Genomic DNA, 70129 nt, shown 5'->3' with positions numbered 1-70129 from the left:
ATTTAGTTATTTACTTTAAGAAAGTCAATAAAATTTCGACATAACCAAATAAAAACTCTCCCTAAAATATAAAAGAGCTAAAAATTATTATTTTTAATTAATAAACAAAAATAAAAAATATTGAAGAATTACTCATAAAATTGATTATTGCACGCTCATTAACCTTCTACTAAAAGGGCACTTCTTTCTTAAATATTCTGAGTTTCTATAAAAATTTAAAAATAAAATAACGTATAAATAAAATACTCTTAAAATATTTTCCGGCGGATTGATTTTTGAACGTTAGCGGAGCTCCGCTTCGCGATCGTGCTCCGATAATAAACCAACGGGGATGTCGTCGTCACTAGGAGGCCACGACTATGGCTCGAGCGCCTCGTAACGGCCTAGGCTTCGTCTATAAATATGCCGGTGCCGCAAAGGCCGTCCCCATCTCATTTGCTCCTCTGCTTTCTCCTCTGCCTCACTGTGGTAGTGCCCGCGAGCGAAGGGCGGCGAGGGATTCGATCGATCTGGAATAGGGTTCCGGTGGTGTTGGTGCAGGGATCGGTCATTGATCGATCGCGAGAAGACATGGCTGGGGAGAGACCGCCGCCGTTGGAGCTCTGCAAGGCCATCAATGACCTCGACAAGATCGTGCTCAGGGAACCCCGAGGCTGCTCCGCCGAGGTCCGCCCCCCACCCTCTCTCTCTCTCTCTAGATTCTGCTCTCCGTTTAGATGTGCGTTTATTGCTTGTTTGTAGAAGCGATCTCGATTTGTGTATCATTTTGCGTTGCTTGAATGCAAGTTCCATCCACTGTTGCATTGTTTCCTTGGTTTTTACTGGCAAATCTTCATCTGCCTTTCCTCCTTCCTTCCCCCAATCCTTGATCTCTCAGTTTGTATGTGCGTTTGTTGCTCGTGGAAGCGATCCCGATTTGTGCATATTTGGCGTTGATTGAATATGTTCCATCCTCTGTTGCGTTGTTATTCCTTGGTTTTTAATGGCTGTCTTAATCCGCCTCTCCTGCCTCCTCCGCTCCGATTCTTCTCTCGGTTTGGATGCACGTTTATTGCGTTTTCATGGAAGCGATCTCGACTTGTTGATCACTTGTGTTGCTTTAATACGTTACATAAAGTGTTGCATACTTGCATTGTTATTCCAATTCTTATTAGCAATCTTCATCAGCTCTCATCCTTATCGCAGTTTAGATGTACGTTTATTGCGTGTTCGTGGAAGCCATCTCGATTTGAGGATCATTTGTGTTCCTTTAATACGCTCCGTACTATGTTACATTGTTATTCCTTGGGTTTTATTTGCAATTTCATCTGCCTCTTCTCCCTCCTCCTGATCCTCCTCTTAGTTTAGATGTACGTCAATTGTGTGTTCGAGGAAGCGATCTCGATTTGAGGATCATTTGTGCTGCTTGAAACAGTCTCCAATTGTGGATCATTTGGTTATCTGAATATATTCCATCCGCTGTGTCATTGATATATCTTTGTTTTTATTGACCATGTCCTCTTAGTCTAGATTTACGCTTATTGCGTATTCGTAGAAGCTAACTTGATTTGTGAATCATTTGCGTTGCTTGAATCCGCTGCATCCGCTGTTGCATTGCTAATCCTTGTTTTTTATTGACCATCTGCCTCTCCTCCTTACTCCGATCCTTCTCTGGAAGCGATATCGATTTGTTTGGATCATTTTGCTTGAATACCTTGTGCCCACTGTTGCACTGTTATTTTTTATTTTTATTGAACTGGTAATACTCGATTCCTTCTAGCCGTCTTCGTTTCCCTCAGATCGTTTAGATGTTTGTGTAATCCCTGTTTGTTGAAGAGATCTTGGATCGTGTGCATTGCTTGAATACGTTCTATCAACTCTTGCATTGTCATTTCTTTGTTTTTGTTTCATTGGTAATTAATGCTCGATCTCTTACACTCCTATTCGTCTCCCTAAGATCCTTTTCTCCGTTTGATGCTTGTTTAATCCTTGTTTCGTCATTTGCATCCCTTGAATAGGTGTTTCCAGCTTCTATAGCATTGTTAATGATGGATCCATTTTAGTCCTCATCTATCTCGTGGTAATGATACACGCAGTGTGCTGTTTTTAAGTTCCTATCTTTCGATTGTGGTTTATTTGACCAAGTGTCAGTTTGGAATGGATGGATCTTGTAGTCCTATAATAGAGAAGGATTAATTGTACTGCTGAAATGTTTTTTTTTTTCTCATTTTATGCCGACTCTTTCATGTTTTTGCAGTAGAAAAAGAAGTGATATGTGGGTAATTGGCTCTGAGATATTGCATTGCAACAGCCAGCTCGATTTCTAGATTAATCTGCTTGCCATGGTTTTCATTGTTCTTTCTCATATATCATTATTAATTACCATGTAATCGGTTTTCACATATATTGATCCGGCAGTAAACCCAGGGTAGGCTAACTAAGCGAGCCGAGCAGCTGGGGTAGGTCCGAGCGGAGCTAGAGTTAACCCATCCAAGGGCTTGGGTTTCCGACGTCAAGGCTGGGAGATCGAAGGGCCGAGCGGTAGTCCGCTCGGCAGAAGCATAAGGGCCGAGCGGGAGTTCGCTCGGCAGAAATATGGGCGAGGGTAAAAGGTAGCCGAGCGGCTCATCCGCTCGGCCCTGGATCTGGGATGTTAGCAGGAGCATGTCTGATGATTAGGCCGTACACAAAATCGCACGATGGAGGATCTCGCCGTCACATCGTGAAATGGTCGGTACAGTAGCAGTATGGTCTCATGAACATCTTCCTGATAGATCCATATTTGGGCATGGCCCTTCTGACAGACCCATACTTGAGCATGGTCAAAGGCATGTTGTTGATTTGACCGGGGCATTCGGGTCTCCTCCAAAGGTCTATATAAGGCCTCCATTTCTTCACCGGAGGTATGATAAAAAAATCTTGATTTGGGAACCACCTTTTTGTTATTCCTCGCCTAACTTGAGCGTCGGAGGGCCGTCGCCGGGACACCCCTCCCGGCCCGGTTTTGTTGCAGGTTCACCGGAGCATTCGAGGATTCCGCAGGAAACGCCACGTGCCCAGCGTCCTTTGATCCTGATTCGGACAGGATCAAATTGGCGCCGTCTGTGGGAACGCTCCTGCTTCCGATCGGAAACAATGGACGAGGCTGGACGACAGCACACGGTGACGCTTTCAAGGGAGGAACTCGACGCTCTGGTCGAGATAAGGGCCGCCAAACTCGTGGAGCAAAAACAAAAAGCATCCGCCGAGCGAGCGGAACAACAAGCGACATCTGCGTCTGGTGGCCGAGCGGAAGCACCTCAAGCCACCATCGCATTCCATCGGGCCCTATTTCGCACCCCTGAAGCAGCACCAGCTCGAAGAGATAGAGGCTCTTCCTCAGACGAAATGCCAAGACGGGATGACAGAAAAGGGAAAGCCCCCCGGACGGACTCATCTCCCGAGCGGACCAACCGCCAATTTTCGGAAGCCATTCTGCGAGATCCTTTGCCCAAGCACTACGCGCCCCCTACGATCGGCGAGTATAATGGAACAACGGACCCGGATGATCATTTGGGTAAGTTTGATAATACCGCCACGCTCCACCAATACACTGATGGAGTGAAGTGCCGAGTCTTCCTTACCACGCTCTCGGGATCGGCTCAGCGGTGGTTCCGTAGGCTGCCGGACGGATCCATCACAAGCTTCAAGGACTTCCGAACGGCCTTCCTCCACCACTTCGCCAGCAGTCGGCGTTATCAGAAAACAAGCGTCAGCTTGTTCGCCATCAAACAAGAGCCAAAGGAATCGCTTCGAACTTACATCCAGCGATTCAACCAAGTGGCGATGGACATCCCAACAGCCACATCGGAAACGATGATGAACGCCTTCACACAAGGCCTTGTTGATGGGGACTTCTTCAGATCGCTCATCCGAAAGCCGCCCCGAGACTATGATCACATGCTACATCGGGCTAACGAATACATAAACGTGGAAGAAGCGCAAGCCGCTCGGAAAAAAGAAGCTCCAACCGAGCGTGCACTTATTCATGCCGAGCGGAAGCAGCACTCCGCTCAGCAACCACCTAGAGGACCAAGGGCTGAAGCAATTCGATCTCCCCACACCAGATCGCATGTACAAGAAGTGGATGCCGCTCGGCCCAAGCCAAAGAAGAGGTGGACTCCTATGTTCTGCTCCTTCCACCAGTCAGATACGCACAACACGAGAGATTGCCGGAGTCTTCCCTTCGTGACTAATCCCGTTCCCAGGAGGGCTGAACGCCGGTCTCCCCCCCGTGACAGGAGGCAAAGGGCTCAGGAAGCCGACCGGACCCGCATGGAGAGGCAACATCACCAGACGCCCGATCGGCACCGATCACCCAGACAAGAGAATCGTCGGGCGTCTAGGGAACGGTCCCGACCATCCACTCGGGAGGAAGAAAACAGGAGCAATATTTCCCGGGGCGAAATCAACGTTATTGCTGGCGGGCCGACCGGAGGAGACTCCAACCGAGCAAGAAAGGCGGGCGTCCGGCAGCTGCAGATCCACGCGGTCGGCTGTAGCCAAGAGCGGGCGACCGGACCAGAAATCACTTTCGGGCCCGGGGATTTAGAAGGAGTAGAAGTACCCCATGACGACGCGTTGCTCATTAAAGCGGTAATAGCAAATTACACCATTCACCGCATATTTGTTGACACAGGGAGCTCGGTCAACATCATATTCAAGAAGGCGTTCGATCAGTTGCAAATTGATCGAACCGAGCTGCTGCCCATGATAACCCCGCTCTACGGGTTTACGGGCAATGAAGTTCAGCCGGTCGGACAGATTCGGCTGGCCATCTCACTGGGAGAAGAACCGCTCCGGAGGACCAGGACAATAAACTTCGTGGTGGTCGACTCTCCATCATCTTACAATGTCATTCTGGGACGACCGGCGCTCGGCGAATTCCGAGCGGTTGTCTCAACCTTCCACCAGAAGATAAAGTTCCCCGTGGAGGACAAAGTTGGAGAAGTGCGGGGAGATCAACTAGCAGCTCGACGTTGCTATATAGAGATGATCCGAGCAGAAGCTTCTTCCGCTCGGAAGGTCCCCCGAATTGAGGTACACGCCATAACTGAGAAACCCCCTGCTTTAATTTATGATGAAAAGGAGGAAGTTCAGATCCATCCGACCCGATCGGAAGCCACCACTTTCATCGCTGCGGATCTGGGGGAAAAACAGAAGGAGAGGCTGATCCAATGCCTCCAGCAAAATCATGATGTCTTTGTCTGGTCGACACATGAGTTGCCCGGCATTTCGCCAAGCCTGATGCTGCATGAATTGCATGTCCGACCGGACGCTCGGCCAGTGAAACAGAGAAAAAGGGACTTCAGCGCCGAGCAGAATACCATTATCCGGGCGGAAGTAGAAAAACTTCTAAGGGCCGGCCACATACGCGAGGTACAGTTCCCGAGCTGGCTGGCCAACGTAGTCTTGGTCTCCAAGCCGGGCGGCAAGTGGAGGGTCTGCATCGACTTTCGAGACCTGAACAAAGCATGCCCCAAGGATTTTTATCCTCTGCCCCGGATAGATCAGCTGGTGGACTCTACGGCCGGCTGCGAATTAATTTGCATGCTTGATGCCTACCAAGGGTATCATCAAGTGCCGCTCGCCCGGGAAGATCAAGAAAAAGTAAGCTTTGTAACGAATGACGGCACATATTGCTACAACGTGATGCCGTTCGGATTAAAGAATGCCGGGGCCACTTATCAACGCCTGATGAACAAGGTGTTCAAGGAGCAGATCGGGCGGAATCTAGAAGTTTATGTGGACGACATCCTTATCAAATCCGTCCGAGCGGCTGATCTTTTCAAAGATATGGAAGAAACCTTCCAAACACTGCGCAAATATGGAGTCAAGCTAAATCCCCAAAAATGCCTGTTCGGAGCTAAAGGAGGGCGTTTCTTGGGGTATATAGTGACTGAGCGGGGAATCGAAGCAAATCCCAACAAGGTGAAAGCCCTGCAAGACATGCCGCCCCCAAGAAATACAAGAGAAGTGCAAAGGTTGACCGGTCGGATAATTGCTTTATCCAGATTCATCTCTAGAACCTCCGATCGGAGCCTGCCCTTCTTCAAGATCCTGCGAAAAGCTACAAAGTTCCAGTGGGATGAGGAGTGTGACCGAGCATTTGAAGAGTTGAAGACATACCTAAATTCCCTGCCTATACTTGCCAAGCCGATCGGCGGGGAATCACTGTATATGTATCTGTCATCAACTGAGCATGCTGTAGGCTCGGCACTTGTGAGGGCGGGCGATGAAGAGCAGCCGGTGTATTTTCTGAGCCATATTTTGAAAGATGCTGAACTTCGCTACACCGGACTCGAGAAGTTGGCCTTTGCTCTGGTTCTAGCCGCTCGGCGCCTTCGACCGTATTTCTTAGCCCACACAATCATTGTCCGGACGAACAGTCCACTCGGAAGAGTCCTGTTGAATCCGGAAGCGTCCGGACGACTTATCAAGTGGACAACAGAGTTAAGCGAATTTGATATCCAGTACCAGCCCCGCCCGGCGATTAAAGCCCAATCCTTGGCTGATTTTGTGACCGAGGTACAGAGGCCAGAATTGGAAGCTCTATGGAGGATATATGTGGATGGGTCTTCCACTCGGCTCGGAAGTGGGATTGGGATATTGCTCATCTCACCGCAAGAAGAAAAGATGCACCTATCAGTCCGGCTGGACTACAAGACCACCAACAATGAAGCAGAGTACGAGGCCATTATAGCCGGATTACAGGCAGCACGGCATGTGGGTGCCGGTCGGGTGATCCTCTATTCCGATTCACAGTTGGCCGCTCAACAACTTTCTGGCACCTTTGAAATCAATAGCGTTCGGCTTAAGCTCTACGCTGAAGCCTTTGAAAAACTCAAAGCTACTTTTCGAGAAGTGCTTATTCAGAAGATTCCCCGAACGGAGAACCAGGCGGCCGATGAATTAGCCAAACTTGCGAGCTCAATAACGCCGATCGCCATTCAACAGCCGATTGAAAAAACGCTGCTGGTGGCGCACGTCGATCGGATGGAGGGGCTCTCATTTCCAGACGACTGGAGGACATCCATCATAGAGTTCCTCCGCTCGGGAAAAACACCTGCCGATCGGGATGAAGCCCAACTTCTCAGGAGGAGGGCCGGTCGGTTTACACTCATCGGAGATCAACTGTACAAGAAAGCTTTCTCGCGCCCTTTGTTGAAATGTGTGAGCTCAGAAGACTCGGCGTACATCCTTCAGGAAGTACACCAAGGATCATGTGGCGGTCATCCGGGCGGGCGCTCGTTAGCCAAGAAGATCCTCTTGGCCGGGTACTTTTGGCCAACCTTACAAGCAGACGCCGCTCGGACAGTATCTACCTGCCTTTCATGCCAGAAGTATCACAACTTCTCCCACCGACCGGCAGAGGAGATGAAGGCATCAACCATCTCATGTCCGTTCGATCAGTGGGGAATGGATATTGTAGGTCCATTGCCGATGGCGACCGGGCAGAGGAAATTTTTACTAGTGGCGGTAGATTACTTCTCCAAGTGGGTGGAGGCCGAGCCGCTCGCAAAGATTACGGAACAAATGGTGAAAAAATTCATCTGGCAACACATCATTTGTCGGTTCGGCATCCCCCGCCGACTAGTGTCTGACAACGGGCGGCAGTTCACAGGGAAAATGTTAGAAGATTGGTGCAATAGCTACGGCATTGAGCAACATTTCACATCCGTGGCCTATCCTCAGAGCAATGGTCAAGCTGAAGTCGCCAACCGGGAAATCCTTCGTATTCTGCGCGCTCGGCTCGATCATTTGGGAGGAAGTTGGCCAGATGAAGTGCCGAGCGTCTTGTGGGCCATCCGGACGACGCCGAAAGAAGGGACGGGAGTCACACCGTTCCATTTGGTATATGGCGGTGAGGCCGTCATCCCGGTTGAAGTCGGCGTTGAATCCGCTCGGATACAATGCTACGATGAGGGCAACGCCGAGCGGAGAAACATGGAGCTAGATTTGGTCGAAGAGGAAAGGGCAAAGGCGTCAGTTCGGCTGATGGCATATCGTCAGCGGATGAAACAAAACTACAACCGACGCGTCATTCCCAGAGCATTCCAAGTCGGCGATCTTGTCTGGAAAAAGGCCAAGCCGGTCGGCGACGTCGGTAAGCTGGAGGCTCCATGGGCAGGTCCTTTCAAAATCATCGAAAAGCTCCGCTCGGGCGCGTATTATCTGGAAGATGAGGGCGGTCGACAACTAGATAGGCCGTGGAGCGCGAACCACCTCCAGCCTTACCGGGCGGGGTGAAAGGGGTATCACTGTAAACCACTACGTGTACATTTTTCGACTGATTATTGAAAATGCAGAAATGAAAAATCCGAGGAGCAAAAATAAGACCAGATCATCAGCACTAGAAGACCCCAGGCCGCTCGGCCGGGCTGCGTATAGAACATAAGCATCGTTGCCTAGAAGACCCCAGGCCGCTCGGCCGGGCTGCGTATAGAACATAAGCATCGTTGCCTAGAAGACCCCAGGCCGCTCGGCCGGGCTGCGTATAGAACATAAGCATCGTTGCCTAGAAGACCCCAGGCCGCTCGGCCGGGTTGCGTATAGAACATAAGCATCGTTGCCTTGTAGACCCCAGGCCGCTCGGCCGGGCTGCATACTATTATGGCAGGATGGGAAACTAAAACCCTGCGCTGTTCAGGGTGATAGAGGGAGGTTATTGCCTAGGAGCGAATGCCTGAGCCGCTCGGCAAGGTACATTATAGCCGAGACTACCTCGGGGAGGATTATATGCAAGCCCAGCGCTCGATGTGAAGGCCCGAGCCGTTCGGCCGGGTATATGGTATCACTCGAAGACCGACGAGCACCGTCGTTAAAAATCGAGAGTCGGACCGGCGACTATAAACACGGCGATCGACCAAGAGTCGGACGCCGGATCGGCGACTATAAATCACGGGCGACCGACCAAGAGTCGGGACGCAGTCGGACCGGCGACTATCGTCAGCGGCGACGAAACTCTAGAATCGGACCGGCGACTATAAACCGCCGGCGACCACCAAGAGACGATGGCGGCGACTATAAACCGCCGGCGACCGACCAAGAGTCGGGACGCAATCGGACCAGCGACTATAAATCACGGGCGATCACCAAGAGTCGGACGCGATCGGGCGACTATAAACCGCCGGGCGACCGACCAAGAGTCGGGACGCAGTCGGACCGGCGACTATAAACCGCCGGGCGACCGACCAAGAGTCGGGACGCAGTCGGACCGGCGACTATAAACCGCCGGGCGACCGACCAAGAGTCGGGACGCAGTCGGACCGGCGACTATAAACCGCCGGGCGACCGACCAAGAGTCGGGACGCAGTCGGAACGGCGACTATAAACCGCCGGGCGACCGACGGACCGGCGATTATAAACCGCCGGGCGACCGACCAAGAGTCGGGACGCGGTCGGACCGGCGATAAATCAGGCGACCGACCAAGAGTCGGGACGCAATCGGACCGGCGACTATAAACCGCCGGGCGACCGACCAAGAGTCGGGACGCAGTCGGACCGGCGACTATAAACCTCCGGGCGACCGACCAAGAGCCGGGACGCAGTCCGACCGGCGGCTATAAACCGCCGGGCACCAAGAGTCGGGACGCAGTCGGACCGGCGACTATAAACCTCCCGGGCTGGACCTCTGCACGGACCAGCATATCATATATTCTCTCCCCCGTTCGAGGTCGCGTTATCACCGAAGGCCCTCGAGCCGTTCGGCCGGGAGGATTATGTCCGAGCCACGGGCTCGATGCCGAAGACCCCCGAGCCGATCGGCCGGGAGGATTATGTCCGAGCCACGGGCTCGATGCCGAAGACCCCCGAGCCGATCGGCCGGGAGGATTATGTCCGAGCCACGGGCTCGATGCCGAAGACCCCCGAGCTGTTCGGCCGGGAGGATGTGGACCGAGCCAAACGCTCGATGGGAAGACCCCGTGCCGTCGGGAGTGTAGTCTCGAGACCGACAAACTGTCGTTAGACATCGAGAGCCTCACCGACCGGTTTTCAGTTTGCCAACACTTGGCATTTGCTGAATACAAGCAGTGTGAATCCTCTAAGCGATTTAAACGAATAGAGCTTAACTGACTCTACGAACGAGCACCAAGAATACAAAGGCAATGAAGGGTAAACAATTTTAACAAAGGCCGTTGCGCCGAGCGGCAATTACAAAAATTTAACATCCGCCCAGCGGATGAAATACAAAGAGTGCTTAAATGACGCACATCACTCCGGGTCCTCGAAATTAAAGAAAGCATCGGGGATATCATCAAGCAGGGCCGTCAGGTCGGAGGCGGGAATATGCATGCCTTCAGGAAGGTGGCCGCTCTTCTTCAGATACGCCACGGTGACCTTAACCGCCTCGGCGAAAGTAGAAGAGATGTGGCCCCCAAACTTTATGCCGAACCTCTCTGACTGAAGGTATTCTTGGCGCGCTGCAGCCAGGCGACTCGGTTCTTCCTCCTTATATTTTTTGAGGACCGCCCGGGAGCCAGTTAAAGAATCTTGGAGGGCCTTCAAGTTTGCTTCAGCCTTTGTGCGTTCGGCCGAACGGGCCTCCTGTTCGGCGTTCAGCTGGGCCTCCAGATCCTTGGATTGTTGACCTAGCGCACGGACCTCCACTTTCATTTTGTCCAGGTCAGCGATCGCCTGCCTCTTCCGGCTACCAGCGCGCTTCACCTCTTTGTCGCGCTTCTTCACCAAGGCCTCTAGCCTGGCCACCTCATTAGCCAGGTCGGCAGCCTTTTTCTGTTCGGCCTCGAGGATTCGTTTCTCCCGCTCGGCCGTGGAACCTTCCGACACTTGAAGTTTTTCCAGAAGGCCCTCTAACTCGGCCAGCCGACGGCTAGTGGCAATTTGTTCAGCCCAGCGCTGTAAGGGAAATAATAATATCAGGAATCAAACAATAGCATGACACGGGAATGAAGATGGGTTTACCTGCGTCGCCTGCTGCATATTATTATCGCCGAGTTGCTTGGGCGTCATCAGGGCCGCCTGAATCTGGGCGTCCTCGAAGAGCTTGGCGAGCGGACCCGTCAAGGTTATTTCGTGAACAGGGCTCGACGGCCGATCGGCGGATAGCAAATACTCCTCCGATGGGAATCGGAGGGTGGTCTTGATGGTTGGATGGCCGGACGCCGCTTCGGCAGCTGCGGTAGCCTGGCCCGAAGACTCCCCTATAGTGGAAGTTTCGCCGAACCGTCGCAGGCGACGACGAGTCCGGGGAGGAGAACCAGAAGGCTGTGCCGGTGGCGACGCCATAGGGGTCCCGATCTGTGATGGCGTGCGGTCGGGCGAAGTCACGCCGATCGGCGCTTGTAGTCCCTCCTCCTGGGTCGGCGGAGGGTTCAGGTCTCTTCGACGTTTCCGCCGCATCTCCAATGGGGGATCCTCGACATGCGGAACGCCCAACTCGGCGGGAGCCGAGGAAACAGGATCGATTTCCGCCTCAACCGCCGCAGAATCGGAAGAGGCAGCTTCTGTTTCAGGGGCGGACTGTGCCCCTCCCTCTCCTGTACCTGCCGGGCGGCTAGGGATAAGACCCCGCTCGGCGAGCTCCTTTTTGGTGGCCGCTTCAATCTCATTGGACTTCAGTTTCAAATGAGCAGTAGCCTTAGAGCGCCACATGACTTCAGCTGCAGGGGAAAAAATTAAAATCAGTTAGACAAAAAAAGCGAAGGGAATGAAGAATCCTTACCCATGCGGTATGGGAGATTGGCCCGAACGGGAGACAACCCAAAAATGTACAAGACCCCTTTGAGCAGCAGCTGGTCAATTTTGTACCGCTGACCAGATAACCAGTTGGCCGCATGAAGGTAGGCCGGGTTGCTTCTGAATTTGCCGAGCTCCGGCTGGGTCGGCACAGCAGTTTGCCATTTAGTTCGGAATGCTGGCCGATCGGGGAGTCGAATGTAAAAGAAGAACTCCTTCCAATGCTTGTTGGAGGTCGGCATGTTATCAAAAAACTTGAAGCCTATTCTGCTTTGGAAGATAAAAGTGCCCGGTTCTGATTGTTTGGGGTAGAAGAAGAAATGGAATATCTTAGGGTCGAGAGGAATGCTGTGCAACTTAAAGAGGACGACCATCCCGCTCAGCAACCTAAAGGAATTCGGCACAAGCTGGCCGAGCGGGATGCGGAAGTAGTTGCAAACTTCCAAAATAAAAGAATGAGTGGGAAATCTGAGGCCGCCCTGGAATTGGTCTAAAAAGAGACAAATAGAGCCGGTCGGCGGGGCATGTGGCCGATCGGTCGCGTCGGCTAGGATTATTTCGTGGTCATCAGGAAGCTCATATGTCCGGATGAGGCGCCGGGCGTGCTCCTCATCGAATCGGCTCTCCATGGTCAAGTACCAAGGGCCCAGAGCGCTACCAGCGGGTGCGGAGGAGCTTGCCATCTCAGAAAAGCGGAAGAATGGCGAGAAATTGAAGAAAGGGGAAGGAAAGGGGCGAAAGGAGCAGGAAAAACCTAATAAGTGAAGGCAGAGGACTCACGGGGAAGGAAAGAGGTCGGAAGAATCACCGATGAGGGGATCGCCGCCTAAACCCAGACACTAGATCGCCGGAGGCCGCAGCAATGGAATGGAACAGAAGGCAACACGCAAACAAGCGTGCGGCGAAGGAAGGAGAGGAAGACTTTATACTGCAGAGGCAGGTCAGCCTCCACCGTCCGATCCAGGGCACGAGAAACAAGGACGCCATCGGGCCGTCCATTTCAAACGGGCGCATCTCCTCGTAAATGACGTCGCCGCCACACCAGGATCGACACGTGGCGCTCTGTCACCGAGTGCAATTAATGCGCGTCATACCGCGCATGCTGTGATTTAATGAGAAAGATTTTGCGCGATTTTCGGGAAATGCAGGCGAATAAACATCTATCTGGAACGACAAGGCATCCCAATTGAATAGCCGAACGGCCTAACCTGATGTAAGGACCGAACGGCTCAAAGAATATTATAGGCGACGACTACCCGCTCGGACACGCAGTCCAGTCAGTCGGACTTACTGCCTCCTTCGACTAGACTTGAAGGGAAGGCAAGTGATCCGGCAGTAAACCCAGGGTAGGCTAACTAAGCGAGCCGAGCAGCTGGGGTAGGTCCGAGCGGAGCTAGAGTTAACCCATCCAAGGGCTTGGGTTTCCGACGTCAAGGCTGGGAGATCGAAGGGCCGAGCGGTAGTCCGCTCGGCAGAAGCATAAGGGCCGAGCGGGAGTTCGCTCGGCAGAAATATGGGCGAGGGTAAAAGGTAGCCGAGCGGCTCATCCGCTCGGCCCTGGATCTGGGATGTTAGCAGGAGCATGTCTGATGATTAGGCCGTACACAAAATCGCACGATGGAGGATCTCGCCGTCACATCGTGAAATGGTCGGTACAGTAGCAGTATGGTCTCATGAACATCTTCCTGATAGATCCATATTTGGGCATGGCCCTTCTGACAGACCCATACTTGAGCATGGTCAAAGGCATGTTGTTGATTTGACCGGGGCATTCGGGTCTCCTCCAAAGGTCTATATAAGGCCTCCATTTCTTCACCGGAGGTATGATAAAAAAATCTTGATTTGGGAACCACCTTTTTGTTATTCCTCGCCTAACTTGAGCGTCGGAGGGCCGTCGCCGGGACACCCCTCCCGGCCCGGTTTTGTTGCAGGTTCACCGGAGCATTCGAGGATTCCGCAGGAAACGCCACGTGCCCAGCGTCCCTTGACTCCTGATTCGGACAGGATCATATATAAATATCGATAAGTCGATCAATTACAACGAAAAGTTTCATAGTGTACACTTATACTCTGTTAATTCTTTTCTTTCGCTTCTTTATCTTGGTACACTGGGTGTTGGAGTATTCTCAAGAACAGTTCACGTCGTTCTTTGAAGTACTATCTTCTCATTGAAACTATGAAGAGTTGGTGGCCTTCTCCACACCCATTGGCTTATCTAGCTAATTTCTTATAAGAAAAGCTAAATTGATTACTATTATAGTGTCTCGATATTTCTTGTACTTGTTCTGGACGAAAACTAGTTGAATCAACTATTCTATGGGATGGATGTAAATTGATGCTCTCATTCAATTGTTTTCCGGTTTATAGATATATTTAAACCATTAATTTCCATCTCTCATTCAGATCGACCTTTTCTGTTACATGTTTTGGTTACTTAACTTACCCCGATGCTTCAAGTTTATTGATTGTTGATTAATTAATTATGAAGGCACATTGCTAAACAGTTTGTTGCATCTAAGAGCCTAGTCACCATTATTTTGGAGCCAGATTTGTCTTGTATTGATCAATCATTCTAGAGTCTTAGAAGACTTCTGAAATTAATCAATCATGGCTCTCACCTGACTATCAGTTTTGCGATCTAGTTAAAATGATCATTGTTGCTTTTTAGGCCTGGTTCTTCCATCATCATTTAAGTATTTAACAAAGAAATTTACTGAAATTAGTCTTGTTACATATTACTCCCACAATTTACTGAAGAGTTTTTCTTTGAACAGAATTTCTTTTACCAACTGCATGCCTTTATCTCAATCTTCCAGAGAAACCTTCGACTGAAAATTTCTGTTCTCCAATGGAAGTGAGTGTGAGAAGAAAGAACACATATGAAAGTTGACTACAGTATGCTTTTGCAGGTGTACTTGTTTGGAGGTCAAGTGCTATCCTGGAAAAATAACCGTAGAGAGGAATTGCTTTTTGTTAGCAGTAAGGTAGGCACATTAACTTCTAACTATAAAACAGTTTGACCTATTAGCATTTCTTGCTGTTTTTCTAAGAAGAGGCATCCCAACTATCTCTATCGTTATGCTGAATTTTTGTCATCATACTCTGTCTTAACTAGTTCTTGGATATATTACACCTAAAATTGTTCTCTCCTCACAGGCCGCCTTTAAGCCCCCACAAGCTATCCGTGGCGGCATTCCAATATGTTTTCCTCAAGTATTGGTTCTATTTATTGACCATCAACATCTGTTTTACTTAAAACTTTCTTTCTAGCGCGATGTAATGGCTTTATTTCAATGCAGTTTTCAAGCTCTGGAAATCTGGAACAACATGGATTTGCCAGGAATAAGTTTTGGACTGTAGATACTAATCCACCACCTTTACCAACAAGCTCCTCCGTCAAGAGTTATGTCGACTTAATCCTGAAACCGACCCAGGATGATCTCAAGAACTGGCCTCACAGGTTCCTTGCTATCTAAACCTACTCATTTACAATTTTCATGTTCTGCCCTTTGGCTGAACAACTTCTCAATCTCCCACAGTTATGAGTTTCGTCTGAGAGTTGGCTTGGTACTCGGAGGCAATCTCCTGTTGACATCACGCATAAGAAACACGAATTCTGATGGAAAACCTTTCTCCTTTACCATTGCCTTCCACACTTACGTTTCACTCTCTGATATCAGGTCAGTTGCCACTTTTGCATTTGTTTCGTAGTCTCGTAGTTGATTCTCTTGGTCGGTTTGAGGGTTCAGTGAAGTACGGGTTGAAGGTCTGGAGACATGGGACTACCTCGACAACCTGAAGGAAGGGCAGCGTTTCACTGAACAAGGAGACGCGCTCACATTCGAGTCCGAGGTAGGGAGACTTATCAACCTTGTAAGATTTGCTGAGATCTAACTCTTCCATTGCACTGAGACAAGATCGATAGAGTCTACGTGGGCACACCGACTAAGATTGCAATCATAGACCATGAAAAGAAAAGGACTTTGGTGATGCGTAAAGACGGATTACCTGACGCTGGTAAGAACATATCGTACGATACACTCTTCGCATTGATTCCTTTTCTGATCCGAATGATTCCTCCCACCGCCACTGTACTGTAGTGGTGTGGAACCCTTGGAACAAGAAGGCCAAGTCCATTCCAGACTTCGGAGACGACGACTACAAGCGCACGCTTTGCGTGGGTGCTGCCAACGTTGAGAAACCCATCACTTTGAAGCCCGGCGAGGAATGGACCGGAAGGCTCGAGCTTTCTCTCGTGGCCTCCAGTTACTGCAGCGGCCAGCTCGATCCCCAAAAGGTCCTTCGAGGATAATGATGATGATAATGAACGGCGGTGATTTATTTGTCTACCGACAGTCACATAAATGTACAGAGGTATTATTCTGATCTATATTCTTTTTATAAAAAATACGTGGTTTATGAAAAATTTCGAATTGATTTTAATAATTACTCTAGTTTATTTTATGTATTTTTAAATTTGTTAATAATTGATATTTGGTAAGAGTTTAATTAATGATATTATAATCTTTTCCAATTAGTGTCGATTGAGTTATCATGTTAGTGTAATAAAATGCTCATTTAATTTTCTTTGTTAATGTAATAATTGTTTTCTTTTGTTGTCTGACCTGTTCATATAAAAGATAAAATTATTGTGTTAGGATAAAATATTTTTATGATTTATCCATATAAGCGATATTTCACCTTTGTTACCCTTTTTCAATTTTACTTTTGTTCTGGTGCAGTGGCCTGGTTAAATTGTTCTATAGCTCTCATTAACCTATCATTACAACGATGATGATTTTTAAGTTATTAAAAAAACATAATCCTTTTTATAACTCTTAGCATTTAACACAATTTATTTACAGTGATATTCATGGTCTAGTAGGGAACTTCAAGGCATTTTGCATGAGCAGAGGGAGCAGAAGACACTGACTTCATCACTCCATCATTGAAAAATAGCATCACAAAAGTTTAGAATTGTAAAGGATAGACAACTTATTTTCTGGTCATTTTTGTTTCCCAATTCAATAATTTTACACTGAATTATTAATTTTTTCACTGGAGTTGATACAATTATTTAAGGCACTATGATATTTATTCTATATCAATATAAGGTTTCTGCCTAAAAGTTTATGAAATAAAATTAATATTAATAATATAGTATTATTTAATAATATAATTATTAATTTATCAATAAATTTATAGAATTTTAGGAAGAAGCCAAAAGGCCCCTTTTACTTTTATTAACCTTAATAAGGCACCCTATCATATTTTTTATCCTTAAAAAAATGATGATTTCAATTGGCTAACTAAATCATAAACTCTTATAGTAGGAAATCTTAAGTGATTCTTATATAATACCAAATCCCTAAGAATAATTTTAAAAAAAATCTATTAGCTTATATTATTTGGAATAATTGGATTACTTTTTAAAGAAATATCCACAAGAATTTCCATAATAATAAAACATGAGTTCAAAAATCCTTTATCTAATAAGTTTTTCGTCAACTAAGAGATAAAAAGAAAGCTCCGGATTAAGATTTATTTTAAAATATAACAAAATACAGGCTGGGTTTGTCCATTACCCCCTCCCTTTGTCTTCTCGGCCACCAGACCTCTCCAAAGGCCCGGCGATCGAGGGTTTTGGACGCGAGCGAAAAATTGAGACAGAGAGAAAGGGCGAGTCATGGGGAGGCGGCCAGGTGCTTCTCCAGCTTCTCTCGATTTGGATCGAAACAGTCGACCTTGCCGCTGTTCGGCAGCGGCTTTTTCCTGCGGGAACTCGAGATCCACCGGCATCGGAAACACGTGAGTACCCTCTTCTCCTCCTCCGGCACTAGGGTTTGATAACAGCTCGCATGCACTTGTTTTTCTGGTCGCGAAATTGAGGTTTCGATCTGCCCTTTCCCCTTTCTGATTCCATATCGACGTTCTTCGGTTCCTGAACTTTCTCTCTTCCATCTTTTTAGATCTCTTTTCGATCGAAGATTTCAGAAGCGAAGATTTTGGTCTAGTTCGTCGGGTGGCATCCGCCGCCTCGATTGATTTGTTGTTCGATCAGAAGTTGGATAAAGCTAAGTATGCGATTAGTGTTTTCTTCATGTTCCATCTCATTCCTTACTTGCTTGGCAGTTATCCCTTTACCGATTTGTAGATGCTATGAATCTAAACCACGAGGAAAAGAGTTGTTCATAACGTATAATAAGAATTGTTAGGGTTTGTATTGGATGCGGCGGAAGAGATTCCCGATTACAGAACAAGCAGTTCATTGTTGGATGGAACTGCTCTACCAATAAACCCCAAGTCCTATCATCGTCCATCTATCAAACACCCACCCAAAATAACAACTCCACCCGCCGCTCTAACCGTCCCGCTGCTCCGTCGTCCTCGGAGATCGTTCGTCGTTGTCGTCGGAATCGCTGTCGGTTGAGTCTGAATCGGAATCTGCAATCCGGCAATTGTATACACATGACTTAGAGACGAAGCCACTTGATAAGGTTTCTTTTTTACTTTTCTGGGTTTCAAGAACATACCGCTGGAAGAGGAAGAATCGGAGTCGGAGCTTCCGGAGCTACTGTCGCAACCAGCGTTTTTCTCGATCTCCACCGACGGATAATTTGTGGCCGGCAAGTCATCGCCGATGTCAATTTCCTCGTCCGCAGTGGTTAATTTCTTGCTGCCGGGCCTGGTATCGTCATCGACTGCCATCGGTGACTGCCAAAGAAGAAGATCGCGATTGAGAACGATGGGGGAGATATGGAGTACGATTCACTGCCTATGGATCAAGAATGGTTACCATTTCAGCGTCGGCTGTAGCTGGAAGAGGAGGCGCGGTGGCTTGGCTGTTTGCTGGAGGGATCAGCCCTTTGGCAATCGCCTCGTGCCGCCTCGTCTTGTTGATCATCTTCTTGAAGTTGCACAAGAACCGATCGAGCTCCCAGAGCGTGTCGGCGTCCATCGTATCAAAGTCGAGCTCGATCTCGTCACCATTCGGCGCCGCGGCGGCGTTCCTCTTGGTAACGATGTTGAGAACTTGGGGCATCTTATCCTGAGGCAGACTCTGCAACCCCTCGCTCAACTTCTGCTTCTCCACAAGGGTCATCGGCCTCTTAATGGGGTCCTTCGCCTTGGGCTTCGGCAGCTTCGCCGGCGTCCTTGCGAGCTGTTGAGGCGGCAAGGTCGGCACCGGCGATGAGCTCGAAGCAGGAGGTGGGCTCCGTGCGTGTACTGGCGCCGCCGCTTGTGATGACGCCGGAGGCGGTGGAGGATCATTTCTGACAACCGCCTCCATGGCTGGAGGTCGATACTTTTGGATTTCCTGCTCCAGAGAAATCCGCTGATTCTCATACTTGTGGTAGGCCGGGGAAAACATCCCCTCAAATTGCAGGAGGTATTGTTCGGCGAACTTGTGCACAACGTGCCCCGGCGGATTGTACATCAAGGCATTGTTGAATGTCAATCGGATGTCCACTGCGAACTCCGCCGGGGAAGGGTAGAGCCCCTTGTTGAGCTTAGTCTTCACCGTCCCCAGGTCCATCGGCGTCTTGATGATCTGGAAGTAGTCGTGGAGGCCCATTCCAACTACGTCAACCGGCGAGTTGAACCATCCGCTCTGTTTGTTCTTCATCAGCTTTGACAAGATCTGACCGCACTTCTTCATTGTGGCGGAGAAAAGCTTATCTAATTCCGCCGTCCGCGCCTGTAGCCTCGGATCTCGCTGGCAATCGAGGAAGAGATCTGACGGCCTCGAAGCCATGGGATCGCGGCTGGGAGCGGAAGAGGTGACCTCCCGGCCACCGCAATAGATCCCCGACGCGCTGAATCCGGCGGACCGGGCGGAGGACTGGATCTCCCTCGACTCGATCCGGCTCATCAAGCTCCGCACTTGGTCGAGCTCCGACATCAGCCGGCGCTTCAGCTCCCTGCGCTCCCCCTTGGAGAACGTCGTGACGCGGAATGACAGGTATCTGCTAGCTCCACCGGCGGCAAGATCCCTGCTATTGTGGCCCCATCCATGCTTGCGATTCAAGGAAGATGAGTCTTCAGACCGAGCAGCGTTACAGTTCGGCATCGCATCATCGTCCTCCATAGCGTGAAATCGAGCCGACGCCGCATGGTCGCCGGCATATAGATTAAGGACGGGCCTAGGGTTAGGGTTAGGGTTGAGATTCTTCCTCATGAAATCCTTTGGTTCTCGCCAGTGCTGCTCATTAGTGCTCGCAAGAATCGCCGACGCCATCAACCGGCAATTATCGGCCTCAGATCGGGCGGGATCCGGCAAGCTCTCTTCCCTCCGTCTCCGGGAGAGGATGTATGGTCATGAGAAGGGGGAAAAGGGGGATAAAGCAGGACCCGTCGGAGAAAGTAGGTCGCCGGCCGGAGAGAGACACGGCGGAGGAGGACAAAGGGGGGAAAAGAACGAAGACGGCGAGAGATTGGGAACCTGAAACGAATCCGATCTCTTCGTCTTGGGCGAGGAGGAAAGGGTGAGGGGGCGTTCTCTCTTAAAGGCGAGGAGATCTGCCCCGCATTGACTCGGGCAGCATCTTCGCCGTTGGTCGGAGGAGAGCGGAGATCGGACGGCGAAAGCGAGTCTCTCCTCCTGACCGGAACGCGGGCTGGCCCGCTCGTAACGGACGAAGGCGATGGCCCTAATCGAGACGCGTGGCGCCGATCTGGACCGTGTCGCTTTCGCTCGTTCATACGTTCCTCCGTGGGGCGACGCTCTATTATGCGCTCGTCCGCATAAACGTCTTTGCGTCGGGTACACGGGTTTTTTATGCGCCAAGTTTTTTTTCCCCTAAAACTTTTTCCAATTACTAGTGATATTTTTAGGGGAAAAAACGGCGGGTCCCACTCGAAGAGAAAAGAAGGCAGCGGCGTGGAAAGTGACAGCTGGCGAAGAAGGGCGCAAAAAATTGTTCGTATAAGGCAGTTTCGACCGCTGACGGTACCCGTAGACTACCCGCATGGGTCCCGGCGGGCCCTCGGATTCATATGATTGGGTAAGTTTTGTGGAAGCTAATGTTGGGTATGAAAGAGAAACATAAATATTCTCCCGCCCAAATTTTACAGCTGGCAGCGTAGGCGGGAAGTACGTCGGTAAGCATACCGAAGGATAAATTTACGAGACTGATTCATTCGAACGGTGAAGGAACCGCAGTAAGCTCACCGGGCGTAAGAGCGACTACCGCAATGAACGCAACGAACAGTTGTACTGAAATTATTCAGTTTTATCGACATTTTAACTTCAGCTTTCTCAATTTAACAATTATCAATTACACCCTAAATTTACAATTCAGGGCCAAAATGAAAAGATATTCAAAAATTCAGTGGGCCTCGCAAGCCATGGCCTGAAAAAGGACTTATTTAATTGGTGTTGCCAGATGAAATTCAAAAATTCCACGAGATTCCTACCGATTCAAAGCATCTCTCTCAAAGATTCAGGACGACATTCGTCGGGTGCTGCTCAAAGTCCACGATCCGTTATACCAGAAGGTTCCAAGGAGTCTCCTCTCAAGTTGAGCATCGTCGCCTGACTTTTTCACGAGGTGAAATTGACGCCTTCCCTAATGTGAAGAAAGGTTTTCTTCACATTAGGGATGCATTGTTTCCACCGTTGTAATTTGTAAGCTAAGGAAAAACTAAAAAAACACAGGCAAAAGTGTAATGTTCTCCTGAGGGTTTTATCATGGACAAAATTAAAAGGTTAATCTCCTTCAATGTGAGGCTGAAATAGTTAAGGTTGATCAAAATTATAAGGTAAATCTTAAGTTGGCAAAAGATGATGACTGTGCTCTCCCCAATATCTCCGTTAATCGGTATTGGACCTAAACGAAAGAGATAAATCATGAGTGATTACTAACTATTGAAATAATGATTAACATATGGAATAAGTTTAGTATTTAATTTGATAAGAATTTGTTTATATTTATTTATTGCACACAAGATCAATTAAATAAACAAACTTGAACAACCGTTAAACTAAACAAAAAAAACTTAAACACATATATTCAACTTATTAATATTCGTGAACAATATTTATGAACATCATTAGTGAGCAATATTTATCAATAAAATGCTTATCAACATGATAAATAAATAAATAAATTTGTATTATCAAATTCAATAATCAATCAAATAAATTTAAAACATAAAAGTTTCAAATAATCAAACAAGTTTAAATTAAGAGCTCGATAATATCTAAACGAATCAAACACAAGTTAAACTTGAATCAAACTCAAGCTTATAAAAAAAAAGAAGCTCATCTTGAATAATCATTTCAATAATTTAGTTCATTTTAAGCTTTGCTTGGTTATCTTGTCAACAAACTTGAATACCATAAAGCTTAACTCTATTTGCCTTATTTACCGCCCTAACCTAGGTTGTTTTCGCCATTGGCTGTGGCTATTTGTCAAGAGAAAATAAATTGAAATGGTGCAAAAAAAAAAAAAAAAGGCATACAGATTAATCACCGAGGGAAATAGCTATAGGAAGTGCATCTCACCTTGCCATTTCAACGAAATGGAGCTGGACCGAAATAATACCCTATTGACTACCTTGTCCATTGTCGATATGAATCTGAAAATCTTCACCATAATTAGTCAATTGGAGAGTTTTTTATATTGCAACAAGTTAGGTACCTTAAATATCTTACACTAAGACTCCTGCCAAAGCTGCTTCGGAAATCTTTCCTTCCTGATCAACTAAGGTAAAAACATATAATAATGAGCTTACTCAGTTGAAGTCCAATTAAGTTTTGGTATCATACTTGCCTTCTCTTCTATCCAAATGCTGAAAAGTAAGGCAAAAGTTCAGAAGATCCATAAGAAGTGATGGTGAAAAATCTTTAGAAGAAAAAAAATGGTTTATTCTACCTTCATTGCTGCTATTTCCTTTTCCATGTATCACAATAAGAAGAACCCCATTGAAATAGATTTTTAACAATTCATAAAAGAATTTCTATAGATTCAGCATAATAAAATGTTAAAAAGTGGCGAATCAAACACCTAATTTATCAAACAAGCACTGCCCAGAGCCTACTTACGCAAATGGATCCTTCCATTGATGCCAAAGTGCAGGTTCACGCCGTGGTCGATGCAAGCTGGAAGGAGGTAGGCCAAAGTCAAAACCTTGTTCTCATGATCATGGCAAAAGAATCGGAGAGGCGAAAACCAGCTACATCAATACCTAGATCAAAAACAAACATATAATCTTCTCAACGAACTCAAATCAGAGACCCGTATACAAAAACCCAGAGCACCATTTTCGAATCCCTGCACTCCCACCCCACCCCACCCCACCCCCCCTCACATTGTAGTTTCGATCTCCTATCTAACTCCGAAGATGGTATTTTTCAATAGGCACACATCGCCCAGTGCCGATCTTCGTCGAACAATATCTCGATTGCAAAACTAGGCCGAGAACATCAAAAGGGGGCAAAAGTAAACTCACCGAAAAGGGGATCTGAGTCGAGGAGAGATTCGAGCGATGGAGCAGAGGACTGGAGGAGCAGAGATCGATCCTCCTCCTCCTCCTCCTCCTCCTCCAATCGGCGACCTAGGAAGCAACCTCGACCGATGCAGGCGGAAATGGAGACGGATCAGGAGGTGGATCAAGAAAGAGGGATTTTGTACGAGGAATTTGAGATGGCGATGCACGAGCGCCATTTTAAAGCCTCGAACCCTCGAAATTACAATATCGCCCTGAATAATAGGAACTCGCATAGAAATCTCATGGGTGCGCAGTAGAAAGCTGATTCATGTTTTCCAATGAAATATTACGTAGGAGCACAAACTTTCTCCAATGGAGCTTTCTTAAGGAGTTTTAATATTCTATCCTCCACTATCCACAAACTTTCTCGAATGGAGTTTTTTCCTTCAAAATTTTTCCCTCAAACCTCTTCCAAATCTTTGATGTCCTGTTGATGGAGATAAAAAATTGAGAAAAGTTTTCCGTAAAAAACAGTTTTTCGTGAAGGATGAATTACACATTTCACTCCTTGTCTCTCCCTCCCTCAACTCTGTCCGGCGCAGTAGCCAGCCATGGGCTCTTTCTCCCTCAACTCAAGATCCGTGACGGCACTGCTCGCTTCCGCCGCGCCACCCTCTTCTCCTTCGCCCTCCAGAGAACCGCAGCAACAAGGCCAATAATGCCACCCCTGCTGCTACTTCCTCGTCATCAGATGAGCTTTCCAACGATTACTCCGGGGACTCGGATTCTGACATCGCAACAACCAAGCCCTCCCTCTCTCTCGATCTCAAGCTTTTCCTTGCTCGCACACCCTTCCCCTGGCCGTGGCGCTCTCTGGCATCACCGAGATTGTCGCTTCTATCGGCCGCGGATCAATTTGGTCAGGGGACTGGACTTTAGCTCTGGAGATCCTTTTCCCCACTTTCTTTTTCCTCTTTTGTTTTTTTCTCCGTGGATTTTTTTTTCCTTAGTTGATTCCTTTCCATTCTTCGTCCGCCCAGCATTAGAGATTACTTGTGCTTATTCATAAACCATAAAGAATTGATTATTTGTGAATCTCTTAACAACTCATAAAGATTAATGTTCTCATGTAAGCCAAATCATATCATACAAGTGTTTCTATTGAATTATTCTTTGGCGAAGGTTTCTTCTCATTTTAAGAAGAGTGAGACAGTTGGGTTACAAAGTCTTAAAGTGGGAGCCCCCGACAAGATTCCTGCCCATTTAAACATCTTTCAAAAGGATTCGGCGGCGGACAGATTCTTTCAAAATCAATGATCCATCGTACCCAAAAGGTCCCAGCAAGTCAACGAACAATAAGGATCTTTCTTCAGTGAAGATTTCTCCTCATTTTAAGACGAGTCATATCTACACAATAAGGTACAAGCTACCCTACCAATAACCCAAATCCTATCGTCATCTATCTGTCAAACTCCAACAAAAAACAGAGAAGAAGAAAAACACAACTCCGCCCGGTCTAACCTTCCGGTTGCTCCATATTCCTCGGAGATCGTCCATCGTTGTTGTCAGAATCACTGTCGGTTGAGTCAGAATCGGAATCTGCAATCCGGCAAACAAAAATAATTGCATTAGAGATAGCCACTTGATAAGTTTATTTGTTTTGTTTTCTATGTTTAGGTAGATACCGCTGGAAGAAGAAGAATCACTGTCGGAGCTACCGGAGACACTGTCACAACCCGCGTTTTTCTCAATCTCCACCGACGGGTAATTTGTAGCCGGCAAGTCATCGCCGATGTCGATCTCCTCTTCTGCAGTAGTTAATTTCGCCTTCGGTGACTGCAGAATGAGAAGATTGCGATTGACAATAATGCGGAGAGACGGAGTAGGATTCACTGCCTATGAATCAGATTAGTTACCATGTAGTCGCCACCAGCGTCGTCCGTAGCCGGGAGAGGAGGTTGGGTGGCTTGGCCTGTTGCTGGGGGAGGAATGAGCCCCTTTGCCATCGCCTCGTGACGCCTCATCTTGTTGACCGTCTTCTTAAAGTTGCACAAGAACCGATCGAGCTCCCAGAGCGTGTCCGCGTCCATCGTATCAAAGTCGAGTTCGACCTCGTCATCATTCTGCGACGTGGCAGTGTTTCGCTTGGTCACGATGTTGAGGACTTGGGGCATCTTATCCTGAGGCAGGCTCTGCAACCCCTCGCTCAACTTCTGTTTCTCCGCAAGGGTCATCGGCCTCTTAATGGGGTCCTTCGCCTTGGGTCTCGGGAGCTTCGCCGGGGTCCTTGTGAGCTGTTGAGGTGGCGCCAGCAAAGGGCTCAAAGCAGGGGGTGAGCTCGGTGCATGCACTGGGGACGCTTGTGACAATGCCGGGGGTGGTGGTGGATCATTTCTGACAATCATCTCCATGGCTGGAGATTGATACTTCTGCATTTCCTGCTCCAGAGCAATCCGCTGATTCTCATACTTGTTGAAGGCCGGTGCAAATAGCCCCTCAAATTGCAGGAGGAATTGTTCGGCAAACTTGTGCACCACGTGCCCTGGCGGATTGTACAGCAAGGCATTGTTAAAGGTCAATCGAATGTCTGCTGCAAACTCCGCCGGGGAAGGGTAGAGCCCCTTGTTGAGCTTCTTCTTCACCGTCCCCAGGTCCATTGGCATCTTGATGATCTGGAAGTAGTCATGGAGGCCCATTCCATCAACGTCTACAGGCGAGTTGAACCATCCGCTCTGTTTGTTCTTCATCAGCTTTGACAAGATCTGGCCGCACTTTTTCATTGTGGAGGAGAGGAGCTTACCTAATTCCGCTGACTGCGCCTGTAGCCTCAGACCTCCGTGAGAATTGAGGAAGAGCTCTGAAGGCTTCGAAATCATGGGATCGCGGATTGAAGCGGAGGAGGTGACCTCCCGGCCACCACAATAGATTCCCGACGCGCTAAATCCGGCGGATCGGGCGGAGGACTGGATCTCCCTTGACTCGATCCGGCTCTTCAAGCTCCGCACTTGGTCGAGCTCCGATATCAGCCTGCGCTTCAGCTCCCTGCGCTCCGCCTTGGATAACATCGAGATGTGAAAAGACGCGTATCTGCTGGCTCCAGAAGCGACGAGATCCCTGCTGTTGAGACCCCTGACGAGCTTCCGATTTAAGGAAGAGGAGTCTTCCGACCGAGCAGCATAACAGTTCGGCATCGCCTCGTCGCCCTCCATGGCGTGGAATCGAGCCGCCGCCGCATGGTCGCCGGCGTAGAAATTAAGGACGGACCTAGGGTTAGGGTTAGGGTTTGAAATGGGATTCTTCCTCATGTAATCATTCGGTTCTCGCCAGTGCTGCTCATTACTGCTCGCCAGAATCGCCGACGCCATCAACCGGCAATTATCGGCCTAAGATCGGGCGGGATCCGGCAAGCTCTCTTCCCTCTGTTAACCGGAGAGGATCTACGATAATCAGAAATGGGAAAAGGGGATAAAGCAGGACTCGCCGGTGAGAGGCGGACGCCGGCCGGAGAGAGACGGCGGAGGGGGAGGAGGAGAAAGGAGGAGGAATCAAAACGTCGAGGGTTTCGAGACGCGAAACGAAGCCAATCTCTTCGCCTGGTGCGAGGAGGAAAGGGCAGCGGTGCGAGGCCTCTTAAAGGCGAGGAGACCTACCCCGCATCGACTCGGGCAGCATCCTCGCCGTTGGTCGTCGCAGAGCGTAGATCGCATGGCAACAATGAGTCTCTCCTCCTGACCGAAACGCGGGTTGGCCCGCCCGTAACGGACGGAGCGGATGGTCCTAATTGAGACGCGTGGCGCGGATCTGGACTGTGTCGCTTTCGCTCGTCCATACATCTCCTTCAATGTGAGGCAAAGCAAACCAATCTGGACCGTGCATCTACACATCTGTAAGCCAAACCAAACACATTATGAATCATTTTATATTATTATAGTTCCCACTAGAAGCTTAAGAGCCTAAATCATGAAAATAAATTTCTGCAACTAAAGTCTGAGAGGTGCAAGGCAAAGCTCACCATTTTCAGGTAGAGCTAGTTATCAACCAAAGATCAGCAACATGGGCTCGCTTTTTCTTTCTTGATCGTCGGTGTCGGTCACACCATCCTAAATAGCAACAACAAAACCATAAGGACATCTTGATAAAAAATAGTTCCTCACTGAACATTGCTAGCTAGATATCAAGCAGCTGATACGACAATAAGTACAAATTTAGAAAGAAGAGTGTACATTAGTTGAGCTCATAGAATGAATTACCTTGTTTCTGTTTTGTGAATAAGAATGATATGATGCAAGAACAAGTTATGTTGTAGCAAGGCAAACTACCTGAAAGTATTTCGAAGATGACGAAATGAAAAATGGCTTTCGAATTAACCAAACTATATAACATTTGCACTTTGTTCACATGGAGCACACTGTTTCTAAAGATTCAAGCAGTTGATACGACGATAAGTGCAAGTTTAGAAAGAAGAATGTACATTACTTGAGCTCATAAGAATGATATGATTCAATAAGGCAAGTAAAAAAGCCAAGTTTTGTTGTAGCAAGGCAACTAACTGAACTTATTTCGAAGATAATGAAAACAAAAATGACTTTCAAATAAACCAATCTATATAACATTTGCACTTTGTTCACTTGGGCCACACACTATTTCTAAGATTCAAGCAGTTGATATGATGGTAAATGCAAGTTTAGAAAGAAGAATGTACATTAGTTGAGCTCATAAGAATGATCTGACTCAAGATGGCAAGTGGAAAGCCAAGTTATATTGTAGCGAGGCAACTAACTGAACTTATTTTGAAGATGATGAAAACAAAAAATGGCATTCAAATAAACCAATCAATGACATTTGCACTTTGTTCACTTGGGCCACACTATTTCTAAAGCTTCAAGCAGTTGATACAACGACAAATGCAAGTTTAGAAAGAAGAATGTACGTTAGTTGAGCTTATAAGAATGATATGATTCAAGATGGCAAATGGAGAGCCAAGTTATGTTGTAGCAAGGTAACTAACTAAACTTATTTCGAAGATGACGAAAACAAAAAATGGCTTTCAAATAAACCAATCTATATAACATTTGCTCTTTGTTCACATGTGCCACACTCTATTTCTAAAGATTCATCACCTGGTTGTTCAGATCCGCTTGCTCCTCCAAGAATTTGATTTGTTTTTGCAGCCTTATGACATGAAATTGGTGTCCCAGCTAAAATAGGAATAAAACACAGAAGAAAGTATTTCAGATGTTATAATGCTGAGGGAGTACGCTATCAACAGGTGGATTTTCTTATAATCTTTTTCGATAAGCATGTGCATAATTGAGGTGAGTAAAATGGAAAGGAAGAAGAATAGAAACTTGATATGTGTATCTTAAAATGCTACAAACTAAAACTCATTTGCTAACACTTATTCCAAACAATTGCTTAGACATTGAGCCTTTGACTATTTATCTAAAAGAATTGTTGCGTAACATAAAGCATGTAGACAAATTTCACCTGAAGATTGCCTACAGGATTTTGACTAGAAAACAGTTAAGTAGTAAAAGACGAGGAAAAAAAAGGAAGATGGTAATTGAAGCTTCTTGACAGAACACTGTTGAAGTAGAAATGTTAACAAATGCACTTAAAATACTATTTCATAATTGGTTCCAGACATAATATTTCCTATTCTGATGACTTTCTTTGATTGCAAACTTGAGAATCTGATGAAACAAATGAAGATTACATAAATCTCAATTCAAGTTGCTATTATAGTTAACCAAATTTTGGAACAATATTCCAAAGATAAAATATAAAAATTAAAAATTTAATTGCTGAGATTTGAATAATGTAATTCGATTTAAAACATTCATTTTCTTCTTACTGTTCTTACTCTCTCAGATGTCACTCGCAGGACTACAATGTTTTTCCAATCAATGATGCAGTTTTTCTACCATCATATTTTGTAAACTCAAGATGAGCTACAGAGTAAGAGTGTTCCGCAGAGATTTCCATCATGGAGAAAAAAGAATGGCAAGAGGAACCAATGAGAGCGATGGAGATAAACAAAGGATCAAAGCACGAATACCAAAAATCAGCGACTGTGATTCCATCTGTATGTGTTTGGCCGTCGGATTCTGAGACCAAGTCTGGTCCGGCCATCCCATCCGGCTTCGTTTCACACCAAAAAGAGGCAACGGCGGGATCGATCGAATCAGCTCCGATGGGCGAAATCTCGTAAAATTGCGGATCCATCAAAGAGAGAGAAAGAGAGTAAATCAACTCACCCAGCCGAAACCCATGGCGGCGGGGAGGAGTAGCTCCTCCAGGGAAAGCGAAGGGGAGCTCCGATCGTCGCCGTGGTGATGAAATAACGCCTCCAGGACCAACTCCGACGCGCTCCGCTTCATTCCACCGTCACCACCAGTCTTCTTCTTCTTCTTCTTCTTCTTCTTCGCTTGATGCGCTCCAAAGCGGCGTCGCGTAGAGAAGGAAATAAAATGATTTGAAAAAATAGAAAGCAAAGGGTTAAAGGCCATAGACGATGCTATGGAGGCACTGGAGAATATGCTTCATCTTCTCATAATTATAATAATGCCCTCATTAATGTAATATGGTAGTGCATAAAATGTATGACAAGGAGGGGTAATTTGGGCATTTCAAATATAGTTAATGGTTTACCTAACATTGTGTGATTTTAAGATTGTTTGACCAGTAGCCTGAGTCTCTCCCTATTGTCCATATGTTCTCCGGGGCTATGGTGTAGTGGTAGATATTCAAATTATCATCTAGGTATTTATGATTCGAGTCTTAGTTATCATGAATTTATAGGAATTTTTCTTTCAAATAGAGCACGCAACTAAAGGATGTTGGGCTCCTGGATTATCTGTTATAAATGTTTTCTGATTCATTCTGGTGGTCGGTAAAAAATTTTTGTGGGAGTAGATCGATCACCTTAAGCTCAATATTACCCAATCTGATTAAATTTTTTTTAAATTGTCCATCTGTTTCAAAATGTCACTCCTTCCTTAACATTGTATTCCATATGGTGGGATTGGAGAGGAAAAAGAGTTTTTTTCATAAATTAAGCTAAATAAATATGATAATGATCTTACTCTGTAAAAATCCAAGCAAGTTTTGGTATCATACTCGCATTCTCTTCTCTCCAAATAATGAAAAGTAAGGCAAAACTTCAGAAGATCCAAAAAAAAAAATCATGGAAAATGGTTTAATTCTACCTTCATTGCTGCTATTTCCTTTTCCATGTCTCCTCTCACACAATACAATAAGCAGAACTCACTGATATAGATTCAACAATTTGAAAAAAAAATTGTAAAGATTCAGCATAATAAAGTTGTTAGGTATTCAGCCCATATAGATCATACTCGCACACGAATTAACTTGATTCAGTGCAATAGATAGTACCCCACTGATATAGATTTAACAATTTGAAAAGAATTTATAGAGATTCAGCATAATAAAGTTGTTAAAAATGGCGAATTAAACACCTATCACGGGTACACTGTCAATCAAGAGATTCATGACAAAAGAGGAGGGAGAACGTAGACGGAGAGCTTCAGTTTTTTTTTGTCTGTGAAATGCCAACATTTTAGTCGGTTGTTTACATTCTGCCCTGACTAGTTCGACATTCGGTTTGTGCAAGTCGTACTCGCACACGATTCAACTTTCAATCCGAGCCTTAGATTTGCATCCCCTGTGCATCCACACGTGAGAGAGAGTCTATCCCTATACATTTATTTACATCATCAATATATGTGTAAATCAAACAAATATGCCATGAAACTCTCAATGTGAGACTAAAGTCTCATTCACAATAAAACTTATTTCCTTTCCACATCTTCTGCATTCACATATATCCAACAAATGGCTCCTTCCATGGGTTCCAAAGTGCAAGTTCTCGCAGGCTTCTCCAATGTACCCCTGCGGTCAATGCAAGTTGGGAGAAGGTAGGCCAAAGTCAAAACTGTTACTGTATGCATTTATGTGCCAAGACACTTCTTATATATTTTGTGCATAATTTTTTTATAAAGGTAAATATTTATCGTTAATTATTTATTTTTCTGTACGTATACTATTAATGATAAAGTTTCATGAATTAATGAGCATATTAATCTTAAAATAGTCTTTGATCGAATAGATATCTAGAGAGAAAATAGATATTTAGATCGGCGCTGAGTATGACTAGGTCGAAATAAATCGAGGGATAGATATCCAAGTTGTACTTGGAGATATCTTAAGTTTAGAGATACAATGGACACAATCCGCTTAAGAGGAAACCACATGTTAAATATCATTGATCATTCCTCTTATAAATGAGTGTAACTGATTTTTTGACTTGAAATTTTCATTTATTCTACGTGTGGAGTTATGTATTTTGATGTTGTTAAAAGCAGTTTTTAATCAAATTGTGATTAATATGATAGTTGGGTGTATGGTAAAGCGTAGAAAGAATAATGTTCAGTCAATAAAGAATTCATCGCTATCTTGGATTAAGAGTTAACATCCTTGTCGCTTGATAGAGATATTGACTTGAAATCTATGGTCATGGGAGAAATGATTTTATCATTCAAGAGAAGTCTATCTTGGAAATCAAGTAAAATAATTAATTTGATAATGATGCATAATATACCAAATTAATTTGGATGTAAGCTAGATGAAGAGATTGAATTATATAGTAATCGGTTCATGATGATTTATAGTTTAAGACTAATATTAATTTTATCACTTTGGATGACTAAAAACTATCGCTAAATGGTTCCCTTAGTTTGTGTATGAATTTACACTGTCTTCGTGCATAAAATCTAGAGAGTCGCACACATAATACGTAGACATGAACATTATATATAATTGATTATTTTAGTGGATACTAAAAATAATCAATAGGAATTAATTAGATTATTAATTAATTTTAAAATATTGAAAGTTAATACAAGTCAAGATAAAATATGGTTTTATTTGATTCAAATAATAGGGAGTAGAGATTTTGGATAGATACAATCATGATGATCCTTAGAAAATTTAAAGACTCATTAGCTCTTCATCTTCCTTGAAGAATTAATGGAGGTCATAACTTTTCATCTTCCTAATTAATGGAGGACATAATTCTACTTAAATGAAGAATTAATGGAGACTTTAACTCTTCATCTTCCTTGGAGACTATAAATAGTCACTCTTGGAAAAGTTGGATGGATGAGCTCTTTTTAACTTCTCTGTTTCTTCCATCAAAAAGAATCGATAGTGCTTCCAAAAGATTTTGTCGATCCAAGAGGCTAGTACCTAACGAATGATATCAAGCTCATGATCTAGTACGCATGGATACCGCTAAAGGAATCACACGTGGGACTTTTATTTGTTTGTGATATCATTCACGTCTATCGAGAACTTGAGGTATGTTTTTATGTTATTTTGTTTAAAACTATATGTACCACAAATAGATCCATGATTCAAGAGAAAATTTAATTTTAATCTATGTATTCTGCTGCGCTCTAAATCCAACAAAAACCTTATCTCAGGATCATAGAAAATCAGCTGCATCCATACTTAGATCGAAAACATGCCTGTAATCCTTGATGAAACCAACAATCTATTGGTATCTGGTTGTGGTACAATCTGAACGCGAGTAGAATGGTGTCTAACACCGCTTTGGCAAAGTCAAGGCTAGAGTTAGACTCTATCTCTTTAAGACGAATTTTATCCACACACGATGCTCACAGAATATCGTAATCGTCTTCTAAGATACAACGACTTTATCTTGTGATAACAACACTGCAAATCGCAAGATCTCCAAACTGAAGAAGCTTTTTGAACTCTCCAATACAAGTATGGAATGCAATACTTTCTTTGCTTGAAAGAAATTAAGTGATTGAAATGAGGATGTGAGGGATCTTATTTATAAGAAGGGGTATAATAACCTCTTAGTTCAATTAGATCACATCCATCCATTTTGAATTGGATGATGTAGATCATATCACTTTCAAAGAGACACGCTACCTCTTCATTAGATGTCACCCTTTAGAAATCAATGAATGAGATTAAGTCATCCAAAGGGTACTTAAACCTTTTAAATTGGATGAACAAGATTTGTCAATCTTGATTCAATGATCTAAATTTAATTTCTCATTTAAATTTTTAACAATCCCCTACATGAATGGAAATTGATACATGCATATTATCATCTAAGGAGAGTTCAATCGAAAGATTATTGCATCAGAAGAGGTAGTTTATGGCTTTGAACCTTCCGTAGTAAAGTATCATCGGATTTACTAGGTTGCTTAGTGAACGTGATATCTTGAACTACTTAGCAATTCATATAAACCAAGACAATGATACATATACAATAATATTTCTCACTTTTTTATAGTTCTCACTGTTTTATCTATTTTGGCCACGGACAATATCTTGGATTCATAATTATTCCATTGAGACGACCCATCTTTATACTTATATAGGTGACCTCCTATAAAGAGTATTCTATCATACTCTATTTTTTCAAGTATAGGAGTCATTAAAAGTTTATAACTTCACTATATATCGTAGGTAGCACTTTTCTATCCTAGGAATGAGAGGGGAACTAGTCCAAATGCTCACACGAACTTTCATAATTTCGTTGTCCAATTGAACCAAGATCTTGGGATCTCCGATCAACAAGGTTGGGTTACCATTATGAATATTCTTGTTTGTAGATTTTTAATCTCATTTCTCTTTATGTGTAGTATATTTGATATATATTCAAACCTTTGTAAACGGATCTGCTAAGTTATATTTCGATTTAACATAATTGACATAGATAACTCCGTTAAAGATCAACTGTCTAATGATATCATGTCGTCGACGAATATGTTGTGACTTACTATTATATAAGATATTTTGTGCCCTTGCAATTGTCGATTGATTATCACAATGTATCATCACGGTAGACACTAGTTGTCCCCAGCATAGGATATCTTTTAAAAGGTTACGAATCCATTTAGCTTCTTCTGCTGCTTTATCTAAGGCTATAAACTATGATTCCATAGTTGATCGAGGTATGTAAGTTTATTTCATGAATTTCCATGACACTACTCCACCACCAATGGTAAATACATATCCACGGGTATATTTAGAGTATTTTGTATCAGATATCCAATTTGCATTACAATAGCCTTTTAGTACCGCTGAATATCTCGTATAATGTAATTCATGCTCTAAAGTGTATCTTAAATATTTAAGGACTCTTATTAATGCCTTTCAATGGTCATCATTTGGATTACTTGAAAATCTACTTAATTTGTTGACTGCATATGCAATATCCGAATGTGTACAGTTAGTGATACACATCAAACTACCAATTATCCTCAAATATTTTAATTAGGATACAAGTTCACCATGATTCTTAGCCAAGTGCAAGCTTAAGTTCGTCGGTATTTTTTAGGGGAAAAATCATAACATTAAATGTCCTTAGTATTGTCTCAATATAATGAGACTGTGAAAGGATAATTCAATCTAATGTCTTATCGATCTTAATCCCGAGTATAACGTCCTCTATACACATATCTTTCATATCAAAATTTTTAGTCAACATCTTCTTAGTAGTCATAATTATATCATGATTAGTTGTCATGATGAGCATATCATCTACATATAGATAGATAATGGCAAACGGGTCAGGTGTGCCATTGCTATATATGCATTTATCACACTCATTTATTTTAAATCCATTTGACATCATAGTTTTGTCAAATTTCTCGTGCCATTGTTTTGGTGCTTGTTTTAGCCCATATAATGACTTCACGAGTATACACACCTTATTTTCTTATCTTAGAGCCACAAACTCTTCAGATTGCTCCATATATATTTCTTCTTCTAATTCACCATTTAAAAAAGTTATTTTCATATTCATTTGATGTATCTTAAGGTTATGTATTGCAGCAATAGCAATCATTACTCGAATGGATGTGATCCTTATTACTGGTGAATATGTATCAAAGAAATCAATTCCTTCCTTTTGTTTGAATCTCTTTGCCACTAGTCTTACCTTGTATTTTTAATAGTTCCATCAGCTTTATATTTCTCTTTTTTTGATCCATTATTTACATCTTAAAAGCTAAATTTTAGGTGGAATATTCACCAATTCTCAAGTATGGTTTTGCATGACGGAATTTATTTTTCTATTGATGACTAGGGGTGTAAACGAGTCAAGCTGCTCGTGAGTTATTCGGGTCTCGGTTCAATAAAATGTTCGTTCGAGTTCGTTCGATTAAGTTAATGAGTCGAGCTCGAGCCTGATTTCGAGCTCGAAAATATTATCGAGCAGAGCTCAAGTTTAACAGTATTTGGTTCATGAGCTCGCGAATGTATTTGTTAAGAGGCTCAGGAACGTGTTTGTTAAGAGGCTCATTTAAATATTATCTTCCAAACTTAAGAAATTATAAAGATAGAATTTAAATAATGGTTGAGATTGGTCTCCTCTTATCAATCCAATGGATGAGATTCTTTCAAAATCCAACGGATTAAATAGGGCTATATGGGAAATAAAAATCGTTCTATGTTTTGTATCGCCGAAGTGTCAAACCTCCATCTTATTGGACCGATATATACGTGAGAGGGGAGTGAATCACGTGATTTTCAGAAACTCTTCTTATCTTTTTAAAATTTAAAGTATATGAACATAGTAGAAAAGAAACAAACAACACCAAAAAAACACAAGTGGTTTACTTGATTCGGAGCTTTGGCGACTCCTACTCCAAGACCCAGGTCTCGCAGATCTATCGATGGGTAATTTCACTATCAGCCACTTCCGATACCTCCGGAAGAGGGAATCGAGTACAAGAATATGGATAGTATAACAACCTACACTTCCCTTTTAAAGGAGTAGAAAAAAATGCAACACTAATAACAGGTAACCAACAAGTTGGAGAGTTTGTGTGTTGTTGTTGGTCTGCCGGAGATAATCGAAGGTCCCGAAAGTGTAGTTTGAAGGTAGACAGACTTTCTAGAATTGCAGCAGGAAGCAGAAACAGTCGGAAGCCCAATCGAATGTGTCGTAGTTCGTATATCTGTTCTATGTTGAAGCCTTCTCGAGACCCACTTGTATAAGGCATGGAAGGCGCCTTCCATAGGTGTGGAAGGCGCCTCCAACCGATGAAACTTGATCCCGAACAGCTCGACACTCATCCACGGTGAAGTCAAAAATTTATCCTGGGGAAGGCACCTTCTATAGCCATGGAAGGCGCCTTCTATGAACAGTACGAAGGCGCCTTCGGACACTGTTCATCCGAAGACAATTTTGCTCTTTTTTTATGCAAGATAATGTTAGTCCAAATAATCTGCAACACAAGTATTAGGAGAATAATTAATAATAAAAAGTGGTAATCAGTTCCTGTCCTCCCAAGACTATGAACTAGTCAAGGTCTCAGTTTACGAACCCCAAATGGACCTAAACTGGACCGACGCCTAATATTCCCTCAACTGGGATGCGTCTTTACTTAGTCACTCTCTTTCAGTGACTTACCTTAATTTACCAAACATCCGATCAACCCGTCGACTTGTCTGGATTTCATGCTAACTATCTTATCGGTCTGTTGACCTAGCTAGACTTTATAGTTCCAAAAGAGATTTAAATATCTCCACAATGACATGATATTGTCTACTTTGGCCTAAGCTTTCAAGGTTTTACTCTTGGGCTCTACCCAAAAGGCCTCATGCCAATGGAGATATATTTTTCTTATAAATCCATATATTTTCAATGTGAGACTATGTTTGCAACCTTGCAAACCCAACAATCCCCCCTTAAACAAAGGACCACAAGATCTCCCTTAAGTATCAGGTCACTCTTGACCTGCCCTCAAGCATCGGGTCACTCTTGACCTGCTTAGGATTCTCTTAAGCATCGGGTCACTGACCTGCTCAGGGCCTCTCCTAATTCGTTCAAGGTTTCATCCACATGGTTCGATCTTGGATCGACTCGTGCTTCTTCCGGAGGTTAGTCCGGTGAAGAGCGATCTCGCTATGATACCAATTATAGGACCAAAAGGGATTTAAATATCTCCACAATGACATGATATTGTTCACTTTGGGCCTAAGCCCTCATGACTCTTGGGCTCTACCCAAAATGTCTCATGCCAATGAAGATATTTTTTTCTTATAAACTCATGATATTTCCCATGTATTTTCAATATGGGACTATGTTTGCAATCTTGCAAACTCAATAGACTTCTCGCCAGATATCCGGTCAGCCCCTTGACCTATTTGGACTTCGTACCAGCTATCCGGTGGACCTGTTATCTAGCTGAATTTCCTGCCAGATATTTGATCAACCTGTCGACCTATCTAGACTTCTCCTGTACACTTAATCAAGTGGTTAGATCACAACAAAACCTAACTTAACTTACTTGTTATTCATCAAAATCTGAGTTAGATCGTTAGTGCAAACTGCACCAACACATCCGTCACCTTGCTGATGTTGCCACCAACCCCAATGCTGCTAACCCTCAGAAGATCGGCAATCTCCTGAGAAACTCTTGTCGCCTCTATTGGTTGGTCCTAGGAAGATCGTATCGGTTCCACTGTACAAAAATTTTATACAAGTCCTGAACCTTTCTTAACAACCTATTGTGTTCTTTAGAAATTAAATTCGAAATTGCAAACGAAACTTAACATTATTGATTCCAAATTTAACTTATCTGTTCATAATGGTTTAGACTTTGATCGCAAACGATGCTTAACATTATTGATCCAAATCCACCTATGCTATAAATTCAATTAAATATTAATTTCTATAATTGGCTTCCAGGACTGCATGGCGAGGCACTAGACCTTCTTGTGTATGAGATCATCCACCACCGCCTAGACAAAGCCTTTTAAAGAAACCTAATATTTAATTTCCTTATATAACTCTAGGTTTAACCAAAAGGAACAATCGAATCACAAATTCGAAAAAACAAAACAAAAGAAACACAACTTTGAATATCTAATCTGAATATCTAGAATCACTAGCCTCTTGTGTTTGAAATTTATACAAAGAAAACTAGTATGATGTGAAAATAATTACTAGTTATACCTTTCTTTGTAAGCAATAACCTCTTGATCTTCTACCGTATTCCTCTTCTTATCTCGGACATTGTGTGGGCAACAATCTACCGAGATGAGAACCACCAAGCCTCCTTTCTTCTAGCAAGATTCAACCACCAACCAATGAGCTCCAAGGGATGCAAGAGCCAAGCCTCCTTTCTCTCCTTCTTCTCCAAGCTAGAACCGGCCACCAAAAATCCCTCTAGTGTTGATGCCACCGGCCACCAAGGAAAAAGAGAAAAGGAGAAGAGTAAGGACTAGCGCCGGCCACCACCAAGGAAGAGAGAGAGGAAAATCGAATAGAGTTGTCTCTCATGAAGACACCCTCTCTCTCTCTTTTAGAATTCTTGGTCTTGGCAAATAAGAAAATTTTAAATAAAACTTCCTTATTTTCTTTGTCATCTTTAGTACCACTCTACCAAGACCAACAATGTTGGAAGTTGCAGAATTACCCATGATTAGTTTTCTCCCATGAATAGGGGTATAAGTTGAAAATTGTGCCTTATCAGAGTAAATGTGTCGTGTGCCACCAGTATTAACCCACCACTACCTTTGATTGTCCACCAAGTTAGCTTCAAATACAATGGCAATCAGGCCTAATTCTAACAAGTATATTGGCACTGACTTGTCTTTAGTTATGTGCACTTGAGTGACTTTTTTTGGACGTCGACAGTCTTTGGCCTTGTGATTCGTTTTATCATAGTTGTAGCATGTTCCTTGTGTTGGAGCAATCTCAATGGTCCGTGTGACCATGTGTTTTGGTGTTTGGACAAAGAGTTTAAGTTAGATTCACCCTTGTATTTGATACGTGTATATGAATGTGCAGGTTTGCATGATACATATATGACTCAACTTTATGACTTCGGGTCCGTGAAGGATGGAGCATCCGAGGGACCGTGGACAAGGCAGCAAGGACAAGGGTAGAGGGAAGAAACTTCGAGACATACGCAAAGGATGACATTGGAGACGAGTCGAGGGCTTGGATGCATCCGAGGGACGAGAGCCAAAGGAAGTAGGCTTGAAGGCAAGAGGTCAAAGATGTGAAGAAAAGTCAAGTGAATCGTAAAGGTCCGAGTGCGAGAGGAATGTACTCGGAAAGGGGAACTCTAGGTTTAGGGTTGTACCAGTCAACTGGTGTATGTATCAGTCACTGCCAGTCAAGCTGGAGAGAACATAATACTTCTATTCTCTCAACCGAAGTGGAGCAATCGACTGGTCTTAACACCAGTCGACTGGTATCGAGCTGTTGGAGCTGTAATGGTTGAATTCCACAAAAGTCCAGTTGACTGGTGTTAACACCAGTCGACTGGTAATGGTAGTTTTAGGTTGACTATTTTTCCTAAGCTCTATATAATAGAGCTTGGGATGACAGACCTTGGTTGACGAAATTAAACTTGGTTAAAGTCTAATTAGAGTCTCCAAGCCTACGTTGCAATCCGTGTGTTCTTGGTCGAGTTGTGGTGAGGTTTCTCCACCGATAAGGAGGATTGTATTAGCCAAAGTTTCTGGGGACTAATCCACTGATGGATAGGGATCGTCTACCTTCCGGGCAGTCGTGGAGTAGGAGCTCTAATCTTTGAACCACATAAATCAGCGTGTTATGATTTGCATTTCCTTTCTCTAGTTTAACTTTCTACTTGCTTTATTTGTATTTTCGTTTGCGCACTAACTTTGTAGAAAGAATCGATCAATTGGGGGCAACGTCTATTCAACCCCCCTTTTATCCGGACATAAGATCCCTAACACCTTGGAACTTTTTGTCCCTCCCTTGGCTCTGCCCCTTTGTCGGGATACTTTTTTTCTTGTTAGTGTTTTGTTCCATCATATTTGCCTTTGCAAATATAGGTATTTTTATTGATTCTGATTGTTTGTGATTGTCTTCTTCAATTCACAGTCTTATAATCAGATCCTCAAGTCCCATCTCTTTTTGCTTGTGCTTTAGATAATTTTTGAATTCTCTTCACGAAGGTGAAAGTTTCTCGATTATTGTGGCAACTTGAAAGGACTCATTCATTATCATGCCCTCGACATACAAAGTATGTAGGATCAACTGCAACTCTTGAACTTGAGTTGTAACAATTTTGGAATCAATCATCTTGAAGTTTAAGAATTTTCCAACGATGAATTTCTTTAGTCCGACATTTTCTGTTTTGTACTTCCTTTCGAGAAATTCTTATAACTCCTTTGCAGTTGTCATTGAAATATACACGTTGTATAACGTGTTGTCCAAGTTATTGAGGATATAGTTTCAACATAAGAAATCAATATGCCCCCAAGCATCATATGCCACCCTCTTATCTTTATCAGTCTCGCCTTGAAATATGGAGGGTGCATCTTTACGTATAAACCTCACAAGGTTTAATGTAGTTAGGTAAAATAATATCTTTTGTTGCCATCTCTTGAAATCCATACTTGTAAACTTATATGGTTTCTCGCCATGCACCGGTGGAATAAGAGCCGTCAATGATTAATCAACTAAGATTGCACGAACAAACTAGTCTTAAAATTGTTGGTATGTGGTCGTGGTGCAATATGAGCGCGGGCAGAATGATGGTATAACACCGCTTTGGTAAAGTCGAGGCTAGAGTTAGACTCTATCTCTTTAAAATGAATTTGCCTCGTACATAGTGCTAACGGAACACGACTATCATCTCCCAAGATACAACGACTTTATCTTGCGATAGCAGCACTGCAAATCGCAAGACCTCCGAACCGAAGAAGCTTCTCAAACTCTCCAATGCAAGTATGAAATGTAATGTTTGCTTTGCTGGAAAGGAATTGAGCGATTGAAATGCAATGTTTGCTTTGTTTGAAAGGAATTGAGTGATTAAAATGAGCATGTGAGAGATCTTATTTATACTAAATGAAGAGGTATAAAAACCTATAGTTCAACTATATCTCATCTATCCATTTTGAATTGGATGATATAGATCACATTCTTTTCTAAGAGACACACTACCTTTTCATTAGATACCATTTTTAGAAATCAATGAATAAGATTGAGACATCCAAAGAGCACTTGTCTCTCAAATTGGATGGACAAGATTTGTCAAACTTGATCCAATGATCTAGATTTAATTTCTCATTTAAATTTCCAACACAATGTTCTCATCAAACTTGAATCCAGGGTTCCAAATCAGAGACTCGTAGCCAAAAACCCATAGCACCATTTTCGAATCCCTGCATTCCGATTCCAAAAGAGAATAAACTTACTTTCTGAGACATTGTAGTTTCGTTCTCCTATCTAACTCCAAAGTTTGACATTTTTCAATAGACACCATCACCTAATGCTGAATCTTTGACGAACAACATTCCAATTGCAAAACTTGGCCGAGAACATCAAAAGGGGCAAAAATAAATTCACCGAAAAGGGGATCTAATCCGAGGAGAGATTCGAGCGATGGAGCAGAGGACTGGAGGAGAAGAGATTGATCCACCACCTTCTACTCTTCCAATCAGTGACCTAACAAGCAACTTCGACCAATGCAGGCGAAAATAGAGACAAATCAGTTGACAGATCGAGAGCTTGAATGAGGGTTTTTGCGTGGGGAATTTGAGAGAAGACCAAACTCCCGTAGAACACACAATGAACCAGCTGGTTGGGATCCGCCACTGTGTTAATCCTCGCCCCCTTTTATCAGATTTGCTAAACTTTTGGGTCGTCCGTCACTAGTGCTTCCCGATTTATTCTAACGGTCGGTGGAAAACTTTCATGGGACCGGACAAACCATCTCAGGCTCAACGTTACCTATCTTGATTAATTTTTTTCATGATATGAACATATTAGTGATGGATTTATATATGTTTGATTGGACCTGTTTAAGGTCCTTTGCTCATTGAGGCTGCTCCAGATATGTTAAAATATTATCGAAATAATAGGTTCTAAACTATAACATGAGTCTGATATGGAATCATATCAGTTCTAAGTTAGGTATAATATTAAATCATATCAGATCCATGTTGAACCTGATATAAATCCCAATCATGCGCAATGTAGCTCCTGATATGATTTTATATCATGCTCAACATGAACTACATTGGGGTTTAGAGCTGATTATTTAAATAACATTTTAACATCTCCAAAAAGTCGAAATAAGTAATAGAGGGCATTGTTGGACTTGTACCGTCTAAAAAATCCAAATGACTTGAAATATATCTAATTAGACTTGTCTAGGTCTATCAATGAATTTTGATCAAAATTCACTGACGAATCTAAACAAGAGTGATTTCACTCATTTCAAGCCCTTTGAATTTTTGAGACAGTAAGTAGTCCAACAATTATACCAAGTTCAACGTGACCCTGATATAGATTCATGTGGATTGATATGGATTATGTGCCCAACATAGCGGTGAACAAAATTTTATAAAATTGAATTAATTGAACCGAACCGATTAAATTTAGAAATTTAGTTTGGTTAATTCAATTCTCTATTTTTTTAAAAGAAATAGTTAATTCGATTCATTTAATTTAAAATTTTATAATTTGGTTAAATAGAATAAGAATATTAGTTTATTTTTTAAAATAATTAATTAAACAAAGTCTCTATTTTTTTAGTTAAACCCATATAAGGTTTTTAAAAATTTTGGTTAACTCAATTGATTCAGTAGAAAATCGAATTAATTGATATTTTATCAGTTCATGTAGTTTGCTTGTCCTAGGGGAATTCTGTTTGTTCGGTTGATTTGAACTTTTTTTGATTTGTTTGATTTTCGATTTATTTGGTTCAATCGCTTCGATTATGACCAAATACTCAACCCTAAGTCCCACGTTAGAGTTTAAAGTTGATTCTTTCTTATTATATTTTAATATCTCCGGAGAAGTTGAAATAAGTAATAAAGAACACTGTTTGACTCCTAATAATCTCAAAAATTTACTAGACCTTAAATGTATCCAATAGGACATGTTTATGTTGATCATTAGGTTTTGACATGAAATGGGCTCGATATGTGTCCATACATAAGAAAGAGGAAAGTTGAAAGAGGAAAGAGAAGAGAGAAAGAGAAAATAGAAAAAAAAAATCAAATTTGGTAGGAGTGGTAAAATGGAAAGAGTACATAATTAAGTGCATCTTTTGATCAACTCGGAAACCTACGATGCTCTTTAGTAGATTGTGGTTAATTCAAATTCACATGAAAATTCTATATCCACCCCAATCTTTAACTAGCTTGACATGACGACTTTTGAGCCAAAGAAATGGTGACCAATAAAGTTAACAAAGTTAACTAGCTCAATATAACATTGGCCAACATTGCAGGCAAGATCGTGGTAGCGGCCCCGCGGGGGGGGGGGGGGGGGCACAAGCAGTTGGTCGCGCGCCAGTCAAACTCATGGTGGGGGGGTCACGAGCAACTTGGCCTTGACAGGCCAAGCTTTGGTGATGAAATAAAAGAGGAGAGGGTGTTGTTCCGAGTACATGGTGCTGGAGACGAGTTCACGTGCGGGAGGATGAGGAGGACACCGATAATTGAAGGAAAAGAAAGAAACACACACCAAACCAAATTAGGATTTGCTAACCACCTATGGAATTAGGAGCCCATCATATCGTTGATTCCCGACAAGATCATGATTTCATATGTGTTTAACATCGGGTTTATTTTTAAGTCGTTAATCACCGATAGAGTCAAGAGTTTATTGTTGATTCCCAATATAGGACAAAAAAGATGATTCGCTCGGCTCCAGCGCCACTACCAACCTACAATATGGAGGAGGTAAATCATGGATGACTACTAGCCATCAATGCAGATGACCAAGGCATAGGGGAACGTTTACTTAGACACGACGAGTTTTGATCCCAAGACTTCATCTGATAATATCCTATGTGATCCTGTCCGAGCGTAGAGTCGATGGACGCTGGGGACGTGACGCTCTCCGTTGTCCTCTGATGATGGTGTAGACCTCCGATGAACCTGCAAAGAAGCCGAGCCGGGAGGGGTTTCCCGGCGACGACCCTCCGACGCTCAAGTCAAGCAGTGAAGAAGAAGAGAAATGAAGTAACGCTACTGTGCTACAGTAATGAGAATCGCATACCTCCGTCGAAGTCTGGGGGTCCTTATATAGGACCCCGGGGAGGCATGTGCACGCTTCTTGATCCGTGCACACTTCCCCAAACATACCTCAGTAGGGTTGTGTCAGAAAAGCATGTCTGACGCCATTCCGCAATCGTCCGAGCATATCCTGGATGTGACGGTGGAAACTTCCACCGTACGATACTCTGTGCGCTCCGGCCGCCGACCATGCTGTTTGTCGGCGGCAGGTGTCTCGAGGACGAAGTTACCAGTTGCCCTTTTTGTCTCCTAGCGCTATTACCTGTTCCCGGGCCGAGCGGACCAGCCGCTCGGCGCTCATGGCCTCCGGGAATGCGCATACCTCGGCTCGGGCGGGGAAGCCCTGCTCATGTGCTCAGATGAAATTGCGCCTCATTGTCCTACGGCTCGGCCGAGCGGCCTGTCCGCTCGGCCCATAGACTCTTTTACCTGAGCATCGGAAACCCGACCCCTGGTCGGGCTGTCTTTCGTCCGGTCCGGGAAACCCTTGGCCGGATGTCCGGTCGACCCGCTACTCCGCTCGGCATGACATTTGTACGCTCGGTACGACCTTGGGATTGACCCTCTTGACCATTGACCTCCACGTGCCGTTGACCTCCCGCCAACGAGGGTCCCCCGTCCTTACCACCGGATCACTATGTATTAACCACCGCACCACCCCGAGGTTAATTTCAAATAGAATCATGATTTCACGATTAGGTCCCCTCGGGACGGTCTAGTGGATAGCACATGAGGATTTGTCACCATGAAGTATGGGGTTCGAATCTTGACAAAGTCAAGGTAAATACCTCTCTTATGTGCTAGTCATTATTCCAAAGGCTAGTAGCCGCCTGTGATTTACCTTATACGTGTTGACCTTAGGATGGACTAGCGGGGGCGCTGGAGGCGAGTGTATTCGTCTTTTTGCTACCATGATTTCACAATTAGTCTTAATGACTAAAAGTCATCCATGATTTACCTTTTTCGTGTTAATTTAGGGATAGATTGATGAGAACGTTGAAAGTGAGCGGATCACCTTTTGTCATATGATTCCATAGTTAGTTTATTGTTATTTTGTGTTAGTTTCGTAGTGATAGAAACGGTTGGTAGGAAATGATTGCGTATAAGGGTCTCCTGATTTATTAAACGTATTCGATCATATGATTTATTATTCTATAAGTAATTGTCTACATCATTTATTAAATTAAATAAGTATATGCATGTCGTTTACATTTTTTTATTAAATCAAAATCAAAATAAAAAGGACGTTCTCTATTTAACGAACAGTCCATTATGGACGTTCTTGTTTTTTTTTAAAAATATTAAATAGATGATTTCTCATATATTTTATCTCAAAATTATCTTTTATTTTTATATTATAATAGTTATGAGTCATTATTATAATGGGCAACGTCTACTACTAACACTTACTATGACATTGTATTAATATCAAGGACGGTGTATAATAAAATATTTAAATTATCATTCAACTATTAATGATTTATAATCAAAAGGAGGAGTATTTTTTGATTTATCATGATTATCGATAAAAAATTTTTATAGGATAGATCATCATCTTAGACTAATTAATAAGATTAACTGGGTTTAATATTTTTTTTACTGTGACACTGTAATAACTCTTATTTATAGAGTTATTATAATATTTACCAAATACTATATTATATAGTAAGTCATATAGTAGCTACTAATTAGAGTTTTATATTTATTTTTAAATGATTTAAAGCCTCCTTCAAGTTTTATAATTTAAAATTCATGTGCAATTGTGTAACTGTTTTGTTCAGGTGGCTATTACAATTATTTTCAATTGATTTTATCCGACAAATTAATTTTAACTAAATTGATAAAAAAATATTTTAATATAATAATATTTTATATATAATAATTTTGATTAAAATGTAATAATTAAAATTTTATATTATAATAATTACCGAGTTCATTACAATAATATTTGAATAAGAAATATTTTTTATATAAAATATCAGCATCTTTTTTATTTTTCCTTAAAGGACATCCTTATTATATAATTGGAGAGTCCTTTCTAATTTTTGTCAAAAATAATAATAATAAATAAATGGAAAAGGTGATTGGTCACATGTGGAAGTTGGAACATTACATAAAAGTCCCCTGAATTATTTAAAAATAATTTTAATGAAATGGTCAAAGTGAGTTAAGTAAGCAATGATCTCATCACCACGACAATTTGTCACTTATAATTTAAACAAATAATATAATAATAATAAAATGAAAGACAAATAAATAAGAAGGATAATAAAATTAAATAAAATAGTGTTTCTTTGTATAATAAAATTTTAGTTTCTTATCTTCATTTGTCTGCGTCGCATCGTTATTTTTTATTTCCAAGGATAAAAATGACAGAGCAATTAAATGAATAATTTCATAAAACTAAATATTTTAAATAAAAAATAAATTATATTATAATTAATTCTTATTTATTATTAAAATAAACAATGTCACTTAACAAACAAAAAAACTAGATTACATGATCAATTTTAAATGTTTTTTAATTTGCTTTTATTGATTACAAATATATATATTGTTTTATCAAAGCTACTACAATTACGTCGGAAAAAAATTAGGATAAAAAATAAAATAATCAAATATTAAATTGTAATAAATCAGCACTTTTTTTTAAAAAAATTATTATTGATAGATACATTTGCACAATTTTAGATCCGATGACGTATTAATTACAAAAATGCCAAGAAAAACAATGATCTGACAAACGCAATGACGTCATTTGTCAGGCGAAGAAGACTATAAATTTCGAGAAATATCAATTTAATCCTCTGTTTTTTCTTAATTTTCAGTATTATACTCCTTAGCATAATCCAAATCTTTAAAAGCTGAAAAAAGTAAAATAAATATTTGAAAATTGACTTAATTTAATTGCTTAAATTATTAGCGAAGATGAGTACTTAATAATTGTTTTGATATGTCAAATACAATTTAATATAAATTTCATATTTATATAACATTAAGCATTATATATATTTAAGAATATTTTAAATATATTTTTATATTATTGAAAATGCTATGATTTATTTATTTATGACTTGATTAGTGGGACCTAAAGGATTATAAATTCTAAGGGCAAAAATAAAATTACCCAAAAGTTTGTAGATCGTATTGTAAAAGATGTCTTCTCTTATCCCGCTATAATAAGGAACCGTGGAGAACAAGCGGTCGTCCGTGGATCTCGCGCTCTCAGAATCCATCGCGTTTCTCCAATTCGATTCGTGGATTAGAAAAAAAAGGAGGAATCCGTGGGAAAAAAGGGTAAACAATTAATCCAAGTCTTACTTTTTCCGCCGCTCCTAGAAGATCGATCATAGTATAGAAGGCGACTGCGGTGAGGCGGATCGCAGTTCCAAGACATCTCGCAGTCTCTGACTTCCCGCCCAAGCCTGTTCGGCGCGGCGGTGTGCTGCAACTACAAGGTATTCGGCGGAAGGTCTGGATCGCTCCTATTTTGTCGTATGCTCGATTTTGGGATTGTTCGTGTTTTACTCTGATCGCTCCTATTTTGTCATTGCTTTGTCTTCGGAAAGGGTTTTGTTGTTTTCTGTAATATAGTTCCTACTTTGATCTGTGCGAGATCACCTCTTTAATTCTCTTAGTTTTGAGAAGTTTTTCTGTATAGTCCCGGAAGAGTAGAAAGCTCAGATTTTTTGTTTGTGCAAGTTCCGGTTCTGACTGACAAGCGGTTTCTAGTTCTTTGGTTTTGAGACGCTTTGGTGGATGGGTCCTGAAGAATCTGTCCTTTTCCCCAGCATAAAATGATGGTTTCTTAAAAGGCCCTTTTTTTCGAAAGAGCAGACATTTTTTGAGTTTATGCGAATTTCGCATCTGATAAATGAGTGATTATTATCTTTCTGTGGATTTTGATAGTGCAAGTGGCTAGCTTTTTTGATTCTATGACCAATGGGCGAACCTTTCGAGGATATGCTTTGTGGTGGTTGAAACCTTTTTGCGTGCTTTTCTCAACTATTGCATCAACCTAAAAATGATCCTTTATTTTGTTTGCTTTAAGGGAGGAAAAATCTACGATAAAGAGGAAACTGAGCGAGGGATTGGAGCTTGAGGCTCTTTGGAGCCATGGGTTTCGAGCCGTTGGTATGGTACTGCAGACCAGTGAAGAATGGAGCATGGTCGACGGTGGTCGAGAATGCTTTTGGTGCCTACACGCCTTGTGGCATGGTGAGCTTGGTAGTCTGCATATCTCATTTGGCCCTTTTTGCTGTCTGCTTCTACCGGATATGGAGGACTAGGGGAGACCTCACCGTCAAGCGCTACCGTCTAAAGTCTCCATATTACAACTATTTGCTGGGGCTACTCACGTTGTTCTGCATAGCAGAGCCATTGTTTAGGCTGGTAATGGGTCTGTCAATTACAAATTTGGATGGGCAAACAAGCCTAGCTCCCTTTGAGGTGCGCACATAAATTACCTTTCTTTTCTTTGATGTGTTGTTTCTAATAGTTAGTTTCATTCCGCAATGACAGAATGTCTGTTTAGTTGCTGAAGTGTGCTCTTAGATGAGTGAGTTGATGCATGCCAGCTGGTTGCTGTTCCACGTCATCACCATGCTCTTCCCCCTATTAATCTAATAATTTCCATGCTCCTATTTTATTTTATTTTATTTTTCCTACTTGCTCAAGTCAGTTTCTACTGTGCGCATTGATTTTTAGTAGCAATTGTTACCTAGCGAATTGCTTAATATCTGTCAACATGTTTACATGGCGGAAAGAATTTAATTATGCACATCAATTTCTCCTCAGCTTCTATGTAAAATTTGATGTGGCATTCTTAATTTGAACAAAGCAAGGGCAATATAACAAAATGTTGTTCCTTATGAAAGGAAATTTTCAGGCATTCTTCTCCATGCTTTCTTGTTATTAAGTAATTTTTTTAATCATCCTCAACATTTTGGAAAATGGAAGAGAGTTGGATTGAAGCATTTTGTGTCGATCTTATTTGATTTGTAGTCCCTATTATATCTTGAAAGCCTCTTAGCCACTAAATTTGTTGTCCGACTATGATGGTCAATGATTGCATATTTAACAAACCGCCATTGCCTTTTGTCTTGCAATTAGTTTTACTCTATTTTATTTCGTAGCATGAGAGCTTAAATTCACGAGATACCAATATGCGGATCTGCATTTACTTTCAGGTTGTTTCACTGCTAATTGAGTCTGCAGCTTGGTGCTGTGTGCTTGTGATGGTAGGATTGGAGACAAAAATCTATATTTGTGAATTCCGGTGGTACATCCGTTTTGTAATGGTCTATGTTCTAGTGGGAGAGATTTCCATGTACAACCTGGTGCTCTCAGTGAGAAACGACTATGACAAGTAAGTTGCTTGAATTGTTATTGTTATTACTTTTCATCAGTTGCACTGGCATACCCCTTTTAGCTGTCTGCCAGCATGCATTAAGGTACCTTATTGCCGAAACTCAGCATTTAAGCCATAGGTATGAAATGATTTGTTTTTTAATGCATGAAATAAGGATCTTGGTGTTGTCGCAAATGCAAAGCTACCTTGCTTACATCTCATTAACAAGTCATGAAGTAGCATGCAATGCACAAATCTCATCAGGCCTTATTCTAATATAGAGTAAACATTTTTGACTTCTAAAACCAAGCAAGATTTTTTAGAATATTGATACTGTCAAAGAAAATTTATAACTCCCTTTGTCTCTGTGAAAAGGCTGTTTTTTTTTTTGTTTTTGTTTTTTGGAAGAAGTAATTTAAGAACTGTGAACATTTTTTTTTGTTAATGTTTTTGATATAAAGGCGTTTTACATTATGCATATTGAACTTAACCTAAACCATTCATAACTCTTTATCCATTAAATTTTTTTCTACCTCAGATATCAAATACATCTAGAAATTCCTTGTTATCATACCTTGGCTACTTTAATGTTCGCCAGACCACATTTTTTTATACTCCTAGAAACAAAACTAGTCCTTGATTACCTTTTTTTCCCTTATGTGCAGATCAGTTTTGTTTCTATATACCAGCGAGATTGCAGCCCAGGTTTGTACCTTTTCATCCACATACCTTACTGATAGCACACCATCATGATTAGGCTGCATTTGTTTCAATCAACTAAAAGAATCTTATCTCTTCAACTGATAGTACATGCACATTATTCCTTGAGATGATCTTTCATGGATGAGATCACTTCCTCATAAGTTTTTTTGTGCATTTGATGCCTACTCGTATGAATATTTGATCAAAATGTAATTTCCTCCATCATTTGTCTATTGGCATGGTGATTTTGAGTTTTTTGTTCTTTTTGTAAAAGCACTAAAGATTATTGGTTTCCCACATGCAGTTCTTGTTTGGTATCCTTTTGCTGGTCTATATTCCCAGTTTAGATCCTTATCCTGGATACACACCCATCGGATCTGATACATCTATTGATGATATGGACTACGAACCACTTCCTGGAGGAGAGCAGATTTGCCCCGAAAGGAAAGCCAATTTAATTTCGCGTGAGTACAATGAAGGAATGAACTTTTTAGGGGCGACATAAGCATAGATTCCATAGACCACCTGGAATTCTGACTTTTCTTATTTTTCAGAAATTTTCTTTTCATGGATGACTCCTCTGATGCAGCAAGGCTTTAAGAGGCCCATTACTGAGAAAGATGTTTGGAAATTAGATTCTTGGGACCAGACAGAAACATTGAACAGCAGGTTTATGGCTCTATTCCCCTAGTGTAGTTTCTCAAGAACTTCTAAATATTCAGTTTTCCATATTTTAACTCAATTATTGCTTGTTCTTATCTTTTTACTCCATTTTGTTTCAGATTCCAGCAATGTTGGGCTGAAGAATCTAGGAAACCTAAACCTTGGTTGTTGAGAGCACTCCATCGCAGCCTTGGAGGAAGGTCTATTCTGAAAACATACACACACACACATATATATATATATATATATCCTTAACATGCTGTTAATATTTTCTTATGTTAATACTTCAATGTCTTCACTTTTTGTGCAGATTTTGGCTAGGTGGCTTTTTCAAGGTATCACAACAAGTCTTCTATCGAAATTGATGTTTAGCGTTGTTTCTTTTTGTCAAATTCGTTGTCTTTGATTTAATAATTCCATTTGATGTTATGACAACCTTCTGAAACCCTTCACAAAGTTGTATGGTTAAAGTTTGCAAGCAGTGTAGTCATTCTTGGTATATTTGTAGATAGGGCTATTAAAGAAGTACAACTATCAATATGTTTTATTTTTTGAACATTTGTGGTCTCATAGGAAGTACAATTAAAATGAAATTGATTCATGTCTCTATTTGATCTAAATGTGTTTTTCAGTTCCAAAACACAAAGTTTGACTAATTTTTATTGGAAAATTTCATTCTTCTTATGTGTCATCTTTCTTGTTTGGTTCAGATTGGTAATGATGCGTCGCAGTTCGTTGGTCCTCTAATATTAAACCGTCTTTTACTGGTATGTAATCTTCTTACACCAATTATGTATGTAATGTTCCTTCTGTATATGCCGGTGACATTCTTATTCCTCTTTATGTGTTTGTTTAGGGGAATGTTTCTTTGTTGAATTTCAAATTTTCTATTTACTTTGCATTGCTCTCAAGATAAAAATTAATGTAATCAATTACATGTTTGCAGTCAATGCAACAAGAAGAGCCAGCATGGCATGGCTACATTTATGCTTTCTCAATTTTTGCAGGGGTGGTATGTGATTCTAACTTGCACACTATCAATTTGTTTCACCCCTTGATTCTTGCCAACTTCATGTTTCCAAATAGCCAAATGGATTTCTTGAGATGTAGATGCCCAGAGTTACTAGTGTGAAATTATACATTTAAGTAGAACCCAACATCGAAGTAAGGTCCAGTATAAATAAAGTGGTCATGTGACGAGACCAAGCTTTTCCAAAAGTTATATCATTGCTCAAATTGGAAGCAATTGTAGAATTGGTTAATAATGAGGCAATTGATTCATGAACTTTCTATGTTTTCGGAGTGAAATGACTGCATATCAAACTGTTGGAGGGGAAGAACTAGCAATGTTGCATGAGATAAAAATGAATAGAATATCATAACTTGATAATATTGAGGTGAATATTGTACAGTTGAATTAGAAATGCCAAAGGATGAAGGAAAAAGAACAAATGTTGCAATTGGGCTTCTGTAACTTCCTACAACTGCAAGCTGATGTACTATACCATTGCACATCTGTACCTCCTGCGTGATGTGATTTCACTCTCACAGGCTGAGACGGAATATTATCTCCTTCAAGTAGCTTAGGATTTATATTAACTAGAAAGAACTTTAGGAGCAGATGAAAGAATACAATATTGGTGCTCTTGAACTCTGTCAAACAAAACCAACTCCACGATCATGCTATATCTGTTACCAAACCTCTGACAGAAATATATTTTTTTTCCTTTCTGTTTTTGCAGATAGATTCAGCAGTTTGTACCTTTCCCTTTTCTTCTGACATCAACAAGTAGAAGATTATGTTGTCAGCAGTTTTTTTTAATTGTGAATTTCTGGGTTTCAGGCATTGGGAGTATTAGCAGAAGCACAATACTTTCAGAATGTTATGCGAGTTGGTTTTAGATTGAGAGCTACTTTGGTATGCTACACTTTTCTTTCCATTAGCTAAGTTATATTCAAATTTTATTCTTGATGTACTACCATTTGTTCATGTTATGACACCATCATCCTTTCCCAGCCATGTTTGTCCCAATTATTTAGGGTTGGTTATATATATTGTATTCCTCTATTCAATTTTATACAAGGATGCAGGGCTTACTAATAATCTATTTTTTGATTGCATAGTAGATGTGGATTGAAGGGGAGTCTTGGTGCACGTTAAAGTTGTTGTTATGTGATCTAGAGGTTATGGGTTTTAGTCTCGGAAATAGGGTTGATTCTATGTTGCCTGTACAGGTAGTGCCCCCTCTCTCTATCTCTCTCCTCCCCACCTCCTTCTCTCTCTCATCCACGTAGGAGAGATAGAGAGAGGTGAGGGCACTGCCATTGAATCAATTCGGAAATAGCTTCTTGCAAAGCAGGGTAAGACTTTGTACAATAGACCCTTCTCCAGGACCCGCATTGGCGGGAGTTTCATATACCGGGCTGCCCTTTATAGTAGATGTGGATTCTACTGCAACTCTTGCATAATATTTGCATACACACATACACTTATTGATTGCATAGTAGATGTGTCGCTTGACCAGGCTGGTCATGCAGCTAGGCCGGCATTTGGCCACTCGACCAAGCCACTCAACTGGCCAGGCTGCAGCTGTTGTCGGCACAGGAGAGTTTTTTTTTAATATGTTTTTAAGGAAATTGATATTTTGGGAAAGAAGTGTACCTGTTGGTAAATACCAAAGCGTGACGCGCCCTTTGGTAATTTCCGAAATTTGTGCGTGCCCTTTGGTAAAATGCCTTTTAGCCTAGGACCGACATGACTTCTATATAAGATTCCATGGGCTCCTCTCAATTTTGACCACTCATTCGTTAGTCTATTATTGGTATTAATATCCTTTTCTTATTGAATAATAAATCCAAGATATCTAAAACTTTGCTTACAAGGGATTTCAGGTTCGCAAGATATATCTTCTGTGTTGCTAGTCAGTGTACTAGTCAGTAGTCACTAATATTCATTGTATACTGCCTTTCCATGTGTTATATCAACTAGCATTCATAGACATTGTTATGAGCAGTCTGCTTATGTACTAATACAGAAATTGTTTTTCAAGTTCTTGCAATTGAGTACAAGCTCTGGTTTAACAAAAGGCCCAAACTCCAGAATGTTTGTGAAATTTAATATTTCAATCATTATAGTGAATTGCTTTAGCACCATTTGCTGCAGTAGCCATGGAATGGACCTACTCTTATGAAGTGCAAGGGTATTGACTCCTTATCGTGATCAAATTTTGCTGTAACTCATGTTTTTACTGGATGTTTTTGGAGTTGGGACTGTTATTAGATTGACAATAGTATGATACTCAGTTGCTATATATGTTTCTCACCATGCCTCCATAATTTTATGGACTGCTATTGTTTTGGAATTTCATTTAGTTTGTTTATTTGTGTTTTATGTTTACTTTGGTTCCATCGCTGGTTGGAAGGAATTATTTGATTGTTCTTTTGATTACAGGTTGCAGCTGTGTTTCGGAAATCACTAAGACTGACTCATGAGAGCCGTAGCAAATTTCAATCAGGAAAAATAACCAATTTGATGACAACTGATGCAGAAACACTTCAGGTTCTTACTAAATCTACTTACATAAATGAGATTATGCTGAAGAAATCAGCCCATCATAACTGCTAATATTGCTAACAAATCATGTACTAAATTTTTTATAGTCAGATGGAAAACTAGAAAGTGTTTATGTAGGCTTATACCTAATGACCAAGTTCTGTTCTTAAGAACATTTTTATGAACAAGGATACTGCACCATGCTTTCCTAGTTCCATCAACTAATTTACTATGTGATGTTACTTTAAGCTGTGGCATAACTGAACCGTCATGTCTTTCCACCCTCTTGCAGCAAGTGTGCCAACAGCTTCACAGTCTGTGGTCAGCTCCTTTTCGGATTATCATTTCAGTTCTTCTTCTGTATCAGCAGCTGGGTGTTGCATCTCTTGTCGGTTCATTGGTGCTGGTTCTTTTGTTTCCTATACAGGTAATTGACATTATGAACTGTTCATCTTTCAGTTTATTCCTTGTGGATGGATTGAATTGATATAGAAAGGAGGTAAGTCTCAATGCAAGTCATCATGGAACAAGAATGTAGACATTTACCCTGTTTTCACCTTGAAATTATCTGGGCAAAAACAAACTAAGATATTTATAAATTAGTTTTAAAATACTCTACTTGCGTGTCTCCTGATATAAGTTTGTCTTCCCAATCTGTCTTTTTTTTTCCGAATGTATGGTTTAAGCATCTAGTATAATAAATTTTTCAACACCAAGGCTATATTTTTGTTTGCAAAGTATGCTTATTAATACTTCTTTTTGGTTTTACTTTGGATATTGTTATTGGTAGAGGTTAATATAATGGAGAATGGAGACACACTGGTTAGTTAGTTAATGTGTTATAATGGCTGCTTGGACTAAGGAGCATAAGACCCTGTCCTTAAGCATGTGTTCAGCAAAACACTGGTTTATTGGTAGGATCCTTTAATATTGATCCTACTGTTATTAATAGAACCAATACAATCAAAATGCTGTTAGGAACGGTTACAAGGGTTAGTCCATGGAACAAGGTGATATTGATCCTACTGTTATTAATAGAACCAATACAATCAAAATGCTATTAGGAACGGTTACAAGGGTTAGTCCATGGAACAAGGTGTGTGTCACTTATTCAGTGTGGAATTGTAACTACTACTTACTGGTCTATCAATATAGTTCAACATTGTTTTATATCTCATTCTGAGCTAGTCGGTATGGTGAACTTTCCATTCCGGCTACTGACCCCATTATGCAAGAACTCATGATACTCCTGGTACATGAATAATCTTCTATGTGCATAAGTCCCAAATCTTGAGAGATTGGGGTTTGAGTATTCCATGAGTGTCTTCCATGAGTTGCATGCCTGCTCAAGTTTTCCATGAGTGGTACATCTCCTCTGCTACCTCATTCTCCTCTTCTACAATTGCAATAATCTTCCACGAGCTTTGTGCCTACTCAAGTCTTCTGAAATGCTAATATCCCATCCTTGGCCTCCCTTTTTACGGTGTGATTGTCTTTCACGAGCTGCATGCCTGTGCAAGTTTCTCAGAGCTGTACATCTCCTTTGTCTCATTCTCCCCTTCCATCTTGTCCTCCTCATCTACTTCTTTCTCCTTGTCCATCTCTTTTCCTCATATACCTAGGTTTCATGCTTGACTCACTCATCAACATTTATGATCTATTGACCTGCGTGCCTTCTGGAGTGGTATGTCTCCTCTGTTTCTTTCTCCACCCGACACGGCTGATGACCGGAACTTTAAACATAGGTCAAAATTTTAAACCTTGGTTAATTTTAGTTACTCCCTCTTATTCACAAAAAGAGGCTGTAGGGAGAAAAAATAGCTTCATATTATTTGTGGTTCTCATATACCATGGTAACTGAAGTTCTTGTTTTCCAATTTGTTGTCCAATAAATAAAGATAATCTACTGTGTCTTAAACATATGTTGCTTGTTCATTTTTGTATGGCGGCTCTTCAAATTTTTTTTAAAGAATGACGGTAATTTAGGTGTTTTTTTTGTCGAAAAGTAAATGCTTAATTGAGTTTCTTAAGAACTGTGCAAAAGTTTAGAATGACTCTCTTTGTGAAACAGAGTAATATATTAGTCACAATGATTTTACTATTCAGTGGTTCACTTGAATATCTATATTTGTTTTGTTTAAAGTCAGCTTTAGATTCCACATGTAGATCAATATCTTGTTTAATTGGAATTTTCCTGATCTTTACATATTCCAAGAATTTGTTAAATGATACAAAAAATGTCCCTGATCTTGCATGTTAATTTGAATGCAGCCAACTACTATTCATATACATGTTTTGTAATTGTAATTTAGTGCATGGAATTAGTCCTTTTAATTTATATGCATTTTGTAGCATACCATTTCTTAACTCGATGGAAAATTGTTTTATTTGCAAATTGTTCTGTGGAAGGATGCATCAGCCTACAGGATAACTTCTGAGAATGCTAGTACTGCAACTCTTTTCATGTTGGCCAGCAGCTTTCCTATAGTATTTCCACCTTGCTTATCTTTTTTAGTTTAATGTTGTGTCAGACGTTGGTGATAAGCAGAATGCAAAAACTTTCTAAGGAAGGTCTGCAACGTACAGACAAGAGGATTAGTCTCATGAATGAAATATTGGCAGCTATGGACACTGTGAAGTATGTTTCAGTTGGATAACTATTTGAGGAAATCTATTATTGTGGGAATGATTTCTTAAACATTTGGCATGTAGATGTTATGCATGGGAGCAGAGTTTCCAGTCAAAGGTCCAGACCGTCCGCAATGATGAGTTGTCATGGTTTCGTAGTGCTCAGCTATTAGCAGCGGTAAGACCAAAGCAAAATTGTTACTCTTTCTCATGGAATCATAGAATCCACTTTTTGTGCAGGATTATGATTTTATAGCATTTTCTTCTAGATTCCATTTGTTCTTATGGCTTACATGTTTTTTTTTTTTTTTTGCAGTTCAATAGTTTCCTTTTGAACAGCATTCCAGTTTTCGTTACAGTTGCCTCATTTGGGGTCTATTCACTTTTAGGAGGAGATTTAACACCTGCAAAGGCATTTACATCACTTTCTCTGTTTGCTGTGTTAAGATTTCCTCTCTTCATGCTGCCAAATTTGATAACTCAGGTGCAATACTCTCTTGCAGGCTTTAAATCCATTTCTTTTGGTGTGATTAAAAAGTTCTGAAAACTTTTGATACTTCTTAAAATATATTCCTTGGACTTGGTATTGAGTATCCAGGACATGGATCTAGGTGTTTGATACAACTTTATATAGGTTTTTTGCACGTGATCAATGGGTTTGTAACTTGTTAGGGATGGAGCCAATATCTGACATGGGTTCAATGGAGTTGAAACGAGTCTAAGCATCAATACTTCTTATTTTGAAAAATTACATTACTGATCTTCCAAGTCTATGTAGATGTTGGGTACTCAAGTTTTTTAAGGGCTAATTTTATCACCAAGTAATGTTCCTACTATTTGATTTTAGTTAAGGGATATGGTTATAGAAGGGATCTCTTTACTACCAGTTTGGTGGGTTATGAAGCATATAATCTTCATTATCAATGATGATTGCTGATGGGCTTTTATATTTATACACTAGTATTATTAGTGAGATCAACAGTCAGTCCTTTTATCCTTTGATTTTCTCGAAACATTGTTGAATCAATACTATGTGAGAGTGCAATCTCCTTTCTTAGATGGTACAATTGATTGAGATCTCAGTATTTTTAGTGGTCTTGATTTATGGCCATACAAGTGATTCTGTAACTGTCAAGGTGTAAAAATCAGTCATCAGCAGTTGATGAGGGCTAATACATGAATCACCCATTTTTGGCGATTCAGCAATACCCAGTATATTTATATTTATTGCCACACGTTACCCTTGAGGAGATGGGGAAAGACAAGAGGATTACGGGATAATTTCTCAGCATGTCTTTGACAGAGAAATATCTTATACTATTTTCTTGTACCTGGCCTATTTAAAGTCAACAGAAAATGTACTATCGCAGAATAATCGAATAATCTTCCACTGTGATGGTTCCTTAGGAGCACTCAGGAATATGCAGTCTGAATGCTTGATTTTGTACTGATCCTATCCTTCAGAAGCCATGCTCCATTGGCTAATTTCCATAATTTTATCTTTCAATTCAACTACAGTATTTTTCTGCATCATGAATTAAGATAAAATTACAGGAATAGCTTAGCATTTACCAATCATATTATGCATTATGATTCCTAAAAGCTATTTATTTTTTTTCAGGTTGTGAATTGCAATGTGTCACTCAAACGTTTAGAGGACCTACTTCTAGCTGAAGAGAGGATTCTTTTGCCAAATCCACCTATTGAAGCAGATCTGCCTGCCATCACAATTAAGAATGGAAACTTCTCTTGGGATTCAAAGGTTCTAATATTATCATCATGCCTTCTTTAGTTAAGTTGGTATATGAGATAAACTTTACATAAAAGCACACTAAACACAATTTTAGTTGAAACCTTGTTAATTGTTTAGTAAAACCAACAAACCAAGAGCATAAAAGCTACACTAGTATTAGTTTCTGTATTTTGTTTGTTTCATAATTGAAGTAACTACTTGGCCATTTTGTCCCAACTTTTGGCATCATCTACTCTGCTTTCCTGAAACTATTTGGAGAAAAAAAAATTGTGTACAGGGATGAAATAAAAATAGGATGGGACATGTTTTTAGTAAGTTGATTATCTATTAATTTTAAAAAAAAAATTCTTAAAACATATGTTCTAGGACGATTTAGCAGACCTCATTTAGTGGGATAAGGTTTGGTTGTTGTTGTTATATGTTCTAGGACGATTAGCTATATACTATCTTCCTTTGACATTCCATGTGATAGATATTGAATCCTTTAAACCTGATTATAGGATGTCATTGACATGCTTTTTTGTGAAAACCAACATATTCTCTAGCTTATAACTTGGATATAACTATGCAATCATATCAACATGGTTTGCTTTATAACCTGTATGATTTATGTTTATTGTTAGGAAAGCAATATATAAATTAGATGTTTTCATTTTTCATATGGTATGACTTTGAAATTAAACACTTATAGACCATGCATTACCCAAGCTAATTCATCTGGATTGCTCCATATGTTTTTTCAGTTCACTCGACTACAAATACTGTAGGATATATTTTTAAATGACAACATACTCATGCAACAGAATTGTCTTCCATGTTTTTCACATACTGCTTTGACTTGTCTAAAAGTTCTATATTCAAATTGTTTTTGGATCTCTCAACTGTACTAACTAAAGGTTATGCAGGCAGAAACTCCGACACTATCAAATGTCAATTTGGATATACCTGTTGGTAGTCTAATTGCAATAGTTGGAAGTACCGGGGAAGGAAAAACATCTTTAATATCGGCCATGCTTGGGGAACTACAACCAGTAGCTGGATCAGATACCTCAGTGACCATTAGGGGGACTGTTGCCTATGTTCCTCAAATTTCATGGATATTCAATGCCACCGTGAGTCCTTGGATTGTTTCTCTCCTATCAAATTACTTAGTTGTTATCTACATTTTCTTTTTCAACCCAGGTGCGAGATAACATATTGTTTGGATCACCTTTCCAACTATCACGCTATGAGAAAGCAATTGAAGTTACTGCTTTACAGCATGACCTTGATTTGCTCCCAGTAAGTGCATTTGTCATGGAATAGATCTATCAGTTTTCTGATTTTGATATATATACAAATTAGAATGTACAATGGAAATATATACAAATTACACCCACACCCAACACATGTATTTAAATGCATGCAGTAGCATGTAAAGTGTGCAGTAACAAAAGTTGTCTGATCTCTTAAACTATAGATGGAACTAAACTATCTAATCCTAAAAATAAAAGAAAAACTTATCCTCATTTTACCTCTTGTTCTCTTTCTTTCCTTTTGTTTGGAATGAAAAAGTAAATAGCAATGAGAAGTGTTAATTATCTCATATTGTAGCCAGTAAGTATTAGGTAACTTAACATTCAAATTTATTGAATTATATTCTACAAACTCTTGATCCTGTTTTTGATGGGGGATATATTCCCTGATAAATTTCTGTCCATTTTGTTTTGTTAGGGTGGTGATCTTACAGAGATTGGTGAAAGGGGAGTGAATATAAGTGGTGGACAAAAGCAAAGAGTTTCTATGGCCAGAGCAGTATATTCTGATTCAGATGTGTATATATTTGATGATCCTCTGAGCGCATTGGATGCTCATGTTGGTCGACAGGTATCCTATCCAAATCATCATCAATTGTACTATTTTAGCATCAAATTTGGTGGTTTAAGTAGCCTTTATTGTTTTAACTCCTGGAAATTCCAGTTCTCTTTCTAGTTTAAACAAACACCCAATGACCAATGCAATTTTTGGCTTTTGAGTAATCAAACTTTTTTCTGGGGGAGACAACATCTACTCATGTAGAAATGGCTACCTTTCCTTTTGCTATGAAGTATGAAGGCTATTTTTATCTAGCTATGTAGTGCTGTAAATTCTAATTGTTTGTTTTATTTTCAAAAAATGTCTACCTTATATTCATATTTTTAGAAGTATGAGATCTTTGTTCAAGTACGTCTTTTCTTCATCACATTCTGATTTATGCTTCATTTTAATCCAGGTTTTCGATAAATGCATCAAAGACCAACTTAGAGATAAAACTCGTGTCCTGGTAACTAACCAGTTACATTTTCTTCCAAATGTGGACAAGATTATCCTGGTTAATGAAGGAATGGTGAAAGAAGAGGGTACTTTTGAAGAACTCAGTGCCAATGGAACCCTTTTTCAAAAGTTAATGGAAAATGCTGGGAAAATGGAAGAACAAGTAGAAGAAAAACAAGGAGAAAATGCTGAAGCACCTGAAAAGCTATCTGAAAATGGACAGGTGACACTGAAGCCTTTGTTGAAGAGTGAAGAGAAACCAAGTAAAGAAAAAGAAGGGAAGTCAGCACTTATTAAACAAGAGGAACGTGAAACTGGTGTTGTTAGTTTGAAGGTTCTTACAAGGTAAATGTTTTCTTACTATCTTAATCACACTACATGACTTTGTTTTCCTTGCAAGGTAGATGTTTTTTGCTTTTAAAGTAGTTGTTTCCTTCTGGTGACTGAGGAAAGCTTTACAAGCATCCAGTTGATGTGACTCCTAGTGTATAACTTGTTGTACTTCTTCAATTCTTTGAGTGCCCGCACACTTGTGGTGTGTGATTTAGTGCATTATTGCATCTCAAATTCAAGCATTAATAGGGTGGTAAGTGGTAACTGGACCAAATTGTGCTTGAAGTTCTTGCTAAGCAATTATTCAACCTCATTCAACTCATACACTTTCATTACTCCCAATTGACAAAAGAGTTGAGTAAAAAAAGTGAGCTTGTCACATTAGTTTAGCGAAAGCAACTCTAGCACTTGGCAATTAGTTTTCCTTTAAATGCATCACCCATTTAAATGAAAATTTACATGCTTCTCAAATTTGAATAAAATGATTTAGGAATGACTGCAATGAGCTTTATGAGCAAGTTCTCTTTGCTGTTACATTTACTGGCTAATTCCTTTGCTTCTTTAAATAATTTTCTAGCTGTTTACTACGCTTTTTCTTACCTTTTATTACATAGCATTTTAACCTGTATCTATCTGTCAGACATCTGTATATTCATTTCCTTGCTTGCTGATCACCAAATTTTCTTTTCTCGATAGGCAGTGTTTCTGCAGTTGCTGTGGGTTTGTGTGGAAATTCCTTTAAACATTTTCTATTTTTAGTAAATTTTCCATTTTAATAGCTATTATTTCTTTTGAAAAAAAATTTAATGAAAGCTGCCATTAAACCAGATCAAACTTATTTAAAATCAACTCTTTTTTTCTTCTTTTTAATAATTGTATTTGCTTTCACCCTTCCTAGTGATATATAGATTTTCATAAAGCAGCTCAAATGAAGGATAAGATCCATGTAGCATTTAAATCAGCATTGGCACAAGGACAATGTTATACTAAAAATCTGTTCAACCGTATCTATTGCAGGTATAAAAATGCTTTGGGTGGATTGTGGGTAGTCGTGATACTATTCTCTTGCTATGCTTTGACTGAAGTTCTCCGAGTTTCAAGTAGCACATGGTTAAGTGTCTGGACAGACCAGAGCTCTCCAAAGGACCACGGACCAGGATTCTATAACCTGATTTATGCTATGCTTTCTTTTGGTCAGGTACTTCTACCATGGAAGTGATGATTCTAATTTCTAATTGCACAATGTCATCAACTTTCAGCAGTACTAAGTTGGCTCAAATTTTGCTTAATAGATACTGAACTTTTCTGGTTTTAATTTTGGCTTAGGTACTTGTGACTCTGACAAACTCGTATTGGCTCATTGTTTCAAGTCTTTATGCTGCAAAGAGGCTGCATGATGCTATGCTTCATTCCATATTAAGAGCTCCCATGGTATTTTTTCACACCAATCCACTTGGACGCATAATTAATAGGTTTGCAAAAGATCTCGGTGATATCGATCGCAATGTCGCAGTCTTTGTTAATATGTTCCTAGGACAAGTCTCACAGCTTCTCTCAACTTTTGTTTTAATTGGCATCGTGAGCACTACATCTTTGTGGGCAATACTGCCGCTTCTGATTTTATTCTACGCTGCCTATTTGTATTATCAGGTAATTGCTAACTAAGTTAAACATGTTTTTATTTCCCCTCTAAAATATCCTGTTTTGTTATTTAGCTTTCATTAAATTAGCAGTTACCTGATGACTTCTAGCGATTCCATAACAATCTTGAAACTAGAGGCCAGTTAAAGTAGCAAACGAAATGCAGTGTGACAATGGAAACTATCATTGCTACAACAAATATTACAATTGCTTGTTATTGTAGGTATTAACATCCATGTGAGTAAACATAGAACCAATGCAAGATCACTATATGAAGACAACAATCAGTGAGCATTAATATAGACATGTGGGTGTTATCCCATTCAGTCTCCCGATCTACAATAAGTGAATGTTACTACATGTTGGCTTCATCGCAAGTATCACTATCAATTAGCTCAAGGGTGTCACATCAATACCTTATACTTGCAGAGCCAATATACGGATGAGGACATGAGATTGACTAAATAGGTATAAACAACTCATGGTTTGAGGTCACCAATGTAGCGTGTTGCTACACGCACACACACACACAAAAGGATGAAAAAAAGTTGCAATGGTCATTCTGTGTATACCACCATCTTCACTCAGCTACATGTCTCCAATTGCATCAGATTCCTGTCTCTCTATATTCGTTGCATCTTCTAGATGCAAGGAAAGATGCATCACTTTCTCTGGGTATTGTTCTTCCCATTCTCACTGTAGTTGTCTAACCTTCATCAGGTTTTGATTAACACTGTGATGTCATTCTGCTTGACTTCTCTGCCTTCATAGAACTATTCGATTTTATTCAGCACAAAGTTTGTGAAAATTTTTCATAGCTGGACAAATGAAGATTCTCATCATGCTAGCTCTTTGGAATTTGTACTTAGCAGGCATATGTGTGTAACATTTGGTGTTTTCCTTGTATTCTCCCCAACCTACCCAGTTACTCATGTCTTCCGTAGTCATGTCAGGTTCCATAAGAATCAATGACTAATCTGCCACCAGTGTTTGTCATCCATTGCTTACATCATGGACGTGCCAACTTTGGCGTTCCATTGCCATTTTGTCTAAACTAGTCCTTTGCTCACTTGGATTTCTATAGTAATGCAACTCTTGCTCCCTTATTGGTGTCTTGAAGGGTGAAAATTCTGTTTTAAAGATGAAGAGATTTCTTATTGTTCATGCAAAAACCCATATCCATTATGTCTTCTATTGAATTTAGTCATTCAAAAGTATGAAAAATGGTTTCTGTCTACTTGTTTAGAGTTTCAGTTCTGATTATTTTTCTTAGGTAATGATAGCACTGATATCATTCTTATTTAAAAATAACTTTATTCTCCAGAGTACTGCACGTGAAGTAAAGCGTCTTGATTCTATCACCAGATCTCCAGTTTACGCACAATTTTCTGAAGCATTGAATGGTTTATCGACCATCCGGGCCTACAAAGCTTATGACAGAATGGCCAACATCAATGGTAGGTCAATGGACAATAATGTGAGATTCACACTTGTTAACATGAGTGCTAATCGGTGGCTTGCCATTCGGTTGGAGACACTGGGAGGTGTTATGATATGGTTCACAGCAACTTTTGCTGTTGTGCAAAACCAACGTGCAGAAAATCAAAAAGCATTTGCATCTACAATGGGTTTACTTCTTACTTATGCTTTGAACATCACCAACCTATTGACAGCGGTTCTAAGACTTGCAAGTCTTGCTGAAAATAGTTTAAATGCTGTTGAGCGAGTTGGAACATACATAGAATTGCCTTCTGAAGCTCCACCTGTAATTGAAAATAGTAGACCTCCTCCAGGTTGGCCTTCTGCCGGAACTATTAGATTTCAGGAAGTTGTGCTTCGTTATAGGCCAGAGCTTCCCCCTGTTCTTCATGGCATATCATTTAAAATAGAAGGGAGTGAAAAAGTTGGAATTGTTGGTAGAACTGGGGCTGGAAAATCCAGCATGCTTAATGCTTTGTTTCGTATCGTGGAACTTGAGCAAGGACAAATATTTATTGATGAGTATGATGTTTCTAAATTCGGTCTATGGGATCTGCGTAAAGTCCTTGGCATAATACCACAATCGCCAGTTCTTTTTTCAGGTATTATTTCTTCTACTTCAGTATGATTCCTTGAATTAAAACTAGATTTGCCTTCTTAGCAAGATTTGCTAAATTTAGCAGTGACATAGGTGGTAAGTTTCAAAGTTTGTTTAGGGTTTATTTTTTTTTAAAAAAACATAAGTATCTCACTTTATGCGTTTCTAGTGAGTGTCGGAAAGCGTCTGTGGCCTATTTGTTTGGTTTAAGAAATTTGTGTCGATTCATATAGTGTAAACTATTTTATGTTTAACCATTTGGTTTGTTTGCACCTACATTATTTTTGTTCGGCTAAGTTAGTCTTTGGGTTCATTGTCAGTGGAAAATGTCTTTCTATCTTCTCTATGCCACCGAGCTCTTCTTTGTTTGTGTATGTAACTGTTTGGTTCGTAAAACTCTCCAGGAACTGTTCGGTTTAATCTGGATCCCTTCAATGAGCACAATGATGCTGATCTCTGGGAAGCGTTAGAGAGAGCTCATCTAAAAGATGTGATTCGAAGGAATTCATTGGGGCTTGATGCAGAGGTATAGTTCATCTTATTCTTACAATATACATTGACATCCTTCGTAGTTGTTGGATGTTTTTGTAAAACATAACTTTTTCATCATCACGTACTAAATCCTTGTTACGAGTGCTGTGGTTGTTCAGGCTTGTACATATAAGCGATAGTTCTTGAATTCCTTTAATTGGTGAAGCATCTTGGGATTGTCTTTCGATACACTTTTTTTCTTTGGATACCATGTCAGCAACTACAGCAATGAACATGCTTATTTTTTTTATTTAACCTACATGTGCCGTACCCATTAATTAGGTCTCGGAAGCTGGGGAGAATTTCAGTGTCGGACAAAGACAACTTCTCAGTCTTTCACGAGCATTGTTAAGGAGATCAAAGATTCTTGTCCTCGATGAAGCTACAGCAGCTGTGGATGTTAGAACTGATGCTCTTATCCAGAAAACAATAAGGGAAGAATTCAAATCTTGCACGATGCTCATTATAGCTCATCGATTGAATACCATCATCGATTGTGATCGGCTTCTTCTTCTCAGTGCTGGCAAGGTATTTCCTCAGTTCAATTACCATACATCTGGATGAACCGATAATCTACTTGCAGTCTTTTTGTTCTCCTTATTGTCAGATTATGATATTATATATTCTAACACGAGACTAAATTGGAATGCCAATCTCATCCACGTAAAGCTCAACATCTCCGACAAGATAGAATGTTCGACTCATAACTTACAATCATCCCAAATTGATAATAGATTGACTGATCAGGCGGACAAATTCTTTAAATTTTGTTACGCATAACCTGACCTGGCCTGACCTCCGGAGCCCATATTAACATTGTGCTTTGCCGTATGTCCCTCATCATTGTGCTTTGCCCTCCTACCCTCACCACCTACCATTTCAATATAGTGCTTTGCCTCACCAGCTGGACTTGACCGGGGCAAATGACATTGGTATCTGCCTTACTACGGCTACATCCGTGCCTTTAAATTGCAATAATTTTCTGAGCGATGTATTGGTTCACAACTCTCTTTGTGCAACTAAACTAAGACATGACATGTAAAACTTTATTAGTTCTTTCTCTGAGCTTTGTGATCTCGTATGATCTGCAGGTGTTGGAGTTCGACACCCCTGAGAATCTTTTATCGAACGATGGAAGTGCTTTCTCCAAAATGGTTCAAAGTACTGGATCTGCCAACGCTCAATACCTCCGGGTACTCATTAGCTCTCTCACACTCCCTTTTATCAATTTTTTTGAGGTCAAATCTTGTCAGTTTACTTAGTTTTATGATTCGTCAAACATGCAAACTACAATGTTGCGCGTATTGGAGTTTTGAATTACTCGGCGTTGTTCTCCTTAAGTTCATGTTTACAATTGGTTTGGCAGAAATTGTACCGAGTAACGAATTGTAAGCACTAATGGCTTTCGTGTATCTACAGAGTTTGGTGTTTGTAGATGGTGAGAATCGATCCCGGAGGGAAGATATCAAGCGACAAGAAGGCCAAAGGAGATGGTTGGCCTCTTCCCGCTGGATAGCCGCCGCCCAATTTGCTCTCGGTGTCAGCCTGACTTCTTCACAAACTGACCTCCAGCGTCTCGAGATCGAAGACGACAACAGCATCCTTAAACGAACAAAGGATGCCGTGATCACATTGCAAAATGTTCTAGAGGGGAAGCACGACAAGGAGATCGAAGAGAAGTTGGAAGAGCATCAAGTCTCTCGAGACCGATGGTGGTCTTCGCTATACAAAGTGATCGAAGGTAAATAAACTTTTCAGACTCATCTTTGATGCAGCATGTGTTCGAACAGAGAATGCTATCATCGTCGATAATAACTTGACTAACTAACTATCTTCTTCTAACATGATCTTTCGGTTTCAGGCCTTGCGGTCATGAGTAAACTAGCGCGAAACCGACTTCACCACTCAGATATTGCATTCCAAGATGGATCGCTCGATTGGGACCAAATGTAGATGTTTTGGCAATCTAAAGATTGATACTTACAATTCCGTCCTCTCAATCAATTGGACTCGAGAGTGAAAGAGAGCCAAGTTCTCGAAATTGCGAAGTACTTAAAACATGTGAATTCAAGTGTGGATCGTGAATTTGGTTGGATGAGTTGATCGAGTTGACCGGTATGCTCGATCAAGTTTGCCTAATTTGCTTAGATGAATTTGTCTTGTAGTACATTTATTAAGTTGTTAAATAAGTTGAGTCAATCGTATTAGATATTAATATTCTTACTTTATTATACCAATTATTTTTTTAAAAAATTATTTAATTAGGTTCGTTTTGACAGTTGGAATATTCCAAGGCCCGGGCCGAACAAAATGAGCGGGAGCGGTTCGCGTTCCGGTCCATCATAATTATGACATGAGAACTAAGATGCTTCGGCGTGTGCTGCGTACTTAATTAAGATGCTTTCGGTGATATCCAGCCGTCCATTTCGTATTTATAAATAAATCTTCCCCAATCTCCATGATCTGTCTCGTCCGGCGACGGTGACGAAGGTTGGAATTGGATCCTTGCTTCGAGGTAACTTCGTTGCAATTACCTGTATTTTGAGTCTGATCATCGGCGAACTCGGTTAGATCAAGATGACAAAAGATGAATATGCTCGTCCTAGTGCTCCTGCCAATCTATCTTAGAGTCAACTCGGAGGAGATAAATGACGGACGACTATTAGTCTTTGGAATGATGACTAACAAATAAAGGAAGTATTTATCTCGACTTTGCTGAAATTTGAACCCTATACCTTTTGATGATAACATTTCATGCGCTAACCACTAGACCGTCCCGAAATGACGAACTCGATTAGATCAAGCTTCGGAGTGAGCTCGAGCTTAAAGGTTAGAGATTTCTCGAGGATTCGGTTATTCAAAGCTTTTCGTGTCTAATTCGTGGAGAAAAGGGTAGCTTTGTGGATTAAACCTGGTTTAGGTCACCAACGAAGCTTTTTGAAGAGTTCGTTAGTTCCAAATTCGATTCTTTTATGGCCTTTGCATCTCCGGAGATAGAAGGATCGCCCACCGGAGAAGCTTGCTCGGTTTTGCATTCCACTTCGAAGCAAAAGCGCGGTAATCACCATGGCCGGAAGGATTTCTACCGCGAGAGGTGGGGTGTTCCTTCTGGTGGTCACACTGAAGCTGTTCGGTCTGTATTTCTGCTCCAAACTGCAAAATTTAGCTTTACTGGTGGAGGAAGGCTTGGCTGTACAATTCCAGCCATCGCTGCTGATTCTGATGAGCTCCTGGTGGTGTTGGAGAGCAGTCGAAGGCCATTCTCAGCTGTTTGAGATTGCAGCTTCTTTGAACCACAACTCCAAATTCACTTCACCTTCTTGGACTAGAATTTACAGTGTTTGGAGTATGTACAAGAAGCTAAACGAAGGTGACATACACTATCAAGGCAAGTGGGTTGGGGTATGGGTGTCAAAAATGAATCCGTCCTGCCAATCCGATCTGAGACGATCGAAAAATATCGAATTAGGGTTGGAAGTTTTTATGTTTGAGTTGGGTTCAAGTTGGGATTTTTTGAATTGGTTTAGGTTTAGGTTGATCTGGATTCATCTGAATTTAGAATTTAGGAGCTTTATTTTGTTTAAGATTAAATTAAATTTTATTTTAAAAATTAAGATAATATATATATATATAGAGTATAATGTTAGTATAACAATAATAGAATATTGAGATAAAAATAAAGAATTATAAGAAAATGATAAAAAAAAAAAAAAACTTGGGTCGAGCAGGTTATTCGAGTTGGTTGGGTTATTTGAGTTGGTCGAGTTTAGGGTTTTCAAATTGAGTTCAGGTTTGAGTAAGATTCAGGTTGAGATTTTTTTATAATATTCTTGTTTCGACCCGACTAGAACCCACCTGACCTATCCAAATTGACACCCCTAGTTGTTGCATATGTGTTGATCCTGTCTAGAGACAGTGAGGATGACAAGCTGGGGATGTGACTTTGAGATTGACGTGGTGATGGCTCCACATAACCCTACAACACAAAAACATCAATGCTGGGCCGGGAAAGGGTTCTCGGCGTTGACCCTTCGACGCTCAAGTCTGTCTCTGACGATCTCAAGAAATGGAATATTGTAGCTAAAGGATTCAAAAGGCGCATATCTTTTACTGTGGATGGAAAACCCCTTTTATAGTATCATTGTAGTGCTCATACACGTGTTTCAATGCATATGCATGTTTTCCTTGGTGTCCTAGGAAAATTCAAGACGAAAAGTTTCTCTGACACCATTCCTTACGCAGCCATGCAATTCTTTGACGTGGCAACCTGAAAACTTCTAAAGTACAATTTACCTGCTGGACATGCCTGCTGTCAGCGACACAAACTCTCAAAAGGATATGATAAGATCAGTCGACCGACGTTCACTCGGC

General features: G+C 41.2%; 5 protein-coding genes and 1 long non-coding RNA gene across 12 annotated transcripts; 3 read left to right on the top strand and 3 right to left on the bottom strand.

Annotated features, from left to right (window-relative positions):
- The first annotated feature begins 15599 nt into the window (after positions 1-15599).
- On the top strand, positions 15600-16082 carry LOC122043130 (putative glucose-6-phosphate 1-epimerase). The gene is made up of 2 exons (XM_042603607.1): positions 15600-15735; positions 15819-16082. The coding sequence occupies exons 1-2, from the start codon at positions 15708-15710 to the stop codon at positions 16028-16030; spliced, it is 240 nt and encodes a 79-aa protein (XP_042459541.1). The 5' UTR covers positions 15600-15707; the 3' UTR covers positions 16031-16082.
- Positions 16083-17234: 1152 nt separating this feature from the next.
- On the top strand, positions 17235-21441 carry LOC122043131. 2 transcript variants are annotated; one of them, XR_006129450.1, is made up of 5 exons: positions 17235-17526; positions 17688-17796; positions 20554-20723; positions 20794-20932; positions 21021-21441. It is a non-coding gene; the product is annotated as an uncharacterized LOC122043131 (long non-coding RNA). The 2 variants fall into 2 exon arrangements; XR_006129449.1 differs by having other exon boundaries at positions 17235-17796.
- On the bottom strand, positions 17918-20212 carry LOC122043127 (transcription factor GTE7-like). The gene is made up of 3 exons (XM_042603602.1): positions 18515-20212; positions 18252-18432; positions 17918-18162 (listed from the first exon to the last, which is right to left on the bottom strand). The coding sequence occupies exons 1-3, from the start codon at positions 19955-19957 to the stop codon at positions 18080-18082; spliced, it is 1707 nt and encodes a 568-aa protein (XP_042459536.1). The 5' UTR covers positions 19958-20212; the 3' UTR covers positions 17918-18079.
- Positions 21442-22361: 920 nt separating the features above from the next.
- On the bottom strand, positions 22362-28410 carry LOC122043126 (transcription factor GTE7-like). Of its 3 annotated transcripts, XM_042603599.1 has the most exons (7): positions 28272-28410; positions 27164-27251; positions 25068-27035; positions 24837-24987; positions 24673-24750; positions 22766-22822; positions 22362-22424 (listed from the first exon to the last, which is right to left on the bottom strand). In XM_042603599.1, the coding sequence occupies exons 3-7, from the start codon at positions 26514-26516 to the stop codon at positions 22372-22374; spliced, it is 1788 nt and encodes a 595-aa protein (XP_042459533.1). In that variant the 5' UTR covers positions 26517-27035; positions 27164-27251; positions 28272-28410; the 3' UTR covers positions 22362-22371. The 3 variants fall into 3 exon arrangements, with proteins under 3 accessions (XP_042459533.1, XP_042459535.1, XP_042459534.1); XM_042603601.1 differs by lacking the exons at positions 22362-22424; positions 22766-22822 and adding an exon at positions 24296-24582; XM_042603600.1 differs by lacking the exons at positions 22362-22424; positions 22766-22822 and adding an exon at positions 24296-24577.
- Positions 27479-29661, bottom strand: LOC122043129. 3 transcript variants are annotated; one of them, XM_042603605.1, is made up of 3 exons: positions 29409-29661; positions 29210-29292; positions 28218-28349 (listed from the first exon to the last, which is right to left on the bottom strand). In XM_042603605.1, exons 1-3 carry the CDS (start codon positions 29658-29660, stop codon positions 28325-28327), a joined length of 360 nt encoding a protein of 119 aa, XP_042459539.1. In that variant the 5' UTR covers position 29661; the 3' UTR covers positions 28218-28324. The 3 variants fall into 3 exon arrangements, with proteins under 3 accessions (XP_042459540.1, XP_042459539.1, XP_042459538.1); XM_042603606.1 differs by lacking the exon at positions 29210-29292 and having other exon boundaries at positions 27479-28349; XM_042603604.1 differs by having other exon boundaries at positions 28328-29292.
- Positions 29662-47439: 17778 nt separating this feature from the next.
- Positions 47440-67973, top strand: LOC122043124 (ABC transporter C family member 2-like). 2 transcript variants are annotated; one of them, XM_042603598.1, is made up of 29 exons: positions 47440-47693; positions 48287-48684; positions 49425-49603; positions 50251-50290; positions 50592-50751; positions 50842-50956; positions 51070-51150; positions 51261-51285; positions 51661-51717; positions 51897-51962; positions 52794-52868; positions 54402-54509; positions 54796-54930; positions 57035-57141; positions 57216-57309; positions 57448-57615; positions 58753-58893; positions 59790-59996; positions 60067-60165; positions 60598-60750; positions 61136-61521; positions 62527-62707; positions 62836-63159; positions 64475-65231; positions 65632-65753; positions 66041-66286; positions 66850-66951; positions 67178-67499; positions 67620-67973. In XM_042603598.1, exons 2-29 carry the CDS (start codon positions 48352-48354, stop codon positions 67709-67711), a joined length of 4875 nt encoding a protein of 1624 aa, XP_042459532.1. In that variant the 5' UTR covers positions 47440-47693; positions 48287-48351; the 3' UTR covers positions 67712-67973. The 2 variants fall into 2 exon arrangements, with proteins under 2 accessions (XP_042459532.1, XP_042459531.1); XM_042603597.1 differs by having other exon boundaries at positions 47440-47707.
- Positions 67974-70129: the final 2156 nt, after the last annotated feature.

This window comes from Zingiber officinale, chromosome 2A, assembly GCF_018446385.1.
Source record: "Zingiber officinale cultivar Zhangliang chromosome 2A, Zo_v1.1, whole genome shotgun sequence".
Taxonomy (NCBI): domain Eukaryota; kingdom Viridiplantae; phylum Streptophyta; class Magnoliopsida; order Zingiberales; family Zingiberaceae; genus Zingiber; species Zingiber officinale.
Note: the sequence above shows the minus strand (reverse complement) of the source record. Positions and strands in the feature narration are given on the sequence as shown.

Excerpts from the sequence above, each read along its gene's own strand:
- LOC122043126 (XM_042603599.1), bottom strand. The coding sequence starts at position 26,516 with ATGGCGTCGGCGATTCTGGCGAGCAGTAATGAGCAGCACTGGCGAGAA. Across the intron at positions 24,988-25,067 it reads ACGCTGGTGGCGACTACATG|TCACCGAAGGCGAAATTAAC; the intron begins GTAACTAATCTG and ends CTCATTCTGCAG. Across the intron at positions 24,751-24,836 it reads TGATTCTTCTTCTTCCAGCG|ATTCCGATTCTGACTCAACC; the intron begins GTATCTACCTAA and ends GCCGGATTGCAG.
- LOC122043130 (XM_042603607.1), top strand. The coding sequence starts at position 15,708 with ATGCGTAAAGACGGATTACCTGACGCTG. Across the intron at positions 15,736-15,818 it reads AGACGGATTACCTGACGCTG|TGGTGTGGAACCCTTGGAAC; the intron begins GTAAGAACATAT and ends ACTGTACTGTAG.
- LOC122043127 (XM_042603602.1), bottom strand. The coding sequence starts at position 19,957 with ATGGCGTCGGCGATTCTTGCGAGCACTAATGAGCAGCACTGGCGAGAA. Across the intron at positions 18,433-18,514 it reads CTACAGCCGACGCTGAAATG|TCACCGATGGCAGTCGATGA; the intron begins GTAACCATTCTT and ends CTTCTTTGGCAG. Across the intron at positions 18,163-18,251 it reads CGATTCTTCCTCTTCCAGCG|ATTCCGATTCAGACTCAACC; the intron begins GTATGTTCTTGA and ends GCCGGATTGCAG.
- LOC122043129 (XM_042603604.1), bottom strand. The coding sequence starts at position 29,660 with ATGGCCTTTAACCCTTTGCTTTCTATTTTTTCAAATCATTTTATTTCC. Across the intron at positions 29,293-29,408 it reads CCGCCATGGGTTTCGGCTGG|CCGGATGGGATGGCCGGACC; the intron begins GTGAGTTGATTT and ends TGTGAAACGAAG.
- LOC122043124 (XM_042603598.1), top strand. The coding sequence starts at position 48,352 with ATGGGTTTCGAGCCGTTGGTATGGTACTGCAGACCAGTGAAGAATGGA. Across the intron at positions 65,232-65,631 it reads ATCGCCAGTTCTTTTTTCAG|GAACTGTTCGGTTTAATCTG; the intron begins GTATTATTTCTT and ends AAAACTCTCCAG. Across the intron at positions 65,754-66,040 it reads CATTGGGGCTTGATGCAGAG|GTCTCGGAAGCTGGGGAGAA; the intron begins GTATAGTTCATC and ends CCCATTAATTAG.